This window comes from Molossus molossus, unplaced genomic scaffold (assembly GCF_014108415.1).
Source record: "Molossus molossus isolate mMolMol1 unplaced genomic scaffold, mMolMol1.p scaffold_m16_p_8, whole genome shotgun sequence".
Taxonomy (NCBI): domain Eukaryota; kingdom Metazoa; phylum Chordata; class Mammalia; order Chiroptera; family Molossidae; genus Molossus; species Molossus molossus.
This window is the reverse complement of record NW_023425402.1, coordinates 76053141-76125229: the sequence shown is the minus strand read 5'-3', so window position 1 is coordinate 76125229 and position 72089 is coordinate 76053141. Positions and strand designations below refer to the sequence as shown.

The window sequence follows — 72089 nt, the reverse complement described above, 5'->3', positions numbered from 1 at the left end:
ATTAAGTCTAGTACATTTTTGATGGAGTCTTCAGGGTTTTCGATGTATAGTATCATGTCTTCTGCAAGTAATGACAGTTTCACTTCCTCCTTTCCAATTTGGATCCTTTTTATTTTTTCCTCATGTCTGATTGCTGTGACTAAGACTTCCAGTACTATGTTAAATAAGAGTGGCGAAAGTGGACATCCCTGTCTTGTTCCTGTTCTTAATGGAAATGTTTTTAGTTTCTGCCCATTAAATATGATGTTGGCTATAGGTCTTTCATATATGGCCTTTATTATGTTGAGATATGATTCCTCTATTCCCACATTGCTGAGCGTTTTTATCAGAAATGGATGCTGGATTTTGTCGAATGCTTTTTCAGCATCTATTGATATGATCGTGTGGTTTTTATTCTTCATTTTGTTTATGTGGTGTATCACATTTATTAATTTGCGAATATTGTACCAGCCTTGCATCCCTGGAATGAATCCCACTTGGTCATGGTGAATAATTTTTTTGATGTATTGCTGGATCCGATTTGCTAGTATTTTGTTCAGGATTTTGGCGTCTATGTTCATCAGGGATATTGGCCTGTAGTTTTCTTTCTTTGTAGTGTCTTTTTCTGGTTTTGGAATTAGAATTATGCTGGCCTCATAGAACGAGTTTAGAAGGCTTCCTTCTTGAATTTTTTGAAATAGTTTGAGGAGAATGGGTGTTAGTTCTTTTTTGAATGTTCGATGAAACTCCCGCGTGAAGCCATCTGGGCCTGGGCTTTTGTTTGCTGGGAGAGTCTTTATTACCTCTTCAATTTCCTTAGTTGTTATTGGTCTGTTCAAGTTTTCGATCTCTTCCCGGTCCAGTGTTGGGAGATTGTGTGTTTCTAGAAATTTGTCCATTTTGCTTAGATTATCGAATTTGTTGCCATATAGTTGTTCATAGTAGCTGTTAACGATCTTTTGTATTTCTGTGGTGTTGGTTGTTACTTCTTTCATTTCTGATTTTGTGTATTTGGGTTCTCTCTCTTTGTTTCTTGGTGCGTCTAGCTAAGGGTCCATCAATCTTGTTTATCTTTTTGAAAAACCAGCTCTTTGTTTCATTGATCCTTTGCATTGTTTTTTTGGTCTCTATGTCATTTATTTCTGCTCTGATCTTTACTACTTCCTCCCTTCTACTTGCTCTGAGGTTTTCTTTTTGTTTGCTTTCTAATTCTTTAAGTTGTGAGGTTAGACAGTCAATTAGAAATTTTTCTTGTTTCTTGAGGTAGGCCTGTAATGCTATAAACTTCCCTCTCAGAACTGCTTTTGCTGCATCCCATAGATTTTGTGTTGTTGTGTGTTCATTTTCATTGGTTTACAGGAAGTTTTTAATTTCTTCCTTGATTTTCTCGGTAACCCATTTATTGTTCAATAACATGCTATTTAGCCTTCATGTGTTCAAATATCTGCATGTTCTTTTCGCAATTGATTTCTAGTTCATGCCATTGTGATCTGAGAAGATGTTTGATATTATTTAAATCTTCTTGAACTTGTAGAGATGTAGTTTGTGTCCTATCATGTGGTCTATCTTTGAGAATGTCCCATGTGCACTTGAGAAGAATGTCAATATTGTAGTTTTGGGGTGTAATTCTCTGCAGATATCTATAAATCCATTTGGTCTAGTGCTTCATTTAGAGTCTCTGTTTCCTTGCTAATTTTTTGTCTAGAGGATCTATCCAGTGCTGTCAACAGGGTGTTGAAGTCCCCTGCTCTGACTGTATTGCTGTCGATTTCTCCTTTGAAGTCCTCTAGAAGATTTTTAATATATTTTGGTGCTCTTATATTGGGTGCATATATTTTTATCAAGGTTATATCTTCCCGTTGGATAGATCCTTTCAATATTATGTAGTGCCCTTCTTTGTCTCTAGTTATGGCCTTCATTATGAAATCTCTTTTATCAGATATGAGTATTGCTACCCCAGCTTTTTTTTGCTTTCCATTTGCTTGGAAAATTTTTTCCATCCCTTCACTTTCAACCTACGTGAGTCTTTTGTTGTGAGGTGGGTCTCTTGTAAACAACATATAGATGAGTCATGCTTTCTTATCCAATCAGCTACTCTGTGTCTTTTTATCGGAGCATTCAGTCCATTTACATTTAAGGTGATTATTGATATGTACTTGTTTATTGCCATTTTTGTTCAGTGCAGTTATATTTTTCTTCCTATTGCTTCTACTAATTACAGTAGTCTTTTTAACAATTCTTGTAGTGCTGGTTTGGTGCTAATGTATTCCCTTAGCTTTTTTTTTTTTTTGTCTGGGAAGCTCTTTATTTGACCTTCTATTTTGAATGTAGCCTTGCTGGGTAGAGTAGTCTTGGATTCAGATCCTTGTTTTTCATGACCTTGATTACCTCATGCCATTCCCTTCTGGCCTGTAGTGTTTCTTGTGAGAAGTCAGCTGAGAGCCTTATGGGGTTTCCTTTGTAGGTAACCTGTTGCCTCTCTTTTGCTGCTTTTAGAATTCTCTCTTTTTGTTTAATTTTTGGCACTTTAATTACTATGTGTATTGATGTGGGCCTGTTTGGGTTCTTCTTACTTGGGATTCTCTGTGCTTCTTGAACTTGAATGCCTTCTTCCTTCACCAAATTAGGGAAGTTTTCTGTCACTATTTCTTTGAATATATTCTCTAACCCTTTCCCATTTTCTTCTTTGAGGACTCCTATGATGTGAATATTATTACGTTTTCAATTGTCCCACAGTTCTCTTAAGCTGTCTTCCTGTCTTTTAATTGTTTTTTCTTTTCGGTTTTCTGATTGGTTGATTTTTTCTACCCTGTCTTGTAATTCACTGATCTGGTCCTCAGCTTCCTCTACTCTGCTTTTTAGACCTTCCAATGTGTTTTTCATTTCTGTATGCCATTTTTTATCTCTTGGTAGTATTTAATTTCCATTTGGTTTATTTTCAGCATGTCTATGTCCTTACTCATGCTCTTGAGCTTCCTCAAGATCATGGCTCTGAATTCTAGCTCTGTTAACTTGCCTAATTGCTCCACATTGATCTCATCTTTGGTGGAAGTCTCTTGTTCTTTCATTTGGCTTCTGTTTCTGTGTTTCACCATTTTGGCTATCACAGTGGGCTTTGGAGCCTGTCAAGTTTTCCCTGTGGGTGTTGGTGTTGTGTTGTTTGTGGCTCCCTCTCCTGGGTTTAGATGAGCAAGGGAGGATCCACGATAAACACCACTGTCAAGTTTTACTTTCCTGGTTAAAGTTGCTAGTCCAGGAAAGGTACTGTTATCCTCAAGCTTTTTGCCTGGAGGCTAGCATTTCAAGTTACTTGAAGAGTTTTGGGTTGTCAGTTGATTGAAAAACTCCCTCAGTTGCTCAGCATAAGGGGATTTCCCGAGAGTGGGGCAGATGCTGGTTATTAATGAGCCTCAATTAGCATTTCATTGGCCCACAGGGTGGGGTTGGGTCTCAGAGGGAGGGGCTGCTGCCTCTCCCCAGAGCCCTGGGAAGGAGCAAGATGGCCACCGTCCTGCGTGGCAGCAACTCAGCAAAAGGTATGAGTGCCCTCCAAATCCTGAGTGTACCCACACAATTCCAGTCCAGTCTGCCCTCCCTCTGCCAGAGCCCAAGGTGAGTGGCTGTGGCTTTTTTAGCCTCTGTCCTGCTTCTGCACTATGGAGCCACTTGGGAGTGTAACCTGAGGGCGCTGTTCCCAGCTAAGGCTGCTGCTGTCTGTGGGCTCCCAGCCCCCATCTCGTGCCTTCACAATCCTACCAGGATCAAGTCAGTGTTCCTGGTTTTATGGTCCTTGAAAGCTGCTTTTCTGTTGCTTTTTCCCCGTCACTTTGTCTGTGTTTTAGTTGTAATTCCAGTTTGGTTCTGGGAGATGGTCTGTGTAGCTTCCGTTCACTCTGCTGCCATTTTGGAATCCCAATTTTTAAAAAAAAAAGTAGTGCTTTAGCCCTGGTTGGTTTGGTTCAGAGGTTAGAGTATCAGCCCACGGACCAAAGAGATGCGGGTTTGATTCCAGCCAAGGACACGTACCTTGATTGTGGTTTGATCCCCAGCCCTGGTTGGAGTTGTGCGGGAGGCAACCAGTCGATGTGTCTCTCTCACGTCGATATTTCTATTTCTCTCCCACTCCCTCTTCTTCCCTTTCTCCCACTCTGTCTAAAGATGAATGGAAAAATATCCTCGGGTGAGGATTAAAAAATAAATACATAAATAAAGTAGAGCTTTATTTGCTGTATAAATAAAGGGTAAAACAGGGGAAAAAAGAAAATAATTTCAATTTATGATGAAAATGAAAAAAGGGGAAAGTTGCACATTTAATAAGTACCCTCTCGCCCTGGCCGGTTTGGCTCAGGGGTTAGAGAGACGGCCTGCGGCCCAGAGAGACCCAGGTTCGGTTCCTGCTAAGGGCACGTACCTTGGTTGCAGTTTGTCCCTGGCCCTGGTTGGTCGTGTGGGTGGCAGCCACTCGATGTGTCCCTTTTACGTCAATGTTTCTCTCTCTCTCTCTCTTCCTCCCACTCTACCTGAACAAAAAATATAGAAAAATGTCCTCGGGTGAGGATAAAAAATAAAATAAAATAAGTACCCTCTCTAGGTCAGGCTCTTTCACACAAATCATCTCATTGATTATCACAACAATATTATAATTGTTGTATGTGTATATAATTGTTTCTAACATATATATGAGGAAATCAAGACTTAGTTCAAGTAATAAACAGAAGGGTGCACTGCTAATAAAAGGCTATGTAGGGATTTGAACCAACTCTGTGACACCCACTCTGGATGGTTATGACACTATGGCTGTGGAGCCTGGAGAAGGAAAGGAAGCAAAACTATTCATAGGATGTTCCGGGCACATTAAGAAATCATTTATAAAAAGAATATTCAGCCATCTTTAAATCTATCCATTCCAGCATTTGATAACAACTGAGCAGATTTTATTTTTATTTAATTGGTCATGATGTGGATCATGTACAAAGTGATGGTAGAGCCTATGACTTTGAACTTAACCAGATATATTTTTCATGATTTCATGGATGACTGAATTAAGATAGCTCCAGGATCATTAAACACACAGGATTGATTACTAAAGCAGCTTGCTGAATTGTTTTCTTTGGCACTCTAAGAGAATGAGAGAGAAAATGATGATCATCTTTTCCAAGTAAAATAGGTCAGAGAGAGAATTCATTTTTCTCAGCTTCTTCAACACATAGCTCCTCTGAGAACTCTACCTTAATGAATTACCTTAACATTTGAGTCTTCTATCATGTGCTTTCTCAAACACTTAATGTACCATAATGTTTTGTATAGTAATTTATATCTGGTCACTGCAAGTTCTATAAATGTGTTTGTAATCTTACGTATAGTATTGCTCAGTGAGCTGGTTAATAGGATTCTTCAGGACAGTGATCAACTCTTTAAAGTGTTTGTATTGAGGTGCATGTAAGGGAGGGATAATGGGAGAGAAGGGCAAGAAGGTCAATATTTTAGCCAAAAGGCAAAACAATAAATAAGACTGAGAAGACTTAACAAGTAACAGGAAAGCTAAAGAGATTGGTATTATGAGTCAAGAGAAGGAAATTCTAGGATGAGAGAAGAATCAAATAACCACAGAGAAGTTGAACAGGATGAGATTGACAGAGGCTACTGTTTTTCAAGGAAGTTATCGATGGTAATTTTATGAGAGTGATGAGAGAATGCAGTTGACTGTAGAGGATTGATGAATGAATTAGGGATGAGAAAGTGAAGGCAGAAAGAATACACTATTATTTTTCTTAGGAGCTTGATCACAAAGGAATGAAAGAAGCTCAATTGGTAGTTTGAGGGGAAATAAAAACAAATAAAAGGTAGTTTTAGAATAAAAATACTTGAGCATGTTTGAAGATCAAGAGGAATAAGAAGATAGGAATAGATTGAGAATAAACAAGAAAGAAGGCAGTATTGGTCAATGCTAATCTTGTGTCATTTGGTGTCACACCACTAGGATTTAAAACTTGGATTTATTAGCTCATGTGTGCTTGGGCAAGTCTCAGTTTTGTCACTTATTAATATGGTGGTAATTTAGGATTATAGTGAAGAGTAAATGTTACAATTAATTTAAAGTGTTTAATCTAGTGACTGACACATGATTAACAATGAATAGATAATAGTAATTATTGTTGAAAACTCTTTTATAAAAATTGTAGATGGAGTCCAGCTGGTGTGGATCAGTGGTTGAGCATCGACCCATGCACCAAGAAGTCGCTGGTTTGATTCCTGGTCAGGACACATGCCCAGGTTGTGGGCCCGATCCCCAGTGGGGGGCATGCAGGAGGCAGCCAATCTATGTTCTCTCTCATCAATGTTTCTATCTCTCTCTCCTTCTCACTTCTTCTCTAAAATCAATAAAGAAAAAAAAAATTTAAATTGTAGATGGAAGTATTGTAATGCAAAAGGATAACACATTATTTTTTTCTCCCTGAGGAAGATAGAACTTATGATGTTATAGACTACATGTAGGAGATAAGCTGAAGTTGAAGAAGAAAATATCAGACTTAAGTTTTTGTTTTAATGAAGGGAATATAATTATTGAGAACGAGAGCTTAATATATTAGACTTGGTTTGAAGCAATTTTATTTTATTTGACAAAGAGATTTATGAGAAATTAGTGAGAACAATAATGAGTAGAAAATATTGAGGACTTTGTTGAAGATGCAAATAATAAATTGATCTCTGTTATGTGAATTTTCTCTAACAATGTGTAATAGTCCAGAGGAAAGAAATAAGAAAAAAAGATATTTTGGTTCTTCGGTGTTAGAAAAGTTGTTATAGTGAAAGTCGAGAAGGACATGGGATTTAAAATTGATTGTAAGAGAAGAGTTGAGATGGGATATAGACTGGATAAGAGAGGAAATAAAATTGGGAAGATATAACAGACTTGACATTAAATTATTCTGAGGTTAGTACAGAATCAGTAGGTTTAGCTGTAGGAGGAGAAAGATCAAAAAAGGGAATTATGATAATTCAGAATTTCAGGTGTGTAGATGTTAAGGTTAATAATAATGATTCCTAGATTTATTACTCATGTTGAGTAAAGGTAAATGCACAGGAGTAGACATAGCTTCTGCAGATGGAGCACGGAATATACTTAGAATCAGGCCTAAGACTTACCAGTAAAGGAAGTAGGGCTCCAGAAAATGTTTTCTTCTCAATGCTGCCAGTCTATCATATCAAGGTTAAGGCTGCTATTGAAAGTTACAGAATTTGGATATTATGAATAAATCTATAATGGACCTTGGGGTAGAGGTCTTTGTCTGGAGATGTTTTGTTTCTCTTGTATATATAATGAGGATGGGATTGCTGGGTTATCTATTTCTTCCAACAGTCTCTCTCTTTCACTTATCCTTTAACATATTAATTATATTCATTTTAAAAGTCTCTATCTTGCCTTGGCCAGTCTGGCTCAGTGGTTGGAGTGTTGGCCCACGGACCGGAGAGTCTCGGGTTCGGTTCCCGCTGGGGGCATGTACCTTGGTTGCTGTTTGTCCCAGGCCCCAGTTGGGGTCATGTGGGTGGCGACCACTCGATGTGTCTCTCTCGCGTTGATGTTTCTCTCTCTCTCTCTCTCTTCCTTCCTCTCTCCCTTCTGCTCTGTTTGAGGATGAATGCAAAAATTTCCTCAAATGAGGATTAAAAAAAAGTCTCTGTCTCATGAATCCGACATTATAGTGTCTATGGGTCTGGTTCTGTTTACTGCTTCATTTCTTAACAATGGATTTATTTTTCCTGTTGATATTTTATGTCTTATAACTTTTTATTGCTGACACTGTATTTAGAAGACCACTAGAAACTGAGGTAATTAGTATTTATACCTTACAGTGGTCCCACTTATTTTCCTATCAGTCTGTTAATACTGTGTTGAGTTTAATTAATTTTAGTAATTTCACTGGGTATGAAATTGTTATTGCTATTGTTTTAATGCATCACAGATTTCAAATTCTTGTAGTGGAATACTGCTGCCATTTTGTTTTTAGTGAAAGTCCTGAATGTCCATGGTGAGGGTGCAAGTGTTGGTGGTGGTTGTGAATATTCTCCTTCCATCTTAAATTTACCTTCTTCACTTTTAGCAGGTCATGCATGGTTGCAACACAGGTTTTGTGTTCATAGCCTGAGAAGTGAGCTTTCTTCATATTTCTCATCTTCCCACTATGGCAGCTGAACTCTGCTTTGTGTCTTTGAAGAGTTTTGGGTACCAACAAATTTCATGCTCTTCCCTTAGTGTAGCAACTTCTGCTTTGTGTCTGCTTAAGATCCTGAGTATGCATACACTTCCTGTCCTTCCCCCAGTGACAGATGGCTTTTGCTTAGGTTCAGTGCAGGGTTGAGAGTGTGGGTTTTCTACTCCTCTTCAGCACCTGAAATCCTTTTCTTGGGGTTTGGGGGTAGAAGTGTTTTCTGGTCTTTTCTACACACCACATGACATTTATTTATAACCCTATTCCTGTGATTAGCAACACTTGTAGGTGTTGGAATGGAGTAGGTGTCGACAGTGTGAAGGTTTTACTTGGTATGAAAGATAAGTCTAGTACACCCCTGGGTTTGTGACAATTATTCATGCTGCAGCTGACTATTTATCTCTATACTATGACCATGAGATCAGCTCCTCCAAGTCTCCTGCACTGCCCCCAGTCTTTCTTGTGAGCAGCTGGTAGAGGGTCATGTTAAATGGACGGTGTTTGCAGACTCTCCTTGTTTCTTTGGCTTCCAGGGTTTCTAGATTGTCACACTAGCCTATAGTAAGCCTTCAAGCTTTGTTAAAAGTTCAGTTGTTTCCTACTACTCACTTTTATGGTTGCCATCTCTTCCTCCCATGATCTTCCAAGAGCAAAACTGTTTATGGTTCTCAATTATCTTTGGTGGAGCTTGTCTCATTTTGGAATTCTGTAGACTTGGTTGCTTTGAAATCTTGGCTCTCTAATAGGCTCAAATATATAAGATTCTATAGATTGTCCAGATAAGATTGAATAAGCTTTTATTTGTATTTAGGGTAGTCATGAGATTCTTTTGTGTCTATCTACATCCCAAGAGGAAGATCTGTCTTTTTCTTCTTTGCATTATTACTTATTACTCTCATTATAGGGACCATCTAAAAAGATCAAAGGATCTTTTAAAAATTTACTTAATTTGCAAATGCCTCTAGAAACACCATGGGATCTTGCTTGTGGTGAGAATTCCATTTTAGAGATATTAAGTTGGTTCACATTCCAATTACCTGCAACCAGAGCCCCCAAAACACAATAAAAAACATTCCTGATAGCCACCTGGACCTTTGAGGGCCTCAGACATGGGTACCTTCAAATTCTTTTCTCCTTCAGAGCCATCATATGGAGCATTTCTGCCTGAATCTTTCCTACTCACTCTTGCTCCTTTGGGCAAATTCCTGTATCTTCATTAACTCACAGCTTAAATTCTACTACTTCAAAAATGCTTCCTTAATCTCCAATATAAGTGAGGCCCCCACCTCATCATATTCTCACATAGTACCTTACAGATTTCCTCCTCAGTGCTTACCACAATTTGGAATTTATGAATGTATTTGAATATTCATTTAATGAAGTTCTTCCTCACTATTAATTTCTTTGGATCAGAGACCCAATCTGTATTTTCACTATACTGTTAACAGGTTTAACTAGTACTTAGAACCTTGCCTAATGCTTAGTAGGAGCTCCAAATTTGTTGAAGAGATAAAATCCTTATGAGATGGAGAGTCAAAGGAGAGAGGCAATAGTAGCTAGTTGAATAGGAATTCAAAACAGGCTTCCAAGCACATTTTGGAACAAGAAGTACTAAGACCACTTATCAGAAATGAAATCCAAGGCTGTGGCCAAACTAGGTCCTGTTTCAATCTGCCTTTTAAACAGGCAGACCAGCCTTTGAGAGGAGTGAGAATGTGAGATGAATATTTGCTTCGAGTTTATTCTTCCATGTGAGCTTGGTGAAAGAAATGTCTATATAAATGTGAGATAAAGTGATTAAGCATGAAAGTTTTGGACACACACCTGACTCAAAGGACTGTGATCCACCTGAGAGAAACATGTAGAATTGAGCATTATATTGCCTTTATTTAGCCCACTGGAAGCATTTGGTCATGCAAAGTGTTTCATGGAAATCATATCACCCCCAAATTGATGAAGAAAGGCCATATTTTTAGTAAATGATGAAAAAACTGCCTCACTCTATGAGAAGATAAAACTGACTTTTTACCTAATATTAAAAAGTTGGACTTTAGGTAGATTAATTCTGCAAAGTTAATAGACTATAATATAGGAGACAATTTTTGTCACCTAAGATTGAGGAAAGACTTCATAAAGAAAACCTCCACCTTGGCTGGTTTGGTTCAGAGGTTAGAGCGTCGGCCCTCAGACCAGTGTCATGAGTTTGATTCTGGTCAAACATACCTTGATTGTGGTTGGGTCCCCAGTCCTAGCCTGTTGTGTGGGAGGCAACCAGTTGATGTGTCTCTTTCACGTTGATGTTTCTCTCACATTGATGTCTCTCTCTCTCTCACTCTTTTCCCACTCTATCGGAAGATAAATGAAGGTAAAAGTATTTTCGGGTGAGGATTAAAAAAAAGAAGAAGAAGAAAGAAATGAAAATCCCCAAAGCACAAATCATGAGGTAAAAAAATAAATTTAATTACATAAAATTGCAGATTAATCTTGAATTATGGGCATTATGAATAAAATTGAAAGACAGAGATCAGAATGGGAAAATTATTTGCAATGTCTAAAGCTGACAAGACATATATCTATAACATACAAGAAACTTAACCACGACGAAATATAGGCAAAAGTAGAAATGGGCTACTCACAGAGAAAATAACCCAAAAGTTATCAGACATGAAAAGATATGTTCAGTCCAATTGCATTCAGAGAAACACAGTGGAAGCAAGAGTGAAATATCACTTTACATCCATCAGATTTGCCATGGATGATGCAAACTTGCTGGGAATGTGACGATGCGTGAAACTTCTTGTATTATCTGCATTACCAGCAGGCCTGTAATCTGGAGCAGACAGCTTTTCTGAGATCAGGCAGACATTTACTAAGACTAAATGTACACATGACCTATAATCTAGCAATCCTGCTCTTGGGTCTATACCCCAAAGATATTTTTGCAAAGGTCCAGGGGCCTGTACAAAAGGCACTGTTTGTGAGGGTGGGAAGTTGGAAGCAGTTTAGCTAAGAGGATGGAAAGGGAAATATGATGAACACACACAGTATGGGATAGGTGCAGCAAGAAGAAACAATTGTCCAGCTCTATACAACAGTGTGGGTAGATCTTAGGAAACCATATCATATAAATATAGCGATAATCTTAATAACAGTAGGTAGCATCTGTGAATTTACTATGTGCCAATTATTATTCTGAGTATATAACAACCCTGTGATGTATTATTATTATGCACATTTTCAGATGCAGAAACTGAATTATATAATATTACACAGGAAGTATATGTGCTGGAATTTGAACTTGCACAATCCGATTGGAGAATTATTTCTCTGGAGTAGTCATTAGATGCCTAAGAACTATGATAAGAGCTATAGAGCAATACCATTAATGAAAATAAAAATTCATATACACCAAACTACAGTACATGTGTTTGTAGAATACATGGATATTAAAGGATATCAAAATACATTAGAATGTAAATAAAAGGAAACGATTACATAAAATAGCAAGAGAAATTTCTTATATAATCCAGTGATGAATATATGCCCCTAAAGGAAGAGTAAGATTAAGTTAGCCCTTTGGACATGTAGATTAAATAAGTTTAAAGATTTTATACTTCAATATGTTTTTCCAAGAGTTGATATAAGGAAAGACCAAGAAGTCGCTCCAGCAAGAGTCCTGAAGCAATAGCAGGTATGATGGAGAGAGGCTAGAGAATAAGGACAATCTGATAGCAAAGAGGAAAATCAGACAGTTGAAGAAGCATCAAGATGATAAAGCATACATTTTTTATCCGCTTTAGTGGGAAGGAATTGGACTTTTTGTTGGTCTTGTCTTGTTTAATATGCAATAGCAATGAGTTCACATTGAAGATTTTTATATATATTTTTTGCCTTAGTCAAAAGTTAGAATTCTATTATAATAAGGAACACCAAGAGCAGTATTTTCTCTCTCTCTTCTGTACCAAATTTCAACCTTTTTACATCAGTCCTGTCCTCATTCAAAAGCCATCAGTTTCATTAAAATGAAAATGTGTTCTGTGTTTGAATTCTTGTCATGATAAAAACATAAGTTTTGATATGAGCAAATATAGAAAGTCACAATGACCAGAGAATGAACATACAACAAGACTCACAGGACAAAATGAAACAAACTGTGTATTTTTATTCCTCATGTTTGTGTACACAAACACACACCTCCTGGAGACTAGGGAGTGGAAACAATGTATGTCCGAGTAGAACAGTGAAATACAAAAGCAAATAGCAGTGCTGAAAAGAGAACATGACCTTTTTTGCTTGAAGGTACCATGGTTGCCAGTGGCTGACAGAAGCAGAGATATGTTATTGGATTAAATTTACAGAGCTGCACAGACACTAATTTATAAGGAAGACAACTGTCCCCAACTTTTATCTTATTAGTTAGTTACTTGATTTAAAAGAGTAAAAAAATAAATTAAAAAAAACCCTGTATTTTTCTTCATTTTCAACTCTCCCCCTATTATTTATAACTTGGTTGCTGAATGGTGGATGTCCTGAAGATACTATGTGACCTATAGATCTACAGTAGAAATTAATATGGGAAATACTGCTCCTCACACTCTCTACATTCTTGGCATAATTATTTAGTTGCTGTTTGCAATATGCCACCTTTACTATTCTGCTTAAGTGTCTCAGCTCCGTTTCCTCCTCCTCTACGTCTTCTTACCTATCTCTACTTGTAAAATCTCAGCCTTTCCTTTGAAGCTGCCTCCAGATCCAACCACCTCAACTAAACCTTTGCAAGTCTACTCAACCAAAATAAGCCTTACCATCTCTGAGTTTCCATAGCACTGTGTTTGAATTCTGCTGTCACCTATTAGTCCTGCCTAGCTAAGACTATAATAATCTGTGTACGTATTTCTGTTCTCTTGTCTTGTTTGTCTTTGCTTTCCTCATAATGAATGTTAACATGTAGTATGTTCACAATAAATGATTATTGAATTGGAGTGTTTCAAACAGAGTGAAGCAGTTTTTTTGTTTTGTTTTTTTAAACAAGATAAAACTGGTGGTGCTATGTAGAGTGGATTGGAGGCTGGGAGAACATGGAATTAGAAGAAATGTTTACAAATGCATTTTGATATTCAGGCATGTCTTGAAAAGCAGTAACTGTACATGGGAGAGGAAATAGTGATTTGCAAGGAGTTTTTGGAGAGAAAATGACAGATTGTTGTGAATAATGATGGTAATGGAGATGATGATAATAACAATGAGGATGATAGCTTATGTTTGTATAGTAGTTTACCGTTTATGTAGATTATTCCAGAATTATGTGTGAAGATCTCACTCCTGAGAATCAAGAGGAGTAATGTGATAAATAATCATGTGTTAAAGTGATAAAATGCTTGGCATTCTTATGTTTTTCCTGGGAAAATCATTTTAGCTTCAGGGTTGGAAAAGATGTGTAGACAGAACATGCTGACAGCTTAGCAACTAGGTTAACTGTGGCAATTTGAGTTTCTACATTTCTCCTGCTTATCAGGGGGTAGTCAGAAGGAACAGTCTGGGAAATCCATTAGAACAAAACCCTAATAATGAATTCCAAATACTAGTGTTGTTTTTAGCAAACATTTATTTAACTCCCATGGATTTTGTGGGAGCTGTATTACTCTTTCAGAGAGATGGAGACAGAGCAATAGTTTCTTCTGCCTGGGGAGACATTGTTTGCCAGTTTGTTATATTTTGATACAAAAGTTTAAGTGAATTTCTGAAAACAAAGGTCACAGGACATTTTTAACAGGATGCCACTGGGTCATTTGCATTTGCACTGTAGGAAGCTGTACAGCACCACAGGGGCTATAAAGGAAGCTAACTGCAGAAACCTTAGGGGAACAGTGTACTTTCTTCATTATTGTAGAGGTATATAAATCTTTGGATGTGTTGATGAATGTCTCACTATCCTTTAAAGCAAATTGATTGGAATACAAAGTACTATTTGCCTATCTTGTGTCTACTTAAGTATTTCCCATCACCAACTTAAAGATAAAGAGATCCAATGTGTACACACATTGCACTGGACTAGTTTCATTTTTTGTTTCCCTCAGTATGCACTTGTAGAACGGACTTGAGCTATGTCCTCTTGTGGGACACAGAAGACTTATGTTATTTTGAAAATGGCACCACCTCCTTAGGAACAACAGGGATGAGGAAATAAAATAAATGGTTCAAAAATTAGGTCTAGTGCTGGTTCCTGGGAGAGATATAAAGACTCCAAATTCTGTTTCTCAGTGGGAATGGAAGATGACCATTTGGTCTGGGCATGAAAAAGGACCACAAGGTTCCAGTCCAGTGTGAAGAGGGAGGAAGCATGACAGAACTCTCAAGGCAGAGATGGTTCTTTTTAGACGGTGATCAGCCAGTGCACTGGTTCAGGTGAGGTTGCCTGGGTAGAAGCAGGACCACAGCAAGTGTAAACTTGATGTAGGTGAGTTGAAGGTGGTTTCATTGATTGGGTCAAATCAGGAAGGGAAAGAAACTAAGCACCTCCCTGTTTATGCAGCATCAACTCTGCTTATTATCACCTGATGTGAATGAGGCTATCAATATGTACATGTGAGAATGGCATTGGATAGAGGGTTCATTTAGTAGCACAAAAGTGGGAAAGAATGAGTAATTCAACAATGAGATAAATAGAGAGTAGTCACTTGAAAAGAACAACAGGACCTATGTTCCGGTTATTGCATGGAGGGATTGATAGGAAACTGAAAATCTGATTGTAAGTGGGCTGTCCTTTGAAGTAACATTTTAGAATGCCTGTATGAGAAGCAGTCCCTTTTTTATTTTATTTTTTTCTTTATTGATTTTAGGCAGAGAGGAAGGGAGAGGGAGAAACATTGATGAGAGAGAACATCAATTGGCCGCCTTCTGCATGCCCCCCACTGGGGATCAGGCCCACAAACTGGGCATGTGCTCTGACCGGGGATTGAACTGGCAACCTCTTGGTACATGGATCGATGCTCAACCACTGAGCCACACCAGACAGGTGGAAGCAATCCCTTTTATATATATATTTTTCAGGTTGTGTTCTATTTTTTTTTTAATTCAATTTATTGGGTGACATTGGTTAATAAAATTATGTGGGTTTCAAGTATAAATTCTATAATATATAATCTATATTTTGTATTGTGTGTTTACCACCCAAAGTCCCCTTCTGTCACCATAAATTTGACCCTCTTTACACTTTGCTACCTCCCCTTCACCCCTTACCCTCTGGTAAATACCATACTGTTATCTATGTTTATGAGTTTTTGTTTGGTTTCTTGTTTGTTCATTTGTTGTTTTCAATTTTATATTCCACATATGAGTGAAATCATATGGTTTTTAACTTTTTCTGTCTGATATATTTTGCTTAATGTGATATTCTCAAAATCCATTTATGTTGTCATAATTGGCCGTATTTCATCTTTTCTTATGGCTGAATATTATTACATTGTATATATGTAGCACATATTCTTTATCCAGTCATCCATCAAAGGACACTTCAGTTGTTTTCATGTCATGGTGCAATTTTACTTCTTTCTTCCTTTCCAATTCACATGCCTTTTATTTCTTCTTCTTGTCTGATTGCTGTGGCTAAGACTTTCATAAATAATGCTTCAATGAACTCATCTACTGATGGGCATTTGGGCTATAGTAAATAATGCTTTGATGAATATAGGGGTGCATATAGTATTCTTTCTGATTGGTGTTTTGGAATTTTTAGGATATATTCTCAGAAGTGAGATCTCTGTGTCAAAAGGTAGTTTCATTTTTAATTTTTTGATGAAACTTTATACTTTTTTCCACTGTGGGTGGACCCATATGCATTCCCATCAATGCACTAGGGTTTCATTTTCTGCACACCCTTGCCAGAACTTGTTTTTATTTATTAATGACAGCCATTTTGCATGTGTGAGGTGATATCTCACAGTGGTTTTAATTATCACCTCTCTGATGATTAGTGACATTGAGAATTTTTTCATATGTCTATTGGCCATTTGTATGTCTTCTTTGGAGAAGTGTCTATTCAGGTCCTTTGCCCATTTTAATTGGATTATTTGCCTTTCTGGTGTTGAGTTATTCAAATTCTTTATATATTTTGGAATTTAATCCCTAATCCAATGTATCATTGGCTAATATATTCTCCCACACAATAGGTTCCCTTTTCATTTTCTGGATTTTTTTTTTTTTTGCTGTGCAGAACCTTTTTAGTTTGATGTAATTCTACTTGTTTATTTTTTCCTTTATTTCTCTTGTTCTAGGAGATGTATAGGCAAAAATACAGCTCTGAGAGATGCCTGAGATTTTTACTGTCTATGTTTTCTTCTAGGATTTTTATGGTTTTGTGACTTACATTTAAATCTTTTAGCCATTTTGAGTTTATTTTTTTGTATGGTGCAAGTTGGTGGTCTAGTTTACTGTTTTGCATGTACCTCTTTAATTTTCTCAACACCATTTATTAAAGAGACTGTCTTTACCCCTTTGTATGCACTTGTTTTCTTTGTCAAATATTAATTGAACATGTAGGTGTGGGTTGATTCCTGGACTCTATGTTCTGTTCCATTGAGGCATATATCTTTTCTTATGGCAGTACCAGGCTGTTTTGATTACAGTGGCCCTGTGGTATAGTTTGATATCAGGTATTGTGATCCTTCCAACTTTGTTCTTCTTTCTCAAGATTGCTGAGGCCATCTGGGGTCTTTTTTGGTTCTATATAAATTTTTGGAATATTTGTTCTAGGTCTGTGAAATATGCTATTGGTATTTTAATAGGAATTGTGTTGAATCTATAAATTGCTTTGGGTAGTATGGACATTTTAATGATGTTAATTCTTCTAATCGATGAACAAGGTATATGCTTCCACTTATCTGTATCTTTCTCAATTTATTTATTCAGTGTCCTTTAGTTATCTGAGTATGGGTCTTTTACCTCCTTGGTTAAATTTATTCCTAGGTACCTTTTTCTGTTGTTGTTGTTGCGATAGTAATAAATGGCAGTGTTTTCTTAGTTTTCCTTACTCATAGTTCATTATTGGTGTATAGAAATGCCACTGATTTCTGAATATTAACTTTATATGCTGCTGCTTTGCCAAATTTATTTATTAGATCTAGTAGCTTTTTGGTGGAGTCTTTAGGGTTTTCTATGTACAATATCATGTCTTCAGTAAATAAAGACAATTTTACTTCTTCCTTTCCAATTCACATGCCTTTTATTTCTTCCTGTCTGATTGCTGTGGCTAAGACTTTCAGTACTATGTTGAATAAGAATGGCAAAATTGAATATCCCTATCTTGTTTCTGATCTTAAGCTAAACACTTATAGTTTTTGCCCATTGAATATGATATTGGCTGTGGGTTTTCATATATGGCTTTTATTACTTTGAGGTATGTTCCCTTTATTCCCACTTTATTGAGAGATTTTATCATAAATGAGTGCTGTATGTTATCAAATACTTTTTTCTGCATCTATTGATATGATCATATGGTTTTTATCCTTCATTTTGTTTATATGGTGTATTATGTTTACCGATTGTAGATATTATACCAACTTTGCATCCCTGGAATAAATCCCACTTGATCATGGTGTATGATCTTTTATAATGTGTTGGATCCTGTTTGCTAATATTTTGCTGAGGATTTTAACATCTATGTTCATGAGAGATATTGGCCTATAATTTTCTTTCTTTGTGGTATATTTATCTGGCTTTGGAATTATGGTAATGCTGGCCTTGCAAAATGAGCTTGAGAATTTTTCCTCCTTTTGAATATTTTGCAATAGTTTGGGAAGGATAGGTATTCTAGTTCTTCTTTGAAAGTTTGGTAAAATTCACCTCTGAAGTGTTTGTTTCGGAACTTTTATTTGTTGGGGGTTTTTTGATTACTGCTTCAATGTCACTAGTTGTAATCTGTCTATTCAGATTCTCTGATTCTTCCTGACTCAGTTTTGGAAGATTTATGTTTCTAAAAATCCATCCATTACTTTCAGAGTGTCTGATTTTTTAGTCATATAGTTGTTCATAATATTTTCTTACAGTCCTGTGTATATCTTTGGTGTCAGTTGATAACTTTTATTTCTGATTTTATTTATTTGGGTCATCTGTCTTTTTTATTAATGAGTCTGATTAAATCTTCATCAATCTTATTTATCTTTTCAAATAACCAGCTCTTGGCTTCATTGATTTTTTTTTATAGAAATGTTTTTATTAGTTGTTATTATTATTATTTTTAGAGAGGGAGGAAGGGAGAGAGAAACATCAATGTGGCTTTTTAAAAGTATAAAGTTAGCTTTTTTAGCCCTGGTTGGTTTGGCTCAGCAGTTAGAGCATAACCCCATGGACCAAAGAGTCACAGGTTGATTCCAGTCAAGCGCACATACCTTGGTTGCCCCTAGTCAAGGCCGTGAAGGAGGCAACCAGTCAATGTGTCTCTCTCTCTCTCAATGAAGTTTCTCTCTCTCTCATCCTCACCCTCCCACTCTATCTAAAGATAAATGGAAAAAATGTCCTTGGGTGAGGATTAAAACAATTTTTTTTTTTAAGCTAGCTCATTTATTTGGGTTTTTCTTGTTCCCCAAGATAGACCGTAATGCTATGAATTTGCCTCTTAGGACTACTTTCACTGTGTCTCACAGATTTGGTGTTGTTGTATTCTCATTTTCATTTGTTTCAAGGTAACTTTTGATTTCTTCTTGATCTCATTGTTAACCCTTTCATTGCTTAACATATTATTTAACCTTCGTGACTTTGTGTGTTTTTTCAGTTTTTTTTTCCTGTGTTTGATTTCTAGTTTTGTATCATTATAATCAGAGAAGATGCTTGATATGATTTCAATCTTCTTAAAATTATTCATACTTGTTTTGTGTTCTAACCTATGGTCTATCCTATAAAATGTTTTATGTGTGCTTGAAAAGAATGTATATTCTGCTGCTTTGGGGTGAAATGCTCTGAATATATCAATGAAATATATCTGATCTAGTGTGTCATTTAAGGCCACAATTTTCTTGTTGATTTTCTGTCTGGAAGATTTATCCATTGATGTCAATGGGTGTTAAAATCCTCTATGATAACTTTATTACTGTCATCCTCTCACTTTATGTCCATCAACATTTGCTTTACATATACAGGTGCATCCCTCTTGGGTGCATAAATGTTTACAAGGGGTATAGTCTGTTATTGGATTGCTCCTTTTATCTTTATGTAGTGTCCTTCTTTGTCTCTTACTATAGCCTTTGTTTCAAAGTGTATTTTGTCATATATAGGTATTGCTACTTGGGGGTCTCACATTTACATTTCTAACCCAATTCAAGTTGATTTTTGTGAGTACTTAGATAGGGGTCTGGTTTCATTATTTTGCATGTGATTATTCAATTTTCCTAGCACCATTTATTAAAGAGACTATTCTTTCTTTTTTTAGTATTTTGGTACTCTTGTCAAATATTAGTTGACCGTATATGTGAATGTTTATTTCCAGGTTCTTAATTCTGTTCTATTGGTTTATTTGGTTTTCTTTCTTTCTTTCTTTCTTTCTTTCTTTCTTTCTTTCTTTCTTTCTTTCTCCCTCCCTCCCTCCCTCCCTCCCTCCCTCCCTCCCTTCCTTCTCTTCTTCTTTTAAAATGCTAATACCATACTGTTTTGATTACTATAGCTCTATAATAGAGTTTAAAATTAGGAAGTGTGATGCCTCCAGCTTTGTTCTTTCTTCTCAGGATTTCTTTGGCTATTCACAATCTTTGTAGTTCAATACAAATTTTAGGATTAATTTTTATACTTCTGTGAAAAAAAATTAATTGAAATTTTGGTAGGAAGGGATGCATTGAATTTGTAGCTAGCTTAGGGTATTGTAACAATATTGTAACAATATTACTTATTTTTGTTGCTGTTAATCCTCCACTGATGATATTTTCCACTGATTTTTAGATAGAGTGAAAGGGAGTGAGGGAGAGAGAGAGAGAGAGAGAGAGAGAGAAACATTAATGTAAGAGAGACACATCAATTAGTTGCTTCTGCAGGACCCGGACCAGGGCTGGAATCAAACCTACAACCCAGGTACATTCCCTTAACTTGGAATTGAACCCATGACCCTTCAGTCCATAGGCGAATGCTCTAACCACTGAGTAAAATCTGACAGGGTAACAATATTATTTTTTAAAGTGAACATAGGATATCTTTTTATTTATCTGTGTTCTTAATTTCTTTCATTAAGATTTTGTAATGTTCAGTGTACAGATCTTTCATCTCTATGGTTAAATTTATTTCTAAGTGTTTTATTATTTATGATGCTATTGTAAATGGGATTGTTTTCTTTATTTCTTTTTCAGATAGTTCATTGTTGTATAAAACACAAATATTTCTGTATGTTGATCCTGTAGTTTTACTATGCATCTCAAGAAGTAGGCACCTCTTCTAGTCTTTGTAGACTGATTTCAGCAGGCAAAGCCCTTTGCCAGTGAGCCAGTCAGGATATTCTAGTGGTGTTCACTGCAGTCTTTTTGTTGGGAAGGTTTGGTGCCTGGAACAACTGATGGGTAAGCTTGTTGCTTCTGTCTGAGGGGGCTGGACCAGGATCATGGATCCAGAGAGGTAACCAGGCTCTGGAGACCACCTGGTGGACCCAGTGTCTTGGTCCAAGGGAGAATACCTGGTGCTAGAATAAGCCAATAGTTACAGAGATTTCTTTGAAGATTGGGTCTATGGGGGTCAGTCTGGGCAGGGTTGTCCAGGAGCCTGGTTCTGAGGGAGCTTGTTTATAGTGTAGATGCGAAGGGGCCAGTCTTGTGCTCATGTGAGCCAGGGATCTAGAGTTATGGGAGCCAGCTTGGTGCTGAGGTAGACTTTTCTGGGGTCCATAGTGAACTTGAGTTCTCATTTTACCCTCCTTTTCCCAGAGGAAGGATGTCTTTCTCTGAGCTTGGCTGCCAGAGATTGGGAGAGGGTCAATGAAGGAAAACATGGATCTAGTTTTTCTGTTCTTCTCAATGTGTCTTTTCTATTTCTGTGTTTCATCTAGGTACTGTAATTACTCACCTAGAATCCTTGGCTCTTGTGAAGGTATTTTCATGTGTAAATAGTTGTTCAAATTTACGTTTGGGGAAGGCAATGCTAGATTTTTTAATGTTGTCATTTTGCTGTTCCCACTCCAAGAAATACTTCTCTACTACAGAGAGACACATTGCATTCACTCATCTCCCAATGAGGATAAGAAACACACAGGTGAGGGAAAACCTATTTTTTCTACGTTTGTCATTATTCATATTCACATAACCAGAAGAGGAACAAATGTCCAAAGTTTTTGTGTTAGATATATTCCCTTTACAAGCCCTTACTGGATTATAGTTTTCTGACCAATATGGCATATAAGATGAATATTTTAAAATATTTATTTCTGTCATTTTGTTTCTGATAACCATGTCCTCAGGGGTTACCGCAAACTTATTTTTTTGGGGGGGGGATAAATAAAAACTATTGAGAAAGATAGTGGAAATATTATATACCAGGGTCAGGGCAATTATTTCTTTAGAAAGGGAATAGAAATTAAAGAACCATCTAAAATTAAAACAAAAATGTTAGACTAACTAACATTTATTGCATGCTACTTTATACTAGTTATTATATTAATTTATTTACTAACATGACCTTGTTTTAATTCCACAGAAATCCTAAGATACATAATTCTTAACCCTTCTGAAGATGAGAAAGTTAAGGTATACATAGGTTGGCAACATTCTCAAGTAAAAGTTCTTACGATGACAAGAGCAGAATGACAACAACCAAATATGGAAGGAATGATGGAGTTTAAAACATCATCAATTTATAACCATAATAATAAAAATTAATTCAGGCAAGAATATAATATAATGTGTCTCATTAAAATCTCTCACCCCCATCCCTGGCCAGTGTGGCTTAGTTGATTGGGTGTCTTCCCCTACACCGAGATGTGGTGGTTTAAATTCCCAGTCAGGACACATACCCAGGTTGCAGGTTCCATCCCTGGTCAGGGTGCATGTGGGAGGCAACTGACCGATGTTTCTCTCTCCCTCTCCCTCCTGTTCTCTCTCTAAGATCAATAAAAAAAATTAAAAGATAAAATCTTCCACCCCAAGAATCTTATGTTCTTTCCTGAATTAATAATGTAAATATAATTTTAAAGATATTTAAAAATAAAAAGTAAAAAAATATGAATCATGGATCAAATATAAAAGGTCATAGAAACATCTGAAGAAAACATTGGGTACAAATGGTTATACAGCCACTTTTTATTCAAACTTCAAGTAATGGATAGATATAATGCCATATAAACAGTTTCAGACTATTTCAGACTATAGATAAAGGTGGGAAAGTTGCCAAACTTTTAAGGAAGCAACTGGGACCTTGATGTTGTGGTCACCATGTAGGTACAACTGTTCACAAAGTGTGCTATGCTATGACCAAGGATAATTTACTTCAGGATTAGGCAGATGGTCAATATTAAAAGCATATAACTAGGTCCATCAATAGATCAAAGACAAATTAGATGTATTTTAATAGTTAAATTTATTTTCTAATTATTTGAATTTGATTAAGTTTAACATCAATCCTAGCAAGAACCATTCTGTAAACTAGAGATATGCTTCCTTAACATGAAAAGACAAATCATACTCAAAAATTAAAAACCCAAAGCATACCTATCAAAATCTGAGTGGTTCCATCGGACAGTGAATATAATAATGCTACATTTCAGAATTGCTGCAAGAAGAGAAAACAAATGCTATAAATGGCTAATAAAAATAAATGAAATAAAGTGGAAATAATGAAATCAAGTATATCAGTCATTACACTAAATGAGATTGTAGAGAATTCTTTTATTAAATACATACACATACACTTGAATTATTGATAATTTGCTGGTGTAAAACACAATATCTTTAAGCTTGAGTTATCAAACTATATTTGATCCGAAGATTCCCAGTGCACATCTAAGAGCAGAGGCTCTGTAACTGTTATACCATGTGCGCTCCTTTGGCTAAAAGATATAATCCTATAGATCTTCCAAATAAGTACTAAATTATGGGATACTTTATCATCATTATTATTATTGTTATTAAAATTGTTAGTTACCTGAACAGAAACACAAGCCCAGCACTCACCATGGGAATATTAATATATTATCCTATAGATAAACTATGAATGATACAGTATGTAATGGCCATAAAGAGAATAATTTTTACTAGGCCAAAAAATGATTTCTAAAACATATATTCCTGCTGGTATTGGCAGAATTCCTTAGAAAAACATTTACAAAGTGAATAATTTATATCATCTTCTTGCCCTATAATATGTTTGGAATATCTGCAGTCAGCTGTTAGGCTTTGAGAAAAAAATTTTTTTTAAAGATACAGAACAAAACTGTTGGTATGATGAAAAAACAGTGAGAGATAAAAAGAACTGCTAAATTCAGTGGCTTTCTTCACCAATTTACAGAATGCTTGGCACAGAGTAGAACTCCATGTTCACTGATAGTTGAACCAATATAAATATAAACTAATCAAGTCAGTAAATCAAATCAATTATTAATACATTCAAACATTTAGTTTTATTGCTCCCAAATAGCCTTCAGCCCATCCTAATTCTCCAGTGATTTGAAGACATTACTTCTGTGGTTGTCTGTTCACCAGGACCAAGCAAAATTACTGATACAAGATGGAATAATGTTTTATTAAGGCAGCATGGATACAGGTACGTGCCTACTTGGTGTTTTTAGGCTGGGCATTAGGCAGGCATTTCTTTCTTCAAATATCAGGAAGAATCCCCTTTTCTTTTGTAATTTTACTTCAATATTCTCTGGTGATTCACTTCTCAGTTCTGAATCTGAGTATTGCCTTACTACACCGGGGCTTTTGTGCAAATTACAGCTAATTCTCAGTTTTCTTGTATAAATATTCATATTTACATACAAGACCTAAGTACACAGCTTTTATCATCTATATTTCTATAATTATAGATAGCATCAATCTCAACTGCATAAAAAGATATGGAAGTTCCCAATATTCTTTCAAAGATCTTTAAAACTGGTTCTTTGGTTTCTTTGGCTCCTCGGAACTTCGCTGTGACCTCTTGGCCAGTCTTGAGCTGTTTCCTGTTGCAAGTTACTATAGTGGAAGAATGGTAAGGTTTTGTTTCTACTCTAATCCTTGACCTTTTGCTAGAAGAGAGCATCTCCAGGACTAATTGTGATCTGAATATTGCTCTGTTTTAAAATGTACTTGGAATTTTGTTTTTATTCAGGCTTGGTACAACCAACAATCAGGAGATTTCCATATAAAGATGGAAGGGAAATGCCAGGGCCATGAAGGGCCACTCGAGGAAGCACCAGGGTTGATCAAGGAGGCAGAAAGAGTTGAGGGGACAGCATGAGTCAGAACATTATTGTGTTTTTTGTGGGAAGGAATGGGTGAGGTAGGGCAAGCAGCTGAGCAGCTTGAATAGGATTAGGTAGTTTGAATAATTTTGGCAGTTTTCTGGTCTTGGGGTGATTTAGGGCAGGGGCAATAATGTCTTTGGGTGAAAGTTAGGTAAAGGAAATAGTGGGAGTTATGGACTCTGGACTGGCTGATTTTCAAATAAAAAACACACTTCTGTCAAATTGTTTGCTATCTGTAAAAATTCGACAGCCGTGAGAAGGGCAGTCTCTCCTTGGTTAGCAAGGCCCCAGGTGCCAGAGCATCAGGCTTGTAGAAAATAAGAAAATATAGTTACTACATGCTCCTTCACTACACCAAAGTAATTAGAAGGTATTCCTGCAGCCACCCAAGCCTCCTCCCTGCTTCACATATAACTACCTATGCAACAGCTTTACTGGTTATTTCTTAAGTCTTTCATGTCCACAATGCATTGGTTTTATGCCCAAGGGTCAGATACAACGAATACAATGTTAATAATGTAATTAACCTGGCAATATACTTTATGTACATTGATAAAAAGTTACTTATAAAATTGAATTTTTAAAACAAAGGACCCAAAGCATTTAAATTATTGCAACTGTCAGTATGTATAATCAGTCAAAGCCATTTTAGTTCCTCGGGACTATGTGAACTCTGACCTATGGATCTAAAGAGACAGTCCTGCCTCACAGTCCTTTGATGAACTCATTAATGAGATGAACTTAGAGAACTTAACATAGAGCTAGGCTCACACTAGATACTCAGTAAAAAGACTGGTTCCTTTTCCCTTTCAGCCTACTTTATATTTTTAACATCAACAGCCCGAACAACGTAAGTATCTGACATCTAATAGACAGTTAGTACCTGTTGACTTCACTCTTCAAAAGATCATATATCTGATAAACAACAACAAAAGGTACCATTTATTTGACTCTTTCATATATTATTTATTTTAAGCTTTTTAAGAGAATAAAAATTTCTGCTACTCCAAGTAATAATTAAACATCTATATAGTTTCATTGTTTAATACTTCTCAATTTAGATTCAGTGTTTATGTGCTTATTTACTTATGTATGGACAACTCCTAATTTCCTTTCATATCAATTACTGACTTAATGAAAGTGTGGTCAGGAGTCGTTGTTATTTGCCTAAAAGCTCTGAACTATTTAATGAGGAACCTGAAGCTCAGGCCCTGTGATTCCAAGGCCGGTGCTCTTTCCACTGAACTCAATATTATCATTATTGAAAACTTATTGCAAGTGCGGGAGGAAAAATGTTGCTCTATGACAGTGAGCATAACTGTTGAGGCACAGCTATCTGGGTAGGCAAATAAGGAATTACTGTTTCCACATCAGACCCCCTTAGGAAACAAAAGAAATAATCTGTGGCTTTATCAGCCTGTAGCTGCTGAGACACTGTGTTGTTCACTATCTTTAACAAATAGCTACTATTATTTGATCAACATGACAAGTCAAATCAGAAACATTAAAGTAGACCTAATCTATAATTTATATGTTCTTAATCTATATTAAGAACATATTTGCCTTTTGATTTACTTAAATTGATTAAAAAATTGGTAGAAACTCAGACAGTTTAGAAAATCTATAAAATTTTTACTGGAATTTTCTAACTCAAGGTTATATTTTTCATTTTAATGTCAACATGCAAATTGTAACTAGTGTGACAGTTTTAAAGATTATATTAATTTGACCTTGAGACAGAAAATTTTTATTTCTGCTGGGCAAAAAGTTTTTATACTTTTTCTAGCTCCAAAATTCTAGTTCGTTTCTAATTTCTTAATGGCAAGGTTAAACTAAAACAAAACAAAACACTGGGATTCCAAGTGTTTTACTTCTCTTCTGTTTAATATTAGAAATAAAAATAGAAAATTTTCAACTATTGAAATAAGGATCAGTTAGCATTAATGGAATCCTGATATATAATTCAAATGTTTATTTAACTTATTGCTGGAGGATGCTATCTAATTCTTTAGCATATACACCTCATACTGTCAATATATAATATTATTTGAGCATTTTTAAAAATTAATTTATTTTACAGAATTTCATTTCCAACATGATTTATATAACAACTGTAGTTCTCCTGGGTTCAACTCCAAAAGCATCAATAAAAGGAAATATGATTTCCCATTTTTCAAAGCTTCTTAATTCATTAAACACAGCATTTCTTTGAATGGTTCAGTACTGCCTTGTACTTTTTCCAATTGCACAATTAAAAAAAGACATTTGTGATAAATGTGGTCAGATGCCTTCTTCTCTGAGTTACTCTGTCTACCTAATCTTACACTTTTTAGAAAGAAATAATTTGTCTTTAGGGAATACTGATTTATTTTTTTTAACTATATACATGTATATGCATGCATATATATTAAAAAATAATTGCAATTAATACTTGAGCATACCCATAGTTCAAATGCTAACATATTTTCCTCCAAAGTCAAGGGTTAATAGCACCAAAGAGCTTGAGAATATATATAGGAAAAATAACTAAAGCAAGACTATTGACATTAGCCAAATGAAATATGGTCATTCACAGAGAGAGAACCCCAAAAAGCAATCAACGTTTATTTATAGTTGGTAAGGTAAATTTTGATCCATAATAAATAATTTTATCCTATAAGCATAAATGAACAAGATATATGACCCACCTTCATAGAAAATTTAAAAAAAGGAAGGTATATGTATTCTTTTTCTCTTTAAAACAGCCTTTGACATCAGTTATTTTTAGCTACATCTTTATTGCACCAAAAGGGAAGAACTCTCTCATTATAAATGTTAAATACTAAGATGCCCTTGAAGGAGTTTTAATCTTCAGAAAATTGTGTCTTAAGTGGGCTTTTCCCATGGTATTAGTGTTAGAAGTGGGGAAAAGAGCAGAAAAAGTAAAGGAGAAGGGGATTAGGTTCTAGATACTTTTTATAGGAACAGAATTCTAACTACCTCTTGATAGCAAACTTTGTAGCTCCTAGGCAATCAGGCCAAGACATTTTCTATAAAACTTCAGACTCAATAAACCTCACAGAGTTCATATTAAATTCCCCTAATTGCCAATGAATAGTACACTTCCACACAGAAAACCAAAAAGGTCATGTTAAATTACACAGGCCCATGCTGTTCCACAAATCCATTGTACCTTACATCTCTTTCTTATGTGTCTGCCCTGCAATTTTCTGCACTTCACTCAACTGTACCACCCACTGGTTATTGGATTCTAATCAATAGAAGCAAATATTCACAAAGGCTGACCTTCAGCAAACCTCAAGAAGGTTAGTAGGGCAAGAGAATTCAAAGAGGAAATAAAATAGTGACCGTGTCTTGTAAATACAGAAATAGACTTAATGTTTTCTGTCTTAATTTAATAAGGGAAGGGAGTGAATGAGGGTTTTATAAAGCAACTGACTTTTAAGTTAAAAAAATTTATACTATAACCCTGGAAAATATCCACGGATTCAGTTTTTCATGACTTGTATACATTAAGACTAGATAGATGTTAACATGATACCATAGTAGCAAGACTTCTTTTTTTTAAAAAAAGGGGGGAGGAATCATTTTCTATCATTTTAGGGCTAGGAAAACAACACAGTGGAAATCACAATGGTTCCGCCCTTAGGCCAGCTCCGTAATACAGAACCCCTGAGGAGAATGTTTGGAGAAATGTCTGTGTTCCTCTTGACTTTCACAATCCTGGAAACATGCACACAGCTGTCACCCTGTCAGCCTCACAAGGAAACAAGTGTGTGATATCAGACAGAGGGAAAGAAACGGGTAAATGGAAGGGCAGAAGAGGTGTCTTTGTTGGTAAAAAGCAAAGTTTGCCCTTGAGAACTTATTTCCCCTTCAGCTCCTCAACTTGGACTCTCCTTACCCCACAACTTGGACTCTCCTTACCCCATAGCACTCTTTTTTACTTTTACTTTTATTTATTTTTTTCATTGAATTTATTGAATTGACATTGGTTTGCAAAACCATACAGGTTTGGCCCTGGCGGATTTGGCTCAGTGGTTAGAGCACTGGCCCTCAGACTGAAGGGTCTTGGGTTAGATTCCCGGTCAAGGGCATGTACCTGGGTTGCAGGTCCGATTCCCAGTTGAGGTCCTGCAGTAGGCAGCTGATCAATGTGTCTCTCTTACACGATGTGTTTCTCTCTCCCGCCACACCCTTCCACTCTATTTAAAAATCAATGGAAAAATATCCTTAGGTGAGGGTTAACAAAACAAACAAACCAACAAACAAACCATACAGATCTCTGTATACAACTCAATTAAACATCATCTGTATGCTGCATGCGTGTGATCACCCCAAGCAATATCTTCTGTCTCCATTTCCTCCACCCTTTGCCCACATCCACTTAGACCCCACCCTCTTCCTCTGGCGATCACCACTCTTGGTGACTGAGTCTGAATGCTAGGTAAATATGTTTTTTGGCTGATCCCTTCACCCTCTTTCATCCAGTTTCCACTCTCATCTCCCCTCTGATAGCTGTCAGTCTGTCATGTATCCATGCCTCTGTTTCTATTTTGTTCATCAGTTTATTTTGTTCATTAAATTCCATATATAACTGAGATCATATGGCATTTATCTTTCTCTGACTGCCTTATTTCTCCTAGCATAATAATCTCCAGGTCCATCTACCCTGTCACAAAAGGTAAGATTTCCATCTTTTAATGGCCACAGAGTATTTCATTGTATATATGTACCCCAACTTTTTAATCCACTCATCTACTGATGGGAACTTGGGCTGTTTCCAGAACTTTAGTATTGTAAATAACACTGTAGTGAACATAGGGGTGCATGTGTTCTTTTGAATTAGTGTTTCGGGATTTTTAGGATATAGTCCCAGAAGTGGGATTCTAGCACCCTTTAAACTTCTCTTCTTCCTCCAAATACCAAGTTGCAGAGGGACTCACAAATCAGTCTCTTTAACTTTGAGGCGAGTTAAAGTTAAATTACTACTCTTTTCAAATTACATTTGCATATTTAAGCCTAATTTATAATTGTGGAATAAAAGATTTTTCTTCTGTTAAAAGGATTTTTAGGCATCAACAAGCAACTGGAAAAAGTTTATTATTTGAGATATTGTGCAGCAATTTCAAATTAAATAGTTCAAAAAGAAAAGTAATTTGAATTCTACATTGGTTTACCTTAAACTTTCATGAAAGCATATAAAACTGTCTGCTTTAATTCAATTGTCTTTTATAATATTAATTCCCATTTATAATATCAGTTAAGAATTTTAAAGAACAGTTATAAGTAAAAATAAAATAAAAATCCTGGATACAAAAACTGCTGTTTGAAGAGGAGATTTTAGCATCTCTGAAAAGTCTCTATGCTTGTGTATAACAAATTTTGATCACATTTTCTTTTTTTTTGGTAAGAGGGGGATAAGGAATGATAATATTGATTTTGCTCTGTGCCAAACACTTTCTTAGACATAAAATTTAATTTTTAACTCTAATAATTACCTCTTTTTTTTTTTTAAAGAGTACATTGATTATTTTTAAGGATTTTGGAAACCTTAATGGTTTTTAAAATGCATTTTTTTTTTGGTTGTTTGAGATTCTGAAGCAAAAGTCTATAGACTGCATACAATTTGGAGCCTTTTAAAGCCATCACATGTGTTTTGTCCGTATGTCATTTGGTCTTCCAATGGAGAAAAGTATTTGTTGTGAAATGCTTTAAGAACCTGTGTGATTTTGTGCTACATTTTCAATTATTTAATTACTTGCAATTTGTAAAAAAATTGAATTTTTAAATAAAAGTGTAATAAATATATTGGGAAAAATGATATTTTCTTCAAAATATTTGTGATTTCATTAGTACTTTTGATGTCTGGTTTTTGGAATAATATATTACATTTGTCCACTTTATGGGACTGTGTGCTCTGTGTGTTGATTTAAGTAACTCCAGAGAGTGACTTTATACAAAAGGACAAAGATTTATAGCCATAAAACCAGTGATTTTCAACCGGTGTGTTGCAAGAATTTTAAAACATGTAATACATGACTATTTAGTCAGGAACACTGACCTCTTTTCCCTTAGAATGTCAAATAAAAAAATGATAACAGCCAACACAACAATAGCCCATCTGGTGTGAATGAATCAAAATTATACCTATTTTATTTGTCAGATAGGCAAAATTTATATTTTTCTGGTATGCCGCAGAATTTTAGTAATAAATTTTGAAAATCATTGCCATAGATTAAAATCAAAGGCACTAGGGCCCTCAAACTCCAGCCATTGTATATAGAGGATGATGCAATGCTAAATGTGCTCAGCATCTGTAGGGCAGGGTGCAAGATGCCAGGTAGTTGTCCTACCCTAGGAAAGTGAGTCATCATGTTTATAGTGGATTCTGAAAAGAATTCCATCTGCTAATTTATCAAGGTTTTTTACTCCATGGTCAGGCAGTGATGTGGTCAATAGCTTACCACATAGCTGGCAAGACTATGTAATTGGTTTACATATGTTTACTGATAAACAGGCAACAACTATATATTCAAAGTGATAGGCTCTTCAAGTTCTCATAAGCATTCAGCCTTATCCCATAGAATATATTTGTTATATTTATTTTCATTGACTGAGAAGTGGACCCTAAATTGATTACTATCCAAACTTTTTGAAAACTTTGGCAAGATATTCTCTTGAAAATGGGCTCTTTTTCTTTTTAACTCTACTGAGGTGACAGCTGTATCCATGATTTTATTTTTTAAGAATTGAATTTTTTAAAAAATATGTTTTTATTAATTTTTTATTTTTAGAGAAAGAGGAAGGGAGAGAGGGATAGAAACATTGATGTGAGAGAAAAACATCGATCAGCTGCCTCCTGCACGCCCCCCACTGGGGATTAAGCCCACAACCCGGGCATGTGCCCTGCCTGGGAATCAAATCAGGACCTCTCAGTCAGTGAGACCACACTCAGTCCACTGAGCCACACCAGCCCGGCCCATGTCCAAGATTTTTAAAGCAGGTCAGAAATATTTTTGCAAAGCACCAAAGGTCAAAGACAGAAAGCTGACTTTTAGTGGACTATTTCTTTAACCAGGTTTCTCTCAAAAAGTTTATATTAAAATGCAGTCTACCTATTTCTTCCACTCCAGATATTAATTATTTTGACAAGCAATAGGGAAATGTCAGTAGTATGTGAACTGGTGAAAACAAAAGCAACGACGTTTCCAAGGATGCACCTGACAGCTCTCAGGAGATTGAGAGAAATGAGAGCAGAATTACAAAGAAGGCTTCAAGTGTTTTATTAATAAATGCAAGCAATTTAAAGTTGTAAAAATTCTTCAGATTTATACTAAACTTGGATACCTTCCTGAATGCATAGTAACTTTCCTTTATAACATTTTTAATACTGTGAATTTATATTAGAATGATTTGATTTTATGCAGGGTAGGGCAAAAGTAGGCTTTCAGTTGTGAGTACATGAAAGTTTTATATAATGAAACTGAGTTTTTTAAATTGAGGTAGGATTGACAAATATATTAGTTTCAGGTTGAAACATAGTGATTTGGCATTTATATACATTTCAAAATAATCACCACAGTAAATCTAGTTATCATACAAAGTTGATATAATATTATTGTCTATGTTACCTGTGCTGTACATTATATCTTCATGACTTGTTTATCTTATAACTGGGAATTTGTACCTTTTGATCTCCTTCAACTATTTCCCACACTTTCCAACCCCTGTCTCTCCTGGAAACCATCAGTCTCTCCCCTATGTCCATGAGTCAATTTTTCTTTTGTTTTGTTGTTTTGTTTTTAGTTTCTACATATAAGTGAAATCATACAGTATTTGGCTTTTTCTTTCTGACCTATTTCATGTAAAATAATACCCTCAGGTTCAATCCATGTTGTCACAAATGGCAAGTTTTCTTTTTTTATGACTGAGTAATGTCCCATTGTGTGTGTGTGTGTGTGTGTGTGTGTGTGTGTGTGTGTGTATCACATATTCTTTATGCATTCATCTATCAATATTCATTTTGGTTTCTTACATATCTTGGCTATTGTAAAAATTACTGCAATGAATATAGAAGCGCATATCTTTCCAAATCAGTGTTTTTTGTTTTCTTTGGATGTATGACCAGAAATAGAAATGCTAGATAGTATGGTAGTTTTATATTTTTATTTTTTTGAAGAACCTCCCTACTGTTTTTCAATAGTGGCTGCACCAATTTACATTTCTACCAACAATGCATGAGGGTTTTGTTTTCATTTTTTCTATATTCTCATCAAAATTTGTTCTTTCTTTCTTTCTTTTTTTAATTTTTAAAATTAATTTTAGAGAAAGAAGGGAGAGAGAGGGAGAGAGAGAGATTGAAACATTGTTGAGAAAGAAACATTGATTGGCTACCTCTTGCATGCCCCCTACAGGGAATCAGGGATCGAGCCTACAACCTGGTCATTTGCCCTTTCTGGAAATCGAACCAGTGACTTCTTGGTGCATGGGACGACGCACAACCAACTGAGCCACACCGGCCAGGCTTTTTATTTTTATTTTTGATAATAGCCATTCTGACAGGTGTGAGGTAATATTTCATAATGGTTTTGATTAGCGATGTTGAGCATTTTTTCACATGCCTGTTTGCTACCTCTTATGTCTTCTTTGGAAAAATGTTTATTCGAGTCTTTAAAAAATTTTTTTTATTGAATTGTATGAGTTCTTTATGTATTTTGGATGTTAACTTCTTATCAGATGTATGATTTGCAAATAACTTCTCTCATCGAGTAGGCAGCCTTTTTATTTTGTTGATAGTTTTCTTCAGTGTGCAGAAGCTTTTTAGTTTGATGTAGTCCTATTTGTTTATTTTTTCCTTTTGCCCTTGCCTTTCAAGTTGGACCCAAAAATATTGCTTAGACTGATGTCAAGGAGCCCACCTCTTTGCTCTTCTATTTGGGTGATTTCTACTACACTGTATTTTGCTAAAATTTTCAGTGTGTTTATTCATTCTTATCCTGAGTTTCGTAAGCAAGATTTATGACCATTACTTTGAAACTTTATCAGCCGAATTACTTATTTCTATTTCATTAAGTTTCTTTTTTTTTGGGGGGGGGGGGAGGGTTATCTAGTTTCTTTATCTGGAACACATTCCTTTGTTTCCTCAGTTTGCTTGACTTTCTGCATTTGTTTCCCTGTGCTATGTGAAGCAGCTACCTCTCTGTGTCTTGAAGTGTTGGCTCTGTAGGAGATGCCTCTTATTGTTTAACTGTACCTTAGTTCTTGATTGTCTCTTGAGCTGTTTCTTTAATTGTTTTAGACCTAGGGTGTCCAGAAATATAGCCTTTCCAGTGACCTAAACCTTCTGCTGAAGGGGCACCCCTGTGTGGGCTGCATGAGCCCACAGTCTCTGGCAGAGTTGTACAAACTGCAGAAGAGGTCATATCTGCTCATCTCCACATCTAGCAGTACCATTTGAGCAGCATGGGGGAGGCAGAGCTGCTTGTCCACTGCTGTAAGCTGGATAGAATGGGGATGCAAATATGGCACCCACTTATGCCACCCCCAGCAAGGTCAAAGGAACCTGGAAAAACGGTGTCCACCAGTGTACTGTTCTTGGAGAGAACTTCAGTAGACTTTTCTTCCTTTGGGAAATATGTCAAGACTATCAGGTAAATCTCCTTCCCCTGTGCTAGGCTTCTCTCAAAATGCTGCTTTTTGTTTGGGTCCTGGGGTAAGTGAGTCTGTGGGCAAACCTTTTACGAGTAGAATCTTTGTTTCCTACAATCCTGTGTTTCTTATGTGTGTGAGTCCCATTGGTTTTCAAAGCCAGATATCTTCCTTATAAACTCATCTCTCCAGTACAGGAGCTAAGAGCTGGTGTTTCCAGTGTGAGGTACAAACCCACTCTCCTCATGGAAAAAAAAAATCATTTATATTTGTATACTTTTGAGGTCCCTTATGATTGTGGGTCTCTGCTAGGGTTGGCATTTTTAGCAAGGGTGTATTTCTCTCTCTTCTACCTGTCTCAATGTAGCCCTTTTTTCTTTGTTGTGGAGCAAGCATTCAGCTAGTTCTCAAGTTCTTTTCAAAGAGAATTACTGCATATGTAGTTGCGTATTTGTTGTGTCCATGGGCAAGAATGAGCTCAAAATCTTCCTATGCTACTATCTTGAATTGCCTTCTAAACTTTATTTTATATGTTATAATAACTATGCCTGGCGTACTGGTTTGGATCACTACATCTTAGGTTTGGAGAGTTCTGTTAACAAAAATAGTCCTTTTGCAGTTAATTTTTATAGTAAGTATTTATTTTTTTATTAATTGGCATCTTTTTTATTTATATTTTTCTGTCTATATTGGATTTTTTATGCTTTCCTTTTAAATAAAAAATACTATAATTTATTAAATTTCTCTTACGGAAAGGTAGACATTCAAAGCTAGTTTATTTGATTAATCAAAATAAATAAAGAGGCAACATTAAGCAGCTTAAAAGATATTGAAAAGGTCATGGGATTCCTGGGACTCTTTTATCTTAAAATTATAGTGAGATTTTTCACCAATTTTTTTGTTTGTTTTTTTTAATCCTGCGATTGAAGCACTATCTTAGATTTCACTGTCATTATTTTCATCGTTTTTCAGAGAATTTTGAATTATATTAAGATATTAAGAACAGCCTGTTTTAATCCTACCCAATCCATCTATATATTCCAAATGGATAGAGTAACTCTATACTGAGAATATAAAGGGGGGGAGGGAAAGCAAAGTTATTAGTATACTGGACAAAGAAGGAAGTAGCCTTAGCAATCTGCCCATCCTGTGTTTCCATAGCAAGATGTTTTCAGGTTCCATGAACTTCCCTAGAGGTGGATTATACTGGCTGCAGAGCCAGCAGAGGCACCCAATCAAGATAAATGGTCTTAACCAATAGCAGCAATTCTTCTTCATAACTGACTCATCCTATATCATTCTCTCATTACTGTCCATTAGGGAAAGATCACTGTTCCACTGGTCCATTTCCCTGAGGCTGCTATATCAGACTAAGGTTTACTTCTCATTTTCTCATGTATCCTTAAGATTTTTTTTAAAAGTACAGGCTTAACTATTTGTGGTTCAAAGTCATTTTCTTGCTTGGGGAATACAACATTTAACTAGTATTGGACACCTTAGCATTTTTGTGTTTTTGTCACATGTTCTAGAATAAGATTACTTATAAATAAATTTTCCAAGAGAAATAAATTTCAAACCAAAATGTATTCAGCATGAGTCTTTGTTTTCCTTTTCCCAAAGTGAGATATAACCACTTTTTTTTTGGTAGGAAATCATTAATTACTTACCAGCTATGACTTTTCCTTTGTGAAAATAACATTAATTGCACAATCAAAAATATTGTAGTTGTAATGTTCAGACTGAAACAGTGATTTTATACATAAAAATATTCATATAGACCTGGCCGGTTTGGCTCAGTGGTTGGAGCGTTGGCCTGCGGACCAGAGAGTTCCAGGTTCGGTTCCCGCTAGGGGCATGTACCAAAATATCTCTATTGGAAGAAGGAGGAGCAAGTCTTCCTTTTTTATTTTTGTAATTTTACCAGTGAAGAAACTTTCTCAAGCTCCCTAATATTCTGTTTGAAAGAAAGAAGAGATTTGGTGTAGCCCAAAATAAGATATCCTCTGCTCCAATGTAAAGTCAAATAAAGCAATAGGCAAGCATCAGAATCAAATTAAAAGGTTGGGGTTAAGATGAATAGTAAGGAAATTCAGTTAAGACATAGTAAGTCTTAATGAAGTGGCTAAGCTAAGGTCTGTACAAGAGAGATTAGAGGTAATCATTCAGAGACTAGAACAGGAAGCAGATGGTATTTCAAAAACAAAACACCGAACTTCAATACCTATAATAAACAAGGATGATCTCTTCCTTTCCTGACCAAAAGTAAAATCTTTTTTCATAACTTCTTCTCTTCTGGTTTATAGTAGTTAATAAAACATTATTTTGAATTACTGTAAATACGGTTTAGTAATATCTTTCTTGCTTTCTTTTTTTAAAATATGTTTTTATTTATTGATTTTTTTTTCTTTAGATAGACGAAGGGAGAGAGAGACAGAAACATCGATACGAGAAAGAAACATCAATCAGCTACCTCCTGCACACCCCCAACTGGGGATCGAGCCCTCAACCCAGGCATGTGTCCTGACCAAGAATTGAACTGGGAGCTCTCAGTCCATGGGAGGATGCTCAATCCACTGAGCCACACTGGCTATACCATTCTTGCTTTCTTAGTTGACTTTTTATTTGCAGTAACTTTTTGTCAGAGGAGAATTCTATTAGCAATTTGGTTATGGTCATTAATTCACTCATCCCACAAATATTTGTTAAGAACCCAATATGTGCTGTGTTACATGGTGCTAGGTTCTGAGATTCCAAAGATGTTTACTATTAAAGGAGGCAAATATATAAATTTATAATTGTGGTAGAAAATAGAATGTTCTAGATTTGTAAAAAAAAATATATATATATATATAAATATATATATACACACACACACATACACACACACACACATATGTGTGTGTGTATGTGTGTGTGTGTATATATATAAGTGGTGGACAAGGTGAAGAAGGTATTTCTGGTAGGGAGAAAGCATTATACAAATACAGAAATCTAAAATAGCATGCCTTGTTAGGTGCAAGAGAAGGAGTGAGAAGCTGAAGAGGAAATTTGTTTTTTGTTTTATTTTGAAGTTCAACATCAATATACTTCACAGAGTTGGGATCACAATATAGATGAGGCATCAATGTACCACTCCAGGTCTAAAATATAGTCCTGTTCAACCCCTGCTTATTAAGGGTAAAAAAATCTTCTACTCCATAACCACAGGAAAAAAATATTTATAAATTTAAGTAGATAATTTTAGTTGAACATGAAAAACTTACTAAGCATGATATGAAATGATACAAAAAGAAAGAATATATTTGTAAACAACAGCTCCAACAAAGATTTAATATCCAAAATATATAAAGAGCTCATACAACTCAACACCAAAGAAACAAACAATCCAACTAAAGAATGGGCAGAGTACTTGAACAGATACTTCTCCCAAGTAGAAATACAAATGGCCAACAGATATATGAAAAGATGCTCAACTTCACTAGCTATTAGGGAAATGCAAATAAAAACTACAGTGAGATACCTCCTCTCACCTGCTAGAATGAATATTTTCAACAATTCAATTAATAAGTGTTGGAGAGGTTGTGAGAAAAAGGAACCCCATTTACTGCCAGTAGAAATGTAAACTAGTACAGACACTATGAAAACAGTATAGAGGTTCTTTAAAAATTTAAGAATAGAGTTACCATGTGACCCAGCAACCCCTCTTTCTGGGTATTTATGTGAAAATTTTGAAAACATTTATTCACAAAGATATACACACCCCTATGTTCATGCCAATCTGTGAGCAGATCAGGATACATGTAATGCTACAAAGCTTAGCAAATGAAAAACCACTGATGGGTGTTGAGCATGGGCTGTACCTGAATTTTAGAAATATCACTTTCATGGCAATATGAAAAATGAGCTAGAGAAAATAAAAGTGAGAGAGAGAAGATCAGTTATGAGTTAAATGCTGTAATATAGAGGAGAGGCAATGAAAAAAAAAAAAAAACTCAGGAAAACCTTAACTAGACAAGACACAAGGACCAATTGAATTTGAAGTATAAAAGAGAGAGAACATCAGAATGACTTCCATGTTTCTTATTTGAGAGATTGTGAGATGGGTACCATTAGGCAGTTAGAAAATAATATGTGACTGTGTTTTAGGAGGAGAATGGCAGGTTTAGATTGGACATGCCGAGTCTGAGCCTGTGACATCTAGATTATTATACTCATTACACAGTGGTCATGTGAGTCTTGAGCTTCGAATACAGTTTAGGCTAGGTACAGATTTTGCAGTTATCAGCATATAGATGTTAGCAATAATTGTGTTGATACCCTTCAAGGGGATTTAATAAAGTGAAAAGAGAGCAAGATTTATGAGGATAAGGACTGTATTTGTCTTTCTTATCATTGCATTGCTAGCATCATTGCAGTTCAGCCCCAGAGACATAGTGACCTTTCATTAGATACTTGTTTAAGGAACACACAGTTCAGGAGAAACTGGAAAAGGGAATGTGGTGAATAATAAGAGAAAAAGGAGGACTGTTAGATGGAAAATTTTGGTGTCAAAGAAACCCAAAGAGGAGCAATTCAAGAAAGATCCTGTCAACAGTGTTTAATGCTGCAAAGGGGTCACACAACATAGAAATTATAAAACTAAGCATGTGCTATTCTTCTTTTCTACAGATATCCAAATACATGTATTTCATTTTTATTTATATTTAATAAAATGTTAGCAGTAGAATGAATGCTAGGCTATGTTTTTGGTAGATAGATTTCTTTTTATTCAATTTCGAATTTCCTTTAAAGCTCTCCAAAGTACATATTTATCAGAACCAACAAATGTACTTTGAATGAGAGTGTCAAGAAACAAAATGATGTTTTGCTGGGTGTAGGTTAAATCACATAATAATAAAATATACAGATGCAAATGCAATCTGGGGCTTCAAGAGTAAAAATAATAGTCTTTTATTTTATTGTATTTCATTTTTTAACATGTTACAACCTTGTGAATTTGCATATTTCACAGAAAGGCAGCTAAGTGCTTTTAAGATCTGGAACAAAACAAAACAAAACAAAACAATAATAATCCTTGGGTATGTTAACTTAGAGTAAACTCACCTAAGATTTTTGGAAGTGAAATAAGAAAGCTAATTGTGCAAGATAGTGGTTCATTCATTCATTCAGTAGATACTTCACTGAGCCCGTACTCTGAACTAAACACGGTTCTAGGTCAAGCAGGTATAGCAGTAAATGAAGCAGTAAGGGGGCATGCTCATGCCCCCTTAGATAATGCAGTTATATATGAAAAGTACATGATTAAGAAAAGTCAATTAATGCTTTGAGGGAATATAATAGGGTACCTAGTTATATAATATATAACAAGATTTAATATGTGCCCTTGTAGTACCAAAATACATATTTTAATAGTCTTACAGAAATATTTTTAACCACCCCAAGGAAATGCTATTTATTCTAAGAATTGATAGAAATTAGCTTAATGAATTGGGAGTGGAGAGGATTGAAGACATATTCCTGGATAGCAAGGACTTCATATGCTCCCTAAGGTAAGAAGGGGTAATCACATTAGGAGATGTGGAAGCAGAAGGAACATTAGAAAGAACATGTTTAACCCTGGTGATTTGGTTCAGCAGTTAGAGCGTCTGCCCAAGGGGTCACGGGTTTGATTCCTGGTCAATGGCACTTACTTGGGTTGCAGGTTCAATTCCTGGAACTGGTTGGGTCATGTAGGAGGCAACCAATCAATATGTCTCTCTCACATCAATCTCTCCTCTCTCTCTCTCCCCCCACACACACTCTATCTAAAAAAAAAAATCACGTCAGGTGAGGATTAACAAAAACAATAAAGGAAAGAAGATGTTTATCTGGAATGTTAGCGAGAAGAAAGAAATGTGGCCCACTGAGAGAGTGGAGAGATGGTATAGAGAGCCTCAGGATCATATGAAAGGTTTGGCTTTCATCCTTTTATGAAAACTAGTAAGGCATTGTAAATAGATGCGTGACGTGAATAAATATGAATTCTTTGATGGATTTCTCTTTGTTTAGAGTATTTTAAAAATAAATACAAAACTGGAAAATTAAAACATATACAAAGAAAGTAGCTATTATACTTAGGATACTGTCATCTATGACTAGGAATCCTCATATGAAAAATTAGAAATAATGATAACTTCCTTTTCTTGGAAACAGTGAATAAAGTGCTTTACATGGTTTCCAGTATATTATAGGCTCTTAAATGTTACTTTTCTTCTTAATCCTAGATAAGTAAAATCATCTGTCCATTTACCAGTTTCTTGTCTCACAGAAAGTTAATGCTCACTGCAGAGGCTTTTCAAGAATATGATTTTCCATTCTCAGCATCCTTGAGTCACCCATTAAGGTGGGAAGCCTGATATTATCATGATGACATCCTTGATGGGCACTAACCTTCAAACATCCTGATTGGGTAGATCTAAATCTGGGAGACCCACTGTGAGATAGAAATGCCTTGGGAAATTTGCATTTGGTTCGAGCCTAATTATAATGATATAAAAATCCCTCAGAAAATCACTTTATATTAAAATCCTCCAAGTACCCTGAGTATCCCGCTTCACCCAAGAAATTACTTGGACCACACCAGACGTTATAATGGAAAGTTCCAGCATTTGTATGCTTTGAAACCCTTGGTTGTTTCAAAACAGCTTTAGTAGAGCAATTTGTAGCAATTTATAATTTTGACTTTTGAATGATTTTTTAAAAAAAACTCTCTAGTATTAAGTGCACATCACATGTTGAAATCCATTTTTTTTTTCAGATTGAAAGTAAACTTAAAAGGGTGGTATAGTTTAATGTACCCAGCAGTAATGGTGCTTAAGAGTGAATGAAAGCCTGCTCAGATTTCCTATTACCTTTCAGATAAGTGTTTGGGAGCAATGGCATACAGTATCCATTTACTTATTTTCTGAATAAACCCTTTTGACAAAGTGTCTAACGACAAAAAAAACCAAACACCAAAAGTAGTTCTTTTCTAGAAAAATAAAGCACCAAGAGGCAGCAGCTATGAATGTTAATGGTTATAATAAAATATATACATATATATCTATATATGTATATATAGGATAAAGTGGAAGGGAGGAAGAGAGAGAGAGACAGAAACATCAATGTGAGAGGTACATCAATTGGTTGTCTATCACACGACCCCAACTGGGTCTGGGGATCAAACCTGCAACCATCGTCCATGACCTTGACCAGGAATTAAACCCAAGACCCTTCAATCTGCAGGCTGATGCTCTAACCACTAAGCCAAACCAGCCAGGGCAATGGTTATACTGTTTCAAAACACATAAATCTTTTTGAGCAGATAGTGGTAGGAAAATAGTCCAGCATGATTAGCATTCTCTGTTGGAAATATAATCAAACATGGTCATTAGAGCTCACATCCAGATTATTTCAGGAAAAGAGCCACATTCATAATTCTGCAGACTTGTGATGTGTGAGCTGTTGATGTCTGTGTTAGACTTATTAGTTTGTTCTAAAAGACATATTATGCAGGCCTTAGTACAGATCTTACAATATTAAAATTGAATGCAGGGGAAACTGCAAAGTTTTGTCACACTGTGGAGTTTTTATACTTCAGTGGAAACTTTGAAAAGTGGTTTAAAACACTGCCCAGTAAAGAAAAAAGTCACATTCCTAGAGAGATAACTAAGAAAGGTAATCAACTTAAGGGACACACATTTTTTTTCTAAACCAGATCATTTAAATTGTTTAGATAAAAAAGATTTGCAGTTTGGCTCTTAAAACCATGGTCTATTAAATAGAAGAGAGAGAGTTTATTTTGTAGATACAACTAATCAATTGCATTAACACTTTACACTGGTGGAATGATTAAGCAAAAAAGCAACCAAGCTAGAAGACAGGAAGTAACAAATTTATTGATTCTTGACTCACTGACTGATGAGGATTATAAAAATTCAGACACCATTTGCCAACAACGATAACTAATTGTCTTTTTAAATGTTTTGAGTGCTCAGAGAACCATCAAAGGATTACTACTACTTATTATTATCTATTATTATTATTACTATTTCTCATCCTGGCTATTCAGTATACATATATGTATACTAACTGTATGCTTACATGCACATAAGAAAACATTAGACAATATTTATAGGCAATGGTGAATAACAATGATTATATCTGATTCTTAAGATGTATGCAGGTTTTTCTATCACAACTAACAATTTGAAGCTAGTCAATTTTGGTACTATTAATATTAATTTAGAAACGGCATAAAAAATACTAAAAACAGAGAACAGTAATGCCCATATGCTTATTTTGAGCTAGGTGCTCTGTTGAAAGGAATGAGCATTGCTTTTGCCCTGGAGGAACTTACAGTTTAGAGGAAGAAGATAAGCTAAGAAATAATGGTGATGGTATGTGAGGAAAGTATATAACAGAGAAAGATAAATAAACAGTAAAGTGCTTACTCCTCTGTGGAATGTCCTGTGAAAATTTGTTGAGAAGAAGGTAGACAGAGGGAAGAGCATAGTCAAGGACTGAGAGGCATACAAAGTTACCATTTGTTCAGATAACTGGGAGGAATGCAGCAGGTTGAAATTATGGTCTGTGTCTGACTCTCAATACACCTGCTCCCCCCACCCCCCCATAATCCTTAAACAAGCTAATCTCATTACCCAAGTAGTTCAACCTATAGGCCTGCTACTCCTGCAAATCCTCCTTCTTTATTCCTTTATTTTTCACTCAAATCAACCTAGTGCACCTACTGAATCTCTCTTGTTTTTCTTCTGTTTTAATAAAATCCTCTGCCACTGCCTTAATTGAGCCCATCAAACTTTCAAGTCAGAGCTACAGCAATAGCTCCTAAACTGGTACTTTACCAGAGACCGTTTGAATGTACTGCACATCGTTTGCCTTCCAGTCATTCCACACACTCTCTTATCGGTTTCTGAACAATCATCATTCATGCACTGCTTGCTTGCCTGCTCTTTCCTCCAAGCAAAATGTCCTTTCTGTTCTCCTGCACAGAATGTCCTGACTTCCCATGCAGTCTTCAGGACTCAGACCCCAGTCACGCATTCAGAGGAATCTTACTAACTCCTCCTTCCAGCTCATCAATTCTTTCTCTGTGTTTCCATGGCACTTAACACTTAATCTAACATTTGTCATATTTTACTGTAATTACCTTGTTACCTGATTTAATTTCTATGCATATTAAACACTCTTCCAAGAAAGAATCACAATTTATTTTATATTTACCGTAGGTTTTAGCATAGACCCACATCTAGGAATAAAATAAATGCTTTATAAATAGTTAAGTATTTAAATGTTCATACTAGTAACATTCAAAATGACTAATATTGATTTACTAAGCTTACAATATTATATACAATTATCAGTTAAAGTGTTATTTAATTGCACAGAAGTCTGATATTAAAATAAAATTAGAAATAATAGGGGCAGAAAACTGTCCTTTCATTGGAAGGGTGCTGTGAATGCCCATTACCTCCTCTGTTATAATTCAATTAGAATATCTGTTTAATCAAGCATAATTTAATATCTTGACTTAACCAGAATCCTCAACAATTGTAGGATTGACATTAAAATGCAAGGACAGATGTTTTCCAGGCTTTAGTATGTAAAGATTCAGAAACTGGGAATTTTCGTCTTTGAAATAGGGTGCCAAAAATGTCTGCTCAAGTCCAGATAGCTCGGAGCTTTTGGATGAATGTTGAGGATTATAAAATGTCAGTAACTCACGTGGATAATAAAGGATCAGAGATCTCTTAGGACAAAAGGGGCAGCATGAATTATTTCTCTTGATGAGATAATACAACAGATTGATTATTAGGTCAAACTTAGGAGAGTTAGAGATTTTACCTGGTATCAGATTTACTAGTAACTGCAAGGATATCAGCCACCTCAAGGACTAGTGAAGCGTGGTAAGGTCTGACAAAGCCAATGTCACTGCCCAGGTCTCTTTCTGTTGCATGCTCTGGTTATGATTTAATATATGGCCTCTCAAAGTGATGTGTGTGGCTAAATCACATACACAACGGGTACTGTTTCAATCATGATACATCTCTATTTTATACATAATTATAATTACATAGCTTACATGTTATTTCTCTTGATTCATAGATTCTAGGTTTTTAAAAAAAATTATTATTTGTGTAATTGTATTTTTCCATATGCAATCCTAGACAGAGCAGGTATATCCTGTTAAGAAGCATTCTATCCATAAAGACTTTTTAATGTTTTTGCCTGGAAGCCTATCATTAGCATATTTAACAAAAATTTGACAAGTTCACCTTCCTTCTTCTTTTGGGGGGTGCTTCCCCACTCTCGTATATAGAAAGAACAGAATGCAATCCTGACGAATCATTTCCTTCCCACCTGATACTGTTTCCTTCAGTTGTTCCCTACTTGTCCATGGATATGATATTTCTGGTATGGTGTTGAGACTGGGTTACATAAGATGCAACTGGTAGGAAAAACTGTTGTTCCTTATTGTCCTTTGGAAACATATAAAACCTTTTGGAAGCTTCTTACTTTTTGAGTCATGACTATAAATTTTCTTATGTTTCTTCCAGATAGTGATCTCAGCCTTAATTTATGTTACTCAGGAATTTAGTGAAGGGGGAGACATACACAATAGACAACCCCATGTTCTTTAACATTAATGTGATTTGGAGGCAAAGAAAAGAGAGATAGACTCCATGTAGATCCAGATACTGTTTACATGACACCTAAATAATTAAACCAGAGGAAAACTGTGGAAGTTTAAGGAACTCAAAGTAATTGTTGGTTCTGTCAAAACACAGATAAGGAATTAATCTGCTGCATCTTTCACTTTTTGGCTAGCGATACTGAACTGGATAGTTTAAAGCAGGAAAACTTCATATAACAAAAGGGAAAATAATATAAAAATTCTTACTATATCCCCTTTAAAATGGAAAAGGAAAAACAAATATCAAACTCATCTGTTCCTGAGAACAAATACCATCTGTTAGCCTTCATGTATCAATAAGGAATAACAAAATCTACATTTCAAACAGGAGCCTCTTTCAAAGTACAACATGATCATTTTGGTATCTAATTTACATAAAGTATTTTCATCTTTACTAAGTATATTTGTTAATGGAAAATTCATACCTTCAAAAATATTTTTAAACTTAAAAAATTATCTATGAATAGAAACTGTTATAAAATGGAAATGGAAGTAGTTTTACTTCTGAAAGTCAGCAAATAGTTCCAGCCATCTGTTAAAATAAATATGATGTGTAATGCTTCCTGAGATAGGTTAATGGACAGCAAAAGACATAAGAATAAAGTAAATGAGGAATTATTCTGTTTCCTCTTAACTTTCTTATATTCACTTGTAAATTCATCATTCAGCTTTGCAAGGCAGTCACATGATGTGAAACCAGTGGATTGACTTTGCCCAAAGGATAGAGTAGCTCTCAGCTTCCCTGAAACAGCCTCCTCAATAAAGCAGAATGCAGCATGACATAGCCCCACTAACCTCGCATCTTTCTACATCTACGAAGACCAGTGCAAATCAGATGAGAAATTGAGATGCTGACCTCAAACTCTGCTTTCAAATTCACAGTCTTTCTTAATACAATTCACCCTTGCTTCCTTAATTTTAATGAAATCTTAGAAGAAATATATATTATTCCTGAAAATAAGATTTCTGGTTGCATTTGGCACTTTACACCCTCAAGGTTTCTGAAAATTGCTAAATATATCAGCTGCTTTATGAGCTTTCAGAAGAGACCTGAGGAATCTTAAACCATGCCCAATATTTCTTTTAAATCATAACCAATCATAGATTTTTCTTTCCTTTCTGTTACCTCTAGCTCTGGTAGACTCTTGATTTAAACACCTGATCTAATGCCTAACAATGACTTCTTAAGAAGGCCTGGCATCTGGAAATTTTACTGAAATTCTATTATCAACAGACTTCTTTGATTTATACTTTAAGGCTTTTAAGAATTTTGCCTTACTTATCATATGACCTCATTTTGAAAACTTATTTATTTATTTATATTGAAGTATAATTGACATACAGTATTATATCATTTTCAAAGTGCATAACATAATGACTTGACATTTGTATACATTGCAAAATAATAACCACAGTAGGGTCTCTTGCCATCTGTCATTATACAAGTTTGTACAGTATTTTTGCCTGTATTCCCCATGCTGTACATTACATCCCCATGGCATTTATTTTATAACTGGAAGTTTGTACCTCTTGACCCCTGAAAACCCCTCCTCTCTGGCAACCACAAATCTGTTCACTGTATCTATGAGTCTGGTTTTGTTGTTTGTTAGTTTTGTTTTTAAGATTCTACATGTAAATGAAATCACAACATTTGTCTTTCTATGTCTGATGTATTTCAGTCAGTATGACAGTCTCAAGTTTCATCTATGTCATCACAAATGTCAAGATTTTATTTATATATATGTTTATATATAAACGTATTTTTTATCCATTCATGCATCAATGGACACTTGAGTTGTTTCCATATCTTAGCTATTGTAAGTAATGCGGCAGTGAATATGAAGTGCTTATATAGTCTTGAATTAGTGTTCTTGTTTTCCTTGGATAAATACCCAGAAGTAAAATTGTTGGATCATAGGTAGTTCTATGTTTAATTTTTAAGTAACCTCCATACTGTTTTTCATAGTGGCTGCACCAATTCACATTCCCACCAACAGTGCACAAGGATTCCCTTTTCCACACCCTCACCAACACTCCTTTTTGTCTTTTTGCTTGTAGTCATTTTGACAGGTGAGGTGATATCTCATAATGGCTTTGATTTGCATTTCCCTGATTATTGGTGATGTTGTGTCTTTTTATGTGCCTGTTGGCCATATGTATTTCTTCCCTGAAAAAATATCTATTTAGACCCTCTGCCCATTTTTTAAGTGGATTTGTTTGTTATTGAGTTGCATGTGTTCCTTATATATTTTGGATATTAACCTCTTGTCAAATATATAATTTTCAAATATCTTCTCCCATTCAGTAGGTTGCCTTTTTATCCACTATGCAGAAGTTATTTTGTTTGATATGTTCCCATTTGTTAATTTAGTTTTTATTGATTTTGCTTTTGGAGTCATATTCCAAAAATATTCACCAAGACCATGTAAGGAGCTTCCTGCCAATGTTTTTTCTATCAGTCTTATGGTTTTAGATTTTACAATCAAGTCTTAAAAACATTTTGAGTTAATTTTTATATATAGTGTAAGATAGCAGTCTGGTTTTATTTTTTTGCATGTATCTACTCAGTTTTTTCATCATCATTTATTTAACTCATTGTATGCTCTCGCCTCCTTTGTCAAATATTAATTTCTGTTTTTATGCCAGTACTATGCTGTTTTGATTAGTATAGATTTGTAGTATACAGGTAGCATTCTTTGTTCTTCTTTCTCAGTATTGCTATGGCTAGTCAAGGTCTTTGATGGTTCCGTATAAATTTGTAGATTATTTGTTCTAGTTCAGAGAAAAACACCGTTGATATTTTGATAGCAATTGCATTGGATCTATGGATTGCTTTGGGTAGTATGGATATTTTAATAATGTTAATTATTCCTATCCATGAGAACAATATATGCCTCTATTTATTTATATATTCTATTTCTTTCTCTAGTGTCTAATGTTTTGAGTACAAGTCTTTTACCTCCTTGGTTAAAGTTGTTCTTGGGTATTTTTTAATGAAATTTGAATGGAATGTTATCTTAGTTTGCCTTTCTGATAGTTCATTATTGGTGTTTAAAAATGCAACCAATGTCTGAATATTTACTGAATTCATTTATCAGTTCTAGTGGTTTATTGATAGAATCTTTAGGGCTCTATATAAATTTTTGTCATCTGCATATAATGACAGTTTTACTTCTTTCTTTCCAATTTGGATGCCTTTTATTTCTTCTTTCTGTCTGATTGCTGTGGGTAGAACTTACAATATTATCTTAAATAAGAGTAGTGAAAGCAGACATTCCTGTCTTGTTCCTGATCTTAAAGGAAACATTTTTAGTTTTTTCCTGTTGAGTATGCTGCTAACTGTGGGTTTGTCATATATGGCCTTAATACGTTGAGGTGTGTTCCCTTTATTCCAACCTCGGTGAGAGTTTTTATCATACATGGGTGCTTGATTTTGTCAAATGCTTTTTCTGCATCTATTTATATAATCATGTGATTATTATCCTTCATTTTTTTTTATGTGATGTATCACGTTAATTGATTTGCAGATATCATACCAACCTTACATCCCCAGAATAAATTCCACTTGATCCTGGTGTATGATCTCTTTAATGTATTGCTAAATCTCTGTTAACGTTTTTTTAGTATTTTAATATTTATGTTCATCAGGGATATTGGCCTATAATTTTCTTTCTTTGTAGTGTATCTGTTTTTTTAATTAGGATAATGCTAACCTCATACATTGAGCCTGGGAGTTATCTCTCCTCTTGAATTTATTGGAATAGTTTGAGAAGGATAGGTTTTAGTTCTTCTTTGAATGTTTGGTAAAACTTACCTGTGAAGCCATCAGGTCCAGGACTTTTGCCTGTTGGGAGTTTTTTGATTACCACTTTGAATTTGTTGATTGCACTTGACCTGTTTAGATTTTTTTGGTTCCTCTTGATTCCATCTTGGAAGACTGTATGTTTCTAGAAGTTTATCCATTTAATCCAGATTGTTCAGTTTGTTGGCATCTAGTTGCTTGTAATATTTTTTAAATAACGCTTTGTATTTTTATGATGTCAGTTGTTACTTTCCCTTTTTGTTTCTGATTTCATTTATATGGGTCTTCTCTCTTTTTTTCTTGGTGAATCTGGTTAAAAATAGATCAATTTTGCTTATATTTTAAAGATCCAGCTTTTGGTTTCAATTAATCTCATGTATTTTTTTTTTTTTTTTTTAAGACTCAATTTTATTTATTTCCACTCTGATCTTTATTATTTCTTTCCTTGTATTCTGGACTTTGTTATTCTTTTTCTAGTTTCTTTTAGGTGTAAGGTTAGATTGTTTATTTCAGATTTTCTTCTTTCTTAAGGTAGGCCTCTATTACTACTAATTTTCAACTTAGGACTGCCTTTGCTGTGTCTCATAGATTTTGGTTTGTTGCATTCTCATTTTCATTTGTTTCCAGATAACTTTTGATTTCTTCTTTGATCCCATTGTTAATCCATTCATTGTCTACTGTCTTCTTATTTACCTTCTTATGTGCCTATATGTTTGTGTGTTTTTCTTGTAATTGATTTCCAGTTTAATACCATTATGGTTAGAGAAGATACTTGATATGATTTCAATCTTCTAAAATTTATTGAAACTTGTTTTGTGGCCTGTCATGTGGTCTATCCTGGAAAATGTTCCATGAGCACTTGAAAATAATACATACCCTCTTGCTTTAGAGTGAAATGCTCTGAAAATATCAATTAAATCTATCCAGTCTCGTGTGTTTTTTTTAAGATCACTATTTTCTTGTTGATTTTCTGATCTCCTAAAGAAACTTTAAGATTAGCAAATAAATATTCTTTACATATGGTGTAGGTGATTTTGAAATTTCTGCTTTTGTTCTGGGTTCCAGGGTGACTGAGTTTGCACATGGGTCCTTTCAGGTAGAATCTCCATTTCTTACAGCCCTAGTGTTATCCTGAACATAAACCCGCTTGTTTTTAAAAGCCAGAAGTTTGGGGGGCTCATCTCTCTAGTACAGGTCCCAAGGGTTAGTGTGCCTATATTACTGATCATCCCTTCATTCCTTTCCTGTTATTTAATAACCAGATTCATCAGCTGTAAATTTATTTGTGCCTATAGAAAATGTGAATTCAGGTCTTTAGATGCTGCCATCTTGAGCTTCCCCTTGCTTTGTGTTTTTAATGTATTATTATTATTTAACCAATTCATAGGCAGATAAATGAAACAAAGAAATGTAACTGATTTGGGGAACAATCCAGCATGTTACATTGTATTATGTATTAATGACCCTGTAATTTGTTTACCCTTTGATGCTGCTAATAAGAGGCACCCTATTTCCCTCAGACAATAACTAAAAAGCTGAAGGCACTAAGTGGAAAAACAGGCTCATATGAGATTTGAGTATCTCTTAGTCTTATGAAAAAGAATAATGTCATAATGCGTTAAGGGACAATTTCTAGCTGGGGAACATAAAATTCTGCAGAAGATAAATCTCTCAAAGAAGAGTGGATTGATGTTTGTGGAAAGATATTTCAAATATCTTATCTAGAGACATGTTTTTTTTTTTTAAATATAGCAAGGGAGATACAACAAAAATTGAATAGGGAGGAATGTTAAAGTGACATGTAGAAACTAAGCACTTGAAGATGGGAAGTCCTAACACAACTCTGAATGTAGAGCATGAGAGCTGACCAGGTCAGGAGAACATATCACAGACAAAATTGTAAGTGAAGTGGGAGGACATCCCACATGCTAACAACTGCCAGAGAGCCAGCCAGGCAATTTATAGGAGAAGAAACAATGAGAGTGCATTAGGTAGGAGTCAGCTTCTAGTGCCAGTGTTTCTCTTTATCTTTTTGAACAATGTGACATGCATACTACGCATTTTTCAAGAGCCTGCTATCATTTGAAAATTGTAGTTAAAACTATACATAAAACATTTAGAAAATACAAAACCAGTAAACATAAGAATTCACAATCCTTATAAAAATGATTGTCAATACATTGTATTTCTTTCCAATATTTCTCTATATTTTTATCTTAAATAGTTGTGATTATATATCTATGTACATGAATATATATTTTTTCTATTTATCTTTTTTTACTTAATAATTAGATGGAAACTTATTTCCATGTTAGTACTACAAAAAATAATAATTCTAAGTTTCTTCTATTCAGAAAAGGCAATCTTATCATTACAGTAATATTTTAAATATGTGGTTAATCCTGAGAATACAAATACACTTCAAAGAAAGAAACACAGATTAATGACATTTTAAAGGTGGAGCTCTGGGTGGAAAAATTGTTTTGAGTCATGTGGATTTCTTGGTATTCCTCCAAACATTCGGCATAGACCATTTTTTCAGCCACTGTCATTAGCAGTCTTGAAAACACATTATACATATTTCTATTGCATCATAGTAATGACAGAAACAAACATTTCTATTTGACTGGAAAATGAGCAATGTAAGAGAACGACTGAGTTGATTCTCACAATGTTCCTGGTAATTAGAGGCTCCTTGAATCCAAGGTTCTGGTGCTCTTTGAATGCAAATTAAGTATATTTTGGGAGGGTTTACTATATAACAAAGTAAATTGAATATTATTCTCTTCTTGGTAATGAGTCAGGTTTTGGTGTTCTGATTTCCATTCCAAAGATGAAATAATCCTCTCACTCTCTCATCTGGTAACTCTCCATCTCTAGTGGTGAAGAAGTAGAATTCTTAATTTAACTGCTGATTAGAGTGTCCTGTGGGGTTTATAAACCCAGGCTAGTACCTACACTTCTGAATCAGATATGTATGAGCAAGGTCAGGCATGGTAGTTTGAGTATGCCAGTGCGATTAGAAAGGCAGTGGATCTGTAAGCTAAGTCTAAAATATTCTTGTGCTACAGAGTGAAGCTTTCATTTTTTAAGTAAATTAACTGTAATAACTATCAAACTACAGCTGGTATGTAAACCAGCCATCTGCAAAAAAAAAAAAAAAAAAAAAAAAATCCATTGATGAACAAAAGACTTGTTATGCCTTCTTTCAAGATATGAACAATTAGAACAAACTGAGCTGTTTTTGAGCCCAAGAATGGTAACAGACGACATAAAGTACATTACCTTATTACCTCATCTTTGCAAAGGAGTGCAAACAGTTGGGAGATAAAAGGATGAGTAGGTTGGATAAAATGTTCATCTTGAAATTGGAAGTAGATGGAAACAGGTGGAATGAGATCATCACATTTACAAGCTAATGATAGTTATGCAGCAGAAGCCTTATGTAACTGTCTTCTATCCCACTGCATCTGAACTCTGTGAGGTCTTCTGGGATCTCATAGTTGTTTGTAAACTCTCACTAGTGGGCCATGGAACTGATTTTGTGAATTTTGTTCAATTACTATAGACAAGGAAATATAATATATATGTTCCATCTGTTTCTTTACCTGGAACCCCCTTTAAACAGTGCTCATATTTAAAGCTCTTTAGGTCTACTACATATGGAAACTGAGGTTCTAATGTTTCTGTGGAACCTCTCTATGCTGAGAACCAAAGAGGAAAAGCCAAACCTTTTTGATGCTTAAAAGAATTCTGAATTCCTGTAGTAAACATAATGAATATTTATGTTTAACTTAACCTAAACTCTTTCAGAGGAAAGAGAATGAATACAGAATAAGAAAAATCTGTGTTTGAATCTCAGCTGAATTACATTCGGATATTGTGTCAAGTGCAATACTTAGCCTCTGATTCCTGGTCCTGCTACTGTTTTTTAACTTATGCAACAAAAATAATGTGTCTTTTAGAAGATGTTAAAAAAACTGAAATGCAATATTTGTGGACTATCTCTGACTGTTGTACCATGAAGGATGCTCAATAATCGTTTGTTTCCTTTGTCTTTGGAAGCTAAGTCAAAGAAACTCAAATTTTCCTATACCTAATTGACATTCACTATAACTACCCAAGTTATTTCCCCAAAGGAAACCCTGAAAACACGAGGAGAAATGATGACCACTCCAAGAAAGATACTGGAAAAAAGAATTTTGTTGTTGATAAAGCACTTAGAATGAAAAGATAAATTTAGGAAGTATATAAAAATCAGACTGGAGAACTACCACAAAAGCAAAGTTGTTTATGCCTACTACCAAGTGGGGAGCAGCTCTTTGTAGGATTTTCAAGATTTTGTATTAAGGTAAGGCTAACACATTTTCACATGGGGTAAGTACTATCATAACAAAAACATACTTTTTGTCTATATTACATGATGTGCTGTAAATCAGTAATTGAAAGATGCCTTGAGGAGTAATAACACTAAATAAATACATAATTATTATTTAGAGCTATTTATTCATTTGAGTAAAAAATTGTCAAGAGCTTCATTATGTCAGGCCTCAAGCAAGTCGATAAGTTATTCTGTGGTTTTTGAAATCATCTGTTGGATTGTGCTGTGCATGAGGAAATGAATAATGGCTGAAAACATTGTTAAATGGAAATACTCAGTAAAAACACCATACAGTATTCTGGTTTAAATCATGCATACAGAAGTCATGCAAATGGAGTGATATAAAGGAAACCTAGCTTGAGACCAGTATGTATGAAGAACACTTAGGACTTAGGACATCACAGAGTTAATATGATACTACATTTGTCAAAGAAAGTCAATTTTCTCAGGCTGCATTACTAGAAATGGAACACTCTGATCTTGTGAAGTGTTTGTACCAAAGATATACTGCCTGGCATATTGTGTTCAATTCAGGTCACTACATTTTAAGAGAGACTGACAGTGTTTGGGCTTCAGATGAAAAACAAAGTTTCTGAGAATATTACATAGGAGAAATAATTGTTTTATTCAGTATTTCAAGGTTTTGGAAAATGATGGCTATTTAAGCTAAGTTAGTTTACAGGATAACTTAGACAAAAGAGAAAAAATTATAAAAGAAAATTAACTGAAAATAAAGTAGCTCTTCCTAATAACTAGAATTTTCCAATATGTAGATGCCCTGAATTAGAAAGATTTCAAAAAAGTTTCTCCATTGGGTAGGTTGATAATGTTTTTTGCCCTAACCCTAAGATGCATTTTGAAAATTTTCAAATATTCTCATAATAAATTATATAATCTATATCAGGTAGTTGAAGTTAACTGGGTTTGGGATTTTTAAATTCTAAATTATTATTTAGATGCAGTCTTAATTTGCATACATTACAACCAAATGTAATTTTTTATTAGTTTTTCTTGGGTGAAGATAAGTATGTTTTTTAAAATTTCCCAGTCTTTTATAATTAAAAGCAAATAAAATATGAGTAACTGTACACTTTGATTTGTGCTTACCTTGATTACTTACAAAGAGTACATCGATACAGCTGCTTCTACTCTTCAGTCTCTATCTCTAAGCTCAGAGGTTCAGTTCTATGTCAAAGAGACAAACTCCCAAACCAAATAAACACAAAAAATGAATAGACAAACAAACATGTGCACACACACACGCACATACATCCAACACAGAAATCCTATTTTTAACACATTTTGAAGTTTCCAGAGTCACATAAACCTACAGTAATAATAGTTTGTATATATTTTTGGGTATTTCCATTCTCAGAGTATTAATTACGATGGCTCATTTTATACTGTTTATCTTTGGGGAACAGGAAGACTAAGCTGTGGAGAGTTAAAGCCAGAAACCGTTGTTTTTCATTTTGTGCCTTTATTTTCTTTTTCAATGTTTACCATATGTAAGTATCACTTGGATATAAATATTTAAATGAAATTTAAAGTAAATAAGGTGATATCAAGTCACCCAGGGAGAGCCACAAGATGTGCTGGAATGAGGGGGTGAAGGAAACATTTTCTGAATATTTGGATGAGAGGCAGCGGCATCAAGTAATGCCCAAATAAGGACTCTGTTTCCTGGCTGTATAACAAGTGCTCCTTTAGAGTGTGTAGTTAGTGGAAAGGTCAAATTGATTCCATGTAGTTGTCTAGAAAGCATAGAACCATATCAGCTATTGACTTCTGCTATATTGAACTGCTAAGCACTCCTAACTAGTCTTACCCTTTTGTTCTTATGAATCTATTGTTTATTGTCACCAAGTTTTAAAGTTCCTATTGTCCTTTTATTACTCCGTAAAATTAATCCTTTACTCTTTTCTTTTATTTTCTTCCCCAGTGTATAACATGGTCAGACATTTCAAATATTCTCAAACTAGAGGATTAAAATCCTAATTATCTTTTGTCATACCCATGCGTCAGTCAGGATTCTTAGCTGCAAAAAACAAATTAATTCTAGCTGGTTTACACAGGTAAACCATGTACTTAATGCACACTGAGTAGCTCTCCAAATTGTCTGGAAGGCTAACAACAACAAAAAAGACTGAAAAACTGAAGAGAACCAAGGTAGATCACAAAGCCAGGACCACAACTAAAATCATATTTCAGAAATGGCTCGAGAGGTGCTAGGACCACAGTTGTCGTCAATAGCTGCTGTTGCTGGCACTTGATTCTGCTGCTTCTAGAAATAAGATGTTTCTAGTGCTGATCCTGAAAGACATTGTCCATTCTCCCTACTTATCCGTGTGCCTTACTCCAGAATCAAAGTTGTGGACAAAAGTGTGTGCGTGGATAAGCCCTAGTCCTGTGTTCTTGCCCCAGCTGATAGACATAGGCTTAAGGCATGTCTTGTCTTTCTAGCTTTTAATGTCACCCATCAAAATTTATACAATGGGATATCCCACAAACATAGGATAGGGTTCCCATGCTGGGCTACCGAAAGTAATTAAAATAAAGTAAAATAAATACTATAACAAATGTTCACAGCAGTATATTTTGCCATTTAATAACTTGGTAAGCCTACTCTTTACTTTTACTCCCCTCAATCTATACTCCGCATCTAGACATTCTCCCTGCTTTTTCACCACTTGGCAGAACAGCTCTTATCCCCATCACTCTTTTAAAGTTTCTATAAAAAGGTCACCTAGTTATAAAATCAAATTGTTTCTTCTCTTTTCTCACTCTTTCCTACTACATTATTATTTTTTATGAAAATTTATTCTTTGGCTTCTGTGTCATGGCTCTGTGCTAACCTTTTGACATTTTCTTCCTAACTCTCCTTTCCTATTTAAAATTATATATATAAAATCTCCAAGAATCTGCTCTCAGTTTTCCTTTTCTATATTATTACTTTTTCTTTTTCTCTGCCATATCATTTATTGCCATAATTTTAACTATCATCTATATTCACACAGCTCCCAAATATACATCTATACCCTCAATATTTCTCCATTGAGTTCCATACTCAAAATTAAATATTTTTATATATATTTTACATAGATTTTATTTACCCTGCTATCTCATATTGATCATGCTCACAATCAAACTTGTCTTAACATTTTCTTTCATTAATTTTTACTGCATTAATGGGGCCTTTTTTTTTTTTTTTTTTACAATCAACTAAATGTGGCATTTTAGAATTAATTTTCCTTTCTCTAGCTTAGAAACCAAGTGCAAGAAAAAGCCAAAAATAGTCTATTCTACCTCTGCAGGTTCTCTTACATCCATCTCCTCCTTTCTGTTAACATTGTCAGTGACCTGCCCCACACCCTCAGTTCCTGTAGTTTGGAGAATTATAACAGCGTCTGAATTGGTCTTCCCACTTCTCGCCTTCAGCCTTCCCAGTTTTACTCACTGCTGCAAGAGAAAGTTTCTTAAATCACGTCTTATTATATTACTCTCTGATTTCATAATCTTCTTGATTTCCACTTACATTCTTTCTTGAAATTCAAGGCTCCCGTCATCTGAACCTATGTGGCCGTTTCACTTCTATTTCCTCTGCCGCTGAACACCGCAACCATGCTCGGTGGCGCCACGCTCAGCCTACGTTGATGTTCCATCCCACTTGTCCTTGCTCTTGACGTTTCTTCCATTAGTAGTAACCTTCCTCCCATTTCTACCTACAAAACCTACTTAATTATCAGGACCCAGCCCTAAATCATGTTTAACTTTGATTTGTGTGTGTGTGTGTAAATTTTAATAGTGTTTTAATCTTTTCTTAGCAGTTTTATGTTCTTGTACACATTTGATTCATTCTAGTAGATCTTAAATTTCGTGAAAGCAGATAGCTCCCTGGTTCCCAGCATCGAGCTCAGAGTTCTGAAGACAATAGATGCTCAGTAAAGGTTTATTGTGTTGGCCTGGGCCCAGAAATGCAAACTCAAGATGCTCACCTATTCAGAGGCAAAATCGAAAGAATAGAAACAACTTTATACTTTTTAAAAATGTATTCTTTTTTTTTTTATCCTCACCCAAGGACATTTTTTCCATTTTTGTTCAAATAGAGTAGGAGGAAGAGAGAAGAAGAGAGAAAGAGAAAGAAACATCGATGTGAAAGGGACACATTGAGTGGCTGCCACCCACACAACCCAACCAGGGCCATGGACAAACTGCAACCCAGGTCCCATGCCCTTAGCGGAACCGAACCCGGTTTCTCTGGACTGCAGGTCGATGCTCTAACCAGTGAGCCAAACAGGTTAGGGCTGTTTATTCTAACCCATTGTTTCTTTGCACTATTACAGTTTGAAAGTATTCATTATGCAAATTGTTCATCATTTGAGTCATAAGCATTGAATCAATAAACAATAGATAGTATTCTTGTCAAGTTCAATGAATTTTGTGATTTGACATTTAGGTATATTAGAATATTTGGCCAATTTTTAATTAGACCTTAAGGCAAATTCAACAGTCTGATTTTCAAAATGTCTACAATTTTCATATAGTCACTAATATTTGGGAACCTAGAAAAATTATACAATAGGTGATTCGCAAACCAGGTTGGGAATTTAAGATGTATCTATTTAGGGGTTAATCATCTGTTAAGTAACTCATCCGCCAATTCTCTCTTTTGGCTCTTCTTTACAAATATGAGAAATAGAAATATATTTTAAATATATGCTACACATTGGAAGGATCAGTGAAACCTAATTATGCTTTATTTGTAATGTTAAATTGCTAGGAAGGGGTGTGAGCAGCTAGACATGGGAAAGTAAATAATCAGGATCACAGAAGAACCCGTACATGGAACAAGATGTTCTACCTGTGATCAGTTCCTTTAGAGTGGTTCTAAACCTGTGGGTCGTGACCCCTTTTAGGGTCAAATGACCCTTTCACAGGGGTTGCCTAAGACCATTGGAAAACACATATTTCCGGTGGTCCTAGGAACCGAGACACCGCTCCTCTATTCGTCTTTAAGCGGGTCCGCCCACATGCAGATATGCCCACATACATCATGAGGAACTGTATTAAAAGGTCACGCATTAGGTTGAGAATCACTGCTTTAGGAGACGCAATTTAGAGGTTGAAGCATGAACTGGAGCAGGCTGCTAGAGTTAGAACCGCACCTCCATTCCTCAGTAGCTATGTGACTCTGGACATACTATTTAATCTACATCTCTTCAGTTCCCTCATCTGTAAGATGGGGATAATAACAGCACCCACCATGTGGAGTATATAAGGATTACCTGAGCATTTAGTAAGTGTTAGGAAGTGTTTGCTATTATTGAATGTATGCTTTCTAAAGTCTTAAGTATCTATTGTGGGTTTAAATATTAAATGCATTTATTGTTTTTTATTAGCTCAGTGACATTTATTTCATCCTATGATCTGAGTTTGTTTATCTGCTCATAAGTTTTATGAGAAACACAAGAATCAATAGGGATTATTTCAACTGAATTTAGAACTTCAAGGGTTAGGAGACCAAACAAAACAAGAAAAGAGGATTTCAAAGAAGAAATTAGATTTAAAAGTTTAAGAGATTAATGGTTGGTTAAAGGCATCCGGCCTCTACTTTAGATAACAGCTGGAAAGGCAGTAGTGCTGCTCCGTAAGGCAGCGGCTCCCCACCCCATTAGCAGTGAAGGCTTAATCTTACTCCCAAGGCGCTTATTAATAATGCAAAATCGATCGTTTTTGTGTGTGTGATTTCCTCACAGGAGTAATAATAGCCTGAAATGTATTTGAATGGTGATGCCATGAGAGAAATAAAAAAATTATGAATTAGAGTCCTATATATATGTCAAATATAAGCAATATTTACCATGGAAATCAATGTTGATAGCAGATAAGAGGAATTCAATTTCAGTTGTTGTCTTCCAGTTGCAATATATAAAGTCTAGGAACTTTTAGGGGAGGACTATAGAGAAATATGAAGAATATTAGAAACAAATCATAAATTATTATGGTTCACATATGTTAATTTACATTTAATCATTATTGATTTCATAAGATTGAGTGTTTCAGAAAATGTGACCTTCTTTACTTAAAAAATTTAAGCCTGGAAGCAGATTTGTAATACACCTATAGTAATTATAGGAGTTTATGATATATATAATCAGTATCTACATCTCTCTATATATTATATCAATATATCTATCATTATCTATATCAGTGATTTTCAACATTTTTCATCTCATGGCATAGATAAAATTACATACACCAAAATATGTATTATATTTTTTGCCAATCTGACAAAAAAATAGATATACTTTTCTTTTTTAAATACTCACCCGAGGATATTTTTCTATTTATTTTCAGATAGAGTGGGAAAGAGATAGAGAGAAGGAGACAGAGAGAAATCTACATGAGAGGGGCACACCGACATTTCTTCCTACATGACCCTGACCAGGGTCAGGGACAAACTGCAACCAAGGTACGTGCCCTTAACCAGAATCAAACTCGAGACTCTTTGGCCCTTAAGCTGACGCTCTAACTGCTGTGCAACCCGGCCAGGGCTAGATACACTTTCGATTCATTCACACTGGATGGCTATTGTGTTGGCTGTTGTAATTTTTTTATCTGGCAATCAAAGGGAAAAGAGGTCAGTGCCCTTGACTAAATAGTCAGGTATTGTATGCTTTAAAAATTCCAAGGGCACATGAGTGTGCCATGGCACAACGGTTGAAAATTGCTGATCTATTATCATCATTTATATCTATATATTTAATCCTACTTCATGTTATTTTCTGATCTTTATTTTTCATCTATTTGTTATCGTGTTGCATTATAATTGTGAAAGTATCCTCAATCATTAAAAAACTAAAGTAGAATATAAAAAAGACACAACTACAGAGGAATAAATGAAGCCCTAGTAATCATTTGCCTTATTACTTTCTGCTGCTCAACATCAGCAGCCATGTTGCATTTAACAAGTATAATTAGACTACGGTAGAGATTTTAGAGTCTAGTATTAATTGGAAGTCACTAGTAGGTAAACTGTTTTCTTTTTTTGTGAAAAAAGAAGGTTTTACTTTCTGAAACTGTATTTCATTCCTTAAGTGAAAGAAATGAAATACAATTATATATATATTTTTTGTTTTGTATTTTGTTTTTCCTATGTGCCCCTGGTGGGAACCGAACCCAGGGCTCTCTGGTTTGCAAGCCGAGGCTCCAAATGCTGAACCAAACTGGCCAAGGCAATTATATTTTATTTTTAAACTTATCTTTATTATTAAATGTATTACAGATGTCCTCCCTTTTTTCCCCTCAATGACTCCCTTCTCCCCGTTTCTGCCCCCCTCCTGCTTTCCCCACACTATCATATGTGTCCATTGGTTATGCATATATGCATATAAGTTCTTTGGTTTATCTCTTTCACCCCCCTTTCCCAAGCCCTTCCCTTGGAGGTTTGTCAGTCTAACAACCAAGTTGTACTTCTCAATTTCTTTACCTTTTTCACCTGTCATCCCAAACTCTTTCCATCTGACAACCAACAAAAAGTTCTCTGTATCTATGAGTCTGTTTCTGTTCTGTTTGCTCATTTTGTTTGTAGATTCAATTGTTGATAGATATGTATTTATTGCCATTTCATTGTTCATATTCTTCTTCTTCTTCTTCTCCTCCTCCTCCTCCTCCTCCTCCTCCTCCTCCTTCTTCTTCTTCTTCTTCTTCTTCTTCTTCTTCTTCTTCTTCTTCTTCTTCTTCTTCTTCTTCTTCTTCTTCAAGAAGACCCATCAACATTTCAAATAATACTGGTTTGGTGGTGATGAACTCCTTTAGCTTTTTCTTGTCTGGAAAAATATTTTTTAAAGAAAAAATATTTTTTCCTTATTGATTTTAGGGAGAGGAAAGGTGAGGGAGAGAGAGATGGAAACATTGATGAGTGAGAACATTGACTGGACACCTCATGCATGCACCCCACTGGGGATTGGGCCCTCAACCTGGGCATGTGCCCTAACCAAGAATTGAACTGGTGACCTCTTGGTGCATGGGTCGCCGTTCAACCACTGAACAGCATTGGCCAGGCATTGGAACCTCTTTATATGTCTTTTGATTCTAAATGATAGCTTTGCAGGATAGAGTAATTTTGGTTGTAGGTCATTGCTTTTCATCACTTTGAATATTTCTTGCCGCTCCTTTCTGGTCTGCAAAGTTTATTTTGAGAAATCAACTGACAGTCTTATGGGAGCTTCTTTGTAGGTAACTAACTGCTTTTGTCTTGCTGCTTTTAAGATTCTCTCTTTGTCTTTAACCTTTGCATTTTGATGATGATGTGTCTTGGTGTGGACCTCTTTGGGTTCATCTTGTTTGGAACTCTCTGTGGTTCCTGGACTTGTATGTCTGTTTCCTTCACCGCTTTAGGAAAGTTTTCTGTTATCATTTTTTCAAATAGGTTTTCAATTTCTTGCTCTCTCTCTTCTCCTTCTGGTACCCCCATGATGCAAATGTTGGTATGCTTGAAATTGTCCCAGAAGCTCCTTACACTATCCTTATTTTTTATTTTTTTGATTCTTTGTTCTGACTGGGCTTTTCTTGCTTCCTTATATTCCAAATTGATGGTTTGCTTTTTGGCTTTACCTACTCTATTATTGATTCTCTGTAAATTAGTCTTCATTTCAGTTAGTGCATCCTTCATTTCTGACTGGACCTTTTTTATGCTCTTGAAGTCCTAACTAAGTTCCTTAAAATTCTCACTAAAGTTCCTGAGCCAGTGTTTTGAACTCCGCATCTTTTAGATTGCTTATCTCCATTTCATGTAGTTCTTTTCCTGGAGTTTTGTTCTGTTCTTTCATTTGGGATGTTTGTTTCTCATTTTGGTTGCCTCCTTGTGTTTGTTTCTATGTATTAGGTAGGGTTGCTATGTCTCATAGGCTTCCTAGGGTAGCTTATTGTAGTAGGTGTCCTGTAGGGTCTGATGGCACAGCCTCCCTGGTCACCCCAGCTGGGCCCTCAAGGTGCATCCCTAGTGTGGACTGTATACCCTTCTGTTGTAATGGAGTCTTGATTGATGTTGGCAGGTCAATGGGAGGGATTCACTCAGGCTGGTCAGCTTCAAGGACTGGCTATGTCCACTGACCACTGATCTCTAACGACCTTGGAGAATCAGCTGTGCAGGACCCACCACACAGAGTAAGACTTACTTCAGCAGTGCCCACTGAGTCCACTCTTGAGTGTGTTGCTTGTGAAGGTGATTGGGTAGTAGTACTTTGATGTGGTCTGAAGCTGTCCACTGCGTGTGCTAGATCTGGGGCAAAGTCAGCCACTGCTTGTGTTCTACCTGGGACCACCAGGCACAAACTACAAAGCAGTCTGCAGATGGCTGCCTCTTGTGCTGGGCTTGGAGGTGGCCAGGCAAAGCCACACTGTAAAACCAAGGCCTGGGGCCAGTTAGCTAGAGGTATGGGGCTCGCTGAGGCCAGATGCTGTTTTTGTGAGAGAATTTAGGAAAATCTGAAGCAAGAGCCAAGACAGGCCATTCCTATGGTAAAGCCACTAGAAACAGCTTAGGTGGGCCTAAAAATTGGGTGGGGCAGGGCCTCAGGGAATCACCAGAGCAGCAAACAGTGTGAGCCAGGTTGCTGGAGTCCCAGATATGGTTGTTATCTGCTGCCTCAGGAAAGGGCTCACCAAAGGAACAATGGCCTCCCACTGCAAGTCTGTCCTGGAGAAAGCTGCCCCTCCAGCTCATGCCCTGATGCCAAACCACTCGTTTCTTCCCTGTATGTCTCTGGTGCCTTTCAAGGCACCTCCCTAACACTGGAGCCTGGAGGGAGCAAGTCTGAGTAAGTGTGTGGGCCCTTTAAGAGGAACTGCCTGGGGCTCCCTCAGCCTCAGTTCCCACCAGGTTTTACAGCCAGAAGTTATGAGGCTTTTCTACCTGGCACTGGAACCCTGAGCTGGGGGCCTGGTGGGAGGGGACCAGCCCGTCCGCGCCTCCACGCCTGCTACCAGCCTCCATGTGGCTTTTCTTTAATTCCGTAATTGTAGGACTTCCATTCAGCTTGATTCCGGGTGGTTCTGAATGATGTTTTTTCTGTAGTTTAGTTGTAATTTTGATGTGGTTGTGGGCGGAGGCAAGTGCCGTATTTACCTACGCTGCCTTCTTGACCAGAACTGGAATAAAAAACAATTAAAATCTTAGCCTGCTTTTGTTTATTTTAAACCATTTCATATTTTATTATTGGTATTTATAACAAGGTTCATAGATTTATTTTTTACTTATTCGTGAGGAACTGAGAAGCCTATTAGATATTAACTAATGATCAAGAGGTTTTTTTTCTTTTCATATAAATCAAACAAAATTGTATTCTCTATTTCAGTATCTTAATTTTCATTAACTTCCACACATTAAAGTGCTTCATTTTTAGTCCTTGTATTTTATTTATAATGTCATGCCATAGAGACATCAAGTGTGCCAAACTCATGATTATCTTGGCAGGACTGTTAAATCAATACTTTTAATTTTCTCTTATAGGATGGCCTTTCTTTTATGACAAAAAGTCATGATAGCTTTTGAGTTTAAAAATCTGTAGGTGTTCTCCTGGTACATGCTATGCTAAGTGATTCTGTACAATCTGAACAACCTGTCAGAATAGCTGCATTTAGTCTTTCACTTCTGCAAAAATTCTGGTTTTGAGCTTTAATTTTTTTTAGTTTTACATTCATCACGAATCTCTACAACAACACTCCAGGACATTAATTAAAAAATAGATTCATAACTAAGTCCATAAATTAAAACATTATAGAAGACACATATCTGCCAAAATGTTGTGAGCCCAGATGATGGCTTTCATCTTCATAGTTGTGTCCCACTGTATCTCAGGGACTGGATTGCAGTCACTTTAACATTCGTATTCTGTGTCAACATTTTCAATAAAAAAACTACTACATATTTTTGAAAACCTTAATATTTATATGTTTGTGCAAGGTATGTTAGTGTGTGAAATTTATAAATGAGCAAAATCAGTATTTAAAAAAAAAGCCTTTGAGTTCATTTCCTTTAAAATTCAGATGTACGGGGTAGGGCGGGAGCAGGGAGGAGGATGTCAATGGGAAGAGACATCTGCAATACTTTTAACAATAAAGATAAAAGAATAATAACATTCAGCTGCAGCAGAATGAAATACTAGTAGGTGGTGCATTACCTACTAACAGACTGAAGAACCGGAGCACTGCAAAGGAAGTGGCTTAAACCAGGATTTTTTAAGAGCAGTAATGGAAACAAATGTTGCCTTTTCAGTTTGCTCAGTCATGATAACTGTCTGTGAAGTATTGTGCTCATTTTAGGGGTTGTCTTCTCAGTTACCTGCTATCAAAGAATTATAAGTAAAAGGAAGAGATAAACCTTGTATATGCCAGAATCTCACTTTTCTCAGTCAGGCTACACTTTACAGTGAATCAAACACATTAACCACTTTCCAGTCAGTGGTATACGCCATAGTCTAATTATTTTTTTCCTTTATTGATTTTAAAGAGAAAGTAAGGGAGAGGGGGGAGGATAGAAACATTGATGAGAGAGAACATCGATTGGCCACCTCCTGAGCACCCCCCACTGGAGATCTGGGCCACAACCTGGGCATGTGCCCTGACAGGGAATCAAACCGGTAACCTCTTGGTGCGTGGGTCGATGCTCAACCACTGAGGTATGTTGGCTGGGCTAATTTTTTATTTTTAAATCTCTGTTCATAGCTCTTTTATCTTGAAAAAAATGTTAGAAAAGATGATGGTTTTAAAATGATCTAGATTAAATCAGAAGACATTCTAATAGCAACATGTCAATGAAAATTATAGGCTATGTTGGAAAAGCTAAGGGTTTTTTCCTTTATACTGGCAATAGGATTTTAAGAGATTCAGCTGCATATCTAGTTAGTAAATTGCAAATAACACCACAGGATCAGATTCTCTGAAGTGCTATTGCTTTGGTTTTGATATCATTCTCTATGATACTCTTAAGCTTCTGTTCTTTTTATCCTGAATTTCCTTTTCAAGTAACATAATAGAGAGTCCTCTGTATAAGACCATAGAGTATAGCTGTAGCTTCATACATCACAATGTTATTGGATCCACGTCCTAAAGCCTTGAAATTGCTTTGTTTTTATGGTGTTGGAGTTAAGGGTGGTCAAAATCCCACACTGGACCAAAGGAAATTCTAACATCAAACAATCAACAAAAATGAGAACCATTTCCTTTTGTGAAGCTTGGGGAGTGGCAATTTTATCTGAAAAGAGTTTATCTTTCAGTAAATTTGTATGACAGTTTAAGCTAATTGTTTTCAAAGTATGTTTACTGAACTAACATCACTTGGATAATTGTTAAAAATGCAAATGACCAGGCCTCATCCCAGATTTACTAAGTCAAAAGCTTGTGGATGGGATTCATATCTACATTTTAGCCAGCCCTTCAGGTAATGCTAATGCCTGGGAAAATTTGAGAGTACCAGTTTAGACTATTGATTTGGCTAGCAAATGCCACCTTAAAGTTTTCAATCAAGTGAAACCTTGCATTTTTTTTATACATTTAATAATTTTGTTTGTTTGCTTTTAAAAATCACCAGTGACATTTTGAATAGTAGTGTTTCTGCTACTGAGGCCTTTTATTTGGTACAGATTTTATATTCATTCGCTCAAAATGTACCATTATAAAAAATTTTAGAAGCAAATCATTGTTTTTCACTTAAAGCTTTTATTCATTTTAAGATGAGCAACATGAATTAGACTCTGTAATTAAATACTTAAGAAAATTAACAGAATGTACATTTTATGATCATCTTAGGCCTATTACGTTTTTCTTCTAAACCTAATGCAATCTCTCTATTAATAATATATTAATATAGTCATTATATTTACAAAATAGAAACATTTTCTATGTAATTAAGTTGTCAGGTCAACAAGAAAATTAAAGGATGCCAAAGGAATGTATTTGACTATATTAATGACAGTTGCTTTGAGTAATTAATGTATCCTGCTTTGAAAAACAGTGCTTACCTCTTGATATACCATATAGAATATCTTCATTCATATATCAAATATATATCATATATGTTATGTAGGTACATAGTGAGATGGGATGGAATATACTATTAAATAAAGAAGGTCTTATCCAGAAGAGGTATTTGAAAAAATATCTGAAGGAGTAAGTAGAAATGAGGCATGTGGATATTTGGAGGAAGAACAGTCTGGGCAAAGCCAAAGGCTGAACAGAATCATGACTGTCCTGTTTCAAAGTCATCGAGGAAGCTAGTATGTATGAAACAAAGTGAGATTGTAGCAGAAGACAAAGAAACAACATTTATGGCTTTCACACTAGTATAGTCCAGAGGTGATAATGCCTTGACCACGGCAGAAGTGGAGATCATGAGAACTGTGCAGATTAAGGGATGTTTTAAATGTATATCTAGTAGAATTAGTTAATAGATTGATTTGGGCTGTGAAAGAAAAAAAATAATGATTCAGACATGATACACGGTTTTTGTCCTGACCAACTGGATGATTGGAGTTGCTACTACTGAGAAGTAGAAGAATGTCAGGAGAAGCAAATTTGGGGGAGAATACTTGGAATTTGGTTTTGGACATTAAAATTTGAGATGCCTATTAGATATGCAAACAGATCATTGTAACTACAGGTCTAGGGTTCAAGGTAGAGATATCTAATAAGACATAAAATTGAAAATAATTAATTTATAGGTGGAACTTAGAAATGCCATGCTAAATTAGGTAGGAGGTGAATTTACAGTCTTGAGTTCATATATACTCTAGTGCTTAGATGTTAGGGAGATGAAGAAGGACCAGCACAGAAGACTGAAGTGTAGCCACTAACATCCATTATATCAATTTTTGCTAGTATATCGAGTAATAAGAGGATGGAGAATTGATTATTGAATTCAGCATCATTAAATCTTTGGTGACATTGTCAAGAACGGTGGTGGTAGAGTGGTAAGGTGAAAACCACACTGGGTAAGTTCAAGAGAGATTTGGAAGAGACAATAAATACTGTTAAATATTTTAAGAAACTTTGCTATAAAAGCGAGCAGAGATAAAGGGCTGTAGTTAGATACAAATATGGGGACCAAGTGTTTTTGTTTGCTTGTTTCTTTCTTTTTTTTTTTTTTTTTAAGATGATAAAAGTAATGTTTGTGAATAAGAAAAATGTAGTTGAAAAAGAAATGTTTGTGGGGAAAATGAGGAAGTTGCCAGAGTGGTGAGATGCCACTCCTTTGGCAAAAGGGATGTGATCTAGTGCAAAGTAAATTTGCTTTATGATAGGAGCAAAAACGGTTCGTGCAATAAGAAGTGAGTATAAGCAGAGACAGATGGAATTGTTTTGATCTATAAGGAGTGGTTAATGCTTAGTTCAACTCTTCTTGTTGTGTGTTTCAGTAGAATTGGAAGCCAGGCACGATCTGAAGTGAGGGTTAAGGAAGAGGTGTTAGAGGCTTGAGAGGAGAAGATAGAAAGTAGTAGTAGATTCATTACTGCACTAGCGCTCACCTGAGGTTTGTGGTCATACATTTAAGGGTAACATGGTGGTATGCTGTAAGCATGCATGGAGTAGACAGGGAGCTGGATTTAACCCTAGATGAGATTTAGCTTGGCACAATACAAGCCTTTAAAGTGTATGCAAGGGATTTTAATGAAGAAGAATGGCATCTAATCTGAATAAAGGGGGAAATGAGAGTGATGGAAGTTTGTATAATAAATTTATTGTAGGTCACAGAGGGTATTTAAAAAAATGATTGGAATTGTAGTATTAAAGTGTCTTGGAAACATAAAGTGGGATGCTTGAATGTAGGATTAAGGAAGGGGCATAGATATTATTAATGACAATGTCTGCACTATAACCTAGGAGTAAAATGAACTATCATATTTGTGTTTGTTTTTCTTGATGTTATTTATTTGTATCATAGATCATAATACTGAGCTCCGAACAGACTTTACCTTAGAAGTTGTTATATTTTTTACCAAGAAGAAAAATACTAATTTCAAGTAACACACAATGAATTGAAACATTTGCTCTGTCCTAGAGCCATTTCAAGAATTAACTCAAAAACTAATTTTCAAAAAATCTTGTACTTCCGTTGTTTTGCCAGCTGTTTGTGCTCAGAAAGTAAATGAAATGCCAAAGGTGTTTACATAATGAAACCTGAATTACTGAGTTCTAATTCCCAAAAGTCAAGCAGTGTGAATTCTAAATAAGACAATTAAATTCTTTTTCTAGAATTATATTCAAGTCTGGATCTGTTCTGTCCTGTCATGCATTACCTTTAAATCGAGGAAGTTATCTGTAGAATGTGTACCTGAGTTACCACTTTTTGATGTTTTGCCACTCACCATTCCATCATATCAATATTAAAGCCAATATTAAGAAATAAATATTTGTTTTCACAAAAAAATGTGAATAAGAATAACTTTCAAAATATTTTATAGTTTTATGTAACAGTTCCTCATGTAAGGTTGTATAATCTTCATTTTCCAGATGGACAAATTAAACTTGTGAGTTTAGGATACTTAAGAGCCAGACTCAGAGAGGACATTAAGTTCTCCAGAGCCTTGATTTAGTACATGATATTCAAACTACGGTCCATCCACTGATATCCTCAAAGAGACATTTTGAATGGATTCATGCGATAAAAGAGTTTGGACTAAGTCGTTAGTTAAATTGTATGCCTCTATATCTTTCAAACCAGTAAAATAATAAGATGATCTTAGATCTCAACCTTAATAATAATTCAAATAAGACAATTACTCATCTAGGTATGTAGTTTGCACCTGGGTGATATAATTTTTTAGGCCAAGGATGTCAAACATGAAAACCAAGAGTTATACGCTACCAGCTTCTCCCTTGTTCCTAGCAGAGAGATTTTGTTTCTCAATGCTCTTTCCTGCCGAACCTAGCCTCAGAGTCTATCTCAAGGCAGCATCAGAGATAGCCAATATTAGTTGATGAACACTGACATACAAGAAGAAAACTGTTTTCCATTCAGGCTATGGGAATCACACATTTGAAAGAATTAATGGACACAGAATACTTCCCTGATAACCAAAGAGTAGTATGAGTACTAAAAAAAATCTTGGCTCAATAAACATAAACCTGTTTTTAAATTAGACAGGAAGTATTGCATTTATTAGGCATGAACTATGGGAAAGCACAGGGTATATAAGGTAGTGTTAAATAAATTAAATATAGCGTCTATCTGCATATAGCCTATGACCCTCAGAAAGAAACATGCTTGACATGTTTTAGAAACAGAAGAAAGCTGAGTGTGAGGAGAAACTCCAAGTAAAACAAAAACCTGTGCAAGAATATTATAGACCACTTACGAAGGAAACTAAAAATGTGACATGATTTTGAATTATTGATGGAGTATGACAGATGCTCCATTTGATCCTTATGTTGCTTAAGTAGTATAGGTGGAAGGTAGACTGTAGTCCTATGAGTGATGTGAAGTTAGCAAACAGAGATGCTTATAGAAACAGCTCCTCTAAAAATCTTGTTTTTGAATATAAAGTCACATTTAAAATGCATAATTGGGGACTAGGAATATGACGGGAGAGTGAATGGAAGCTACACAGATCATCTCCCAGGCAGCCTTCTCCCATGTAGGCATAAGTTGAGTCAAAAATTCAAGTTGACACTTACACAGTTACACAATTCAAATTTATCTTTTACAATAACATTTTACTAAGAGTGTACAAATGCTTGGTGTCTGACACAGTTCCTTTCAAACGATACACAGAATATTTTTACCATTTATTTCTTGTCAAACTTTAGACTAAATCAGATGTCAACTTTTAAATTTTTGAATTTAAACAAGACTTGAGATGTTTCATATCTAGACCCTTTCTCTCCTCTTATATAGCCTTATGCAACAAACTTGCCTCATTAGACATATTTTTTATGTTGTTTATTTAAACATACACTACATAACTTTTATTTTTGCAAATTCAGTGAGTCTATGCAAACTATTTTTTATTTCTTTAATAGGAATTAGGACTCACCTGCCCCAGATGTTACTGATAAGTAACTTGTTTGCTCTTTTCACTCTTCCAAATAAGAGTTTCAAATTTAGGTTTGAATTTAAATTTTACAAGTTTCCTAAGCCAGTCATTCTTTTTTTTGTGTGTGTGTGATGTTTTTAGTTTTATTGTACGTAGGCCATCACAGATGCTTAGGAAGAAGACAGGCTATGAGTACTAATTTTTTTTTTTTTTTTTTTTTTTTTGTGGTACGTGCCCCTAGTGGGAACCAAACCTAGGACTCTCTGGTCCGCAGGCTGATGCTCAACCACTGAGCCAAACTGGCCAGGGCGAGTAAAGTAATTTTTAATAATAACCTTATTTGCATAAGATATTATATTGAAATTAAATATTTTCAACAACATGCTGAATATTTACAAATTTTCTCTTCTGGTTTTCTTATACTAACACATTTGTGGGATTTGTTTAAAGCATAACTTCAAAGTCTAAGGCATACTTTGAAACACTAATGAATTGCTTATAATGGTTTCGAAATAATTTGTTGCCGTAATGCGATCAAAGAAGCTTTTGTCTTTGTGCAATAATTTATGTCACCTTGAATCATTGGCGAGAGGACTCTGAAACCTTGCTCATTTTAGCAATCTTTGTTTTTCAATCTGACTAGCAGAAGTCTATTTAATATTCTATTACAATATATACAACAAAAACTCAGTTGGTATATGTTCGGGTCAGAGCCTCCTTTTGATTTAGTACTAAAAGGTTATTCTGTATACAGATTAAGATGTACAATATATAGTTTTAGCTAGTCTGTGGGCTTAATTTCTATAATAGCTCTGTATTTTAATACGTAGCAGAGTGCAGAACTCTCCCTACATCTCTATCACCTCCTATTGATTCCTGACTGATTCATGTTGAATCTGTATCATGAAGAGTGCATGCAAAAGTGATCTGTATCTTGGTTTTCTTAATTTATTTTCTTAAAAGGATGGAAAATTTCAATTTCTGAAGATATAATAGAAAGGAAAGCAAGTTATTTACTAACAACTTGGAGAAAAATTGTTTTAATCAGCACATTGAAACAGGAGGTTTTGTTTAACCAAAGTGGTTTAAAAATCTTATAAAAGTAAGTAAAACATGAAGTCATTGTTGTTTATAGTAAGTTGTAGAGTAAAATCTTTATTTCAAAATATTACTTTTTTTCCTTTATTTTTTTGTTTAGGTAGAGTAGGAGGGAGAGAGAGGAACAGAGAGAGAGAGAAACATCGATGTGAAAGGAACACATCGAGTGGTTGCCACCCGCACAACCGACCAGGGCCGGGGACAAACTGCAACCGAGGTACATGCCCTTAGCGGGAACCGAACCCGGGTCTCTCAGGACCGCAGGCCGACGCTCTAACCGCTGAGCCAAACCGGCCAGGGCACTTTTTTTTCTTTATTGATGTTAGAGGGAGAGAGGAAGGAAGAGAGAGAGACAGAAACATTGATGAGAGAGAACATCAACTGGTTGCCTCCTGCATGCCCCTCACTGGGGGTTGGGCTCACAACCTGGGCATGTGCCCTGACCGGGAATTGAACTGGTGACCTCCTGGTGCATGGGTCGATGCTCAACCACTGGACCACACCAGCTGGGCTACAAATATTTCTTAAACTTTATAGTTCAGGAAAAACTGTGTACATTTTATGTAATGATTGAAGATCAAAAGCTAACTAACATAAAAAATGATAGAATAATAAAATATAATTGATTAATTGAAACTTCTTTTCTTATCTGCTGCTAATTTCCTAAGCTGTAGTTACTAAATAAATAATTATGATAAGTTGCTTTAAAAATGTACTGATAGATAAAATAATGGTTTTATTGAAGAGGCTCCATACTATATACATGAAAAGAAGGCACCAACATTCATTTTTATGCAT

The 72089-nt window shown here is 35.4% G+C and overlaps 1 long non-coding RNA gene across 2 annotated transcripts; it reads left to right on the top strand.

Moving 5' to 3' along the window:
• The first annotated feature begins 29011 nt into the window (after positions 1-29011).
• LOC118620878 lies at positions 29012-59627 on the top strand. 2 transcript variants are annotated; one of them, XR_004957562.1, is made up of 3 exons: positions 29012-29041; positions 52919-53130; positions 59518-59627. It is a non-coding gene; the product is annotated as an uncharacterized LOC118620878 (long non-coding RNA). The 2 variants fall into 2 exon arrangements; XR_004957561.1 differs by lacking the exon at positions 59518-59627 and adding an exon at positions 57267-57312.
• Positions 59628-72089: the final 12462 nt, after the last annotated feature.